This window comes from Zeugodacus cucurbitae, chromosome 4 (genome assembly GCF_028554725.1).
Source record: "Zeugodacus cucurbitae isolate PBARC_wt_2022May chromosome 4, idZeuCucr1.2, whole genome shotgun sequence".
Classification (NCBI taxonomy): Eukaryota; Metazoa; Arthropoda; class Insecta; order Diptera; family Tephritidae; genus Zeugodacus; species Zeugodacus cucurbitae.
Window position 1 is genome coordinate 62,103,849 of NC_071669.1, and position 56,438 is coordinate 62,160,286.

The 56,438-nt window shown below is 38.0% G+C and overlaps 5 protein-coding genes and 1 long non-coding RNA gene across 14 annotated transcripts; 3 read left to right on the forward strand and 3 right to left on the reverse strand.

Moving 5' to 3' along the window:
- The first annotated feature begins 5,655 nt into the window (after positions 1-5,655).
- Positions 5,656-10,525, forward strand: LOC105212493 (uncharacterized). 2 transcript variants are annotated; one of them, XM_011184497.3, is made up of 3 exons: positions 5,656-6,016; positions 6,077-6,958; positions 7,988-10,525. In XM_011184497.3, exons 2-3 carry the CDS (start codon positions 6,821-6,823, stop codon positions 9,971-9,973), a joined length of 2,124 nt encoding a protein of 707 aa, XP_011182799.2. In that variant the 5' UTR covers positions 5,656-6,016; positions 6,077-6,820; the 3' UTR covers positions 9,974-10,525. The 2 variants fall into 2 exon arrangements, with proteins under 2 accessions (XP_011182799.2, XP_011182800.2); XM_011184498.3 differs by having other exon boundaries at positions 6,080-6,958.
- A 1,759-nt stretch (positions 10,526-12,284) lies between these two features.
- Tars_0 (uncharacterized) lies at positions 12,285-17,715 on the reverse strand. Of its 3 annotated transcripts, none has more exons than XM_054228571.1 (4): positions 17,587-17,715; positions 14,496-14,586; positions 14,087-14,260; positions 12,285-13,777 (listed from the first exon to the last, which is right to left on the reverse strand). In XM_054228571.1, the coding sequence occupies exons 2-4, from the start codon at positions 14,502-14,504 to the stop codon at positions 12,500-12,502; spliced, it is 1,461 nt and encodes a 486-aa protein (XP_054084546.1). In that variant the 5' UTR covers positions 14,505-14,586; positions 17,587-17,715; the 3' UTR covers positions 12,285-12,499. The 3 variants fall into 3 exon arrangements, with proteins under 3 accessions (XP_054084546.1, XP_011182802.2, XP_011182801.2); XM_011184500.3 differs by lacking the exon at positions 17,587-17,715 and adding an exon at positions 14,950-15,310; XM_011184499.3 differs by lacking the exon at positions 17,587-17,715 and adding an exon at positions 14,752-14,938.
- A 293-nt stretch (positions 17,716-18,008) lies between these two features.
- LOC105220534 (uncharacterized) lies at positions 18,009-21,051 on the reverse strand. 5 transcript variants are annotated; one of them, XM_029045868.2, is made up of 3 exons: positions 20,600-21,051; positions 19,589-20,100; positions 18,009-19,502 (listed from the first exon to the last, which is right to left on the reverse strand). In XM_029045868.2, exons 2-3 carry the CDS (start codon positions 20,033-20,035, stop codon positions 18,216-18,218), a joined length of 1,734 nt encoding a protein of 577 aa, XP_028901701.2. In that variant the 5' UTR covers positions 20,036-20,100; positions 20,600-21,051; the 3' UTR covers positions 18,009-18,215. The 5 variants fall into 5 exon arrangements, with proteins under 5 accessions (XP_028901701.2, XP_028901698.2, XP_054084544.1 ...); XM_029045865.2 differs by having other exon boundaries at positions 19,589-20,184; XM_054228569.1 differs by having other exon boundaries at positions 19,589-20,200.
- A 524-nt stretch (positions 21,052-21,575) lies between these two features.
- On the forward strand, positions 21,576-24,643 carry LOC105212495 (uncharacterized). Its single transcript, XM_054228572.1, has 4 exons — positions 21,576-21,712; positions 22,059-22,723; positions 22,794-24,385; positions 24,464-24,643. The coding sequence occupies exons 2-3, from the start codon at positions 22,352-22,354 to the stop codon at positions 23,664-23,666; spliced, it is 1,245 nt and encodes a 414-aa protein (XP_054084547.1). The 5' UTR covers positions 21,576-21,712; positions 22,059-22,351; the 3' UTR covers positions 23,667-24,385; positions 24,464-24,643.
- An 878-nt stretch (positions 24,644-25,521) lies between these two features.
- LOC105212496 (uncharacterized) lies at positions 25,522-27,678 on the forward strand. The gene is made up of 4 exons (XM_054228573.1): positions 25,522-25,658; positions 25,812-26,059; positions 26,616-26,745; positions 26,821-27,678. The coding sequence occupies exons 2-4, from the start codon at positions 25,910-25,912 to the stop codon at positions 27,603-27,605; spliced, it is 1,065 nt and encodes a 354-aa protein (XP_054084548.1). The 5' UTR covers positions 25,522-25,658; positions 25,812-25,909; the 3' UTR covers positions 27,606-27,678.
- Positions 27,679-32,696: 5,018 nt separating this feature from the next.
- Positions 32,697-42,565, reverse strand: LOC128921784 (uncharacterized). 2 transcript variants are annotated; one of them, XR_008471089.1, is made up of 3 exons: positions 42,460-42,565; positions 41,852-42,356; positions 32,697-33,201 (listed from the first exon to the last, which is right to left on the reverse strand). It is a non-coding gene; the product is annotated as an uncharacterized LOC128921784 (long non-coding RNA). The 2 variants fall into 2 exon arrangements; XR_008471090.1 differs by lacking the exon at positions 32,697-33,201 and adding an exon at positions 33,378-34,349.
- Positions 42,566-56,438: the final 13,873 nt, after the last annotated feature.

Below are 56,438 nucleotides of genomic sequence, written 5' to 3' on the forward strand. Positions count from 1 at the left end.
ATCGGTCTTCAACTATAAACCAAATCAGGACCATATTTCGACAAATCAATTATTTGTTGCTATTTTTGTTTAGGTGCTTTTTTGACCCGATATTATTTGTTTCTTCAAAAATCTGCCTTAGTATTTAATATAAATCGAGGTGGAAATATCAAAAGGATCCATATATTGTGAAACCTCTCTTGGACAAACACTCACGTCGAACGATTTTTGTCGTCCCAGAGATCTGTCCGCCTAAGAAAGGATCATTTGTTCTCAAAAATTAACTTTGTACATGAAGAAATGTTCGATCAAGGGAGATGTCCGTTAGGAATTGTTTCTCTGCATGTATACGCACCTCTATTCATCTCTATAAATGTGATATTTGCCAGTACTTAGATCGTTGTACCCGATTTAATTAGAAAATACCTATATATATGTATTTATGTAGAGGCGTTGATACTGATAACACAATGATGAACTCTGATATACCAAAAAGGCAATGATCAAGAAATCGGTTTTAGAATAAGAAGGTTTTTATGTATACATTTCTTCAAGAGAAGTACATTTGAGGTTAGGAGTCCCATTATAAAATCATTAATTTATTTATGAGGGAGAATTTAAAAGTAACTCTTTACTTTATTTATATATATATTACCGATTTTTATCCGATAATAATACACAGTGTATCTGCAGATATGAAAAATTAATATAGTATTTTTTATTAAATTTAATTTAGAAAGAGGTCAACCTCAATAAGGAAATTTGTTTTAATTTCGATTTGATAAGTTTAAAACAATTATTTGGTATAGTAATAAATATATGTATATATGTGCATATGTTTGTAGGCGCACAACTACACTGCGGCAAAATATATAATTGATAATACAAAGTACAACTACAATGCCTATATGTATGTATAAGTAAATGTGCGCGTACTCGCCTTAAATTAATAAAAGTCAAACGCCGGCGCTCTTTCCAAGACCAAAACAAAGAAAATCGAAAGCAGCGCTAATTTCATAAAATTACACAATAATATAACCAAAACCCCTGAGCACAGCAAGTAGCTGAGCTGTTCAGAACGGTGTGTGTTGGCTGTGGCTATGGAGAGCGCGACGGTGAGAAATGTGCTGCAGATGCGCACGAAAGCACAAAATTTCCAAAACACAAACGAAAGCGAAATTGAACTCGCAGAGCAGAAAAAAAGAAAAACAGAACAAGCAAACGGCAAGCACTTCAATAGCACACTTGCACTGTAAGCATGCATGTGTGTGTATGTATGTATGTGGCGCATAAATCGCCAGCAGCGATAAACGCTGTGGTGCTACGCAAAGAGCAAGCGCAAAGAGACGACCAACGCGGTTCTTGCTTGTGAAACGCTCTCGGGCTCTCCGCATGGCCTGGCGCAGTCACATATGCGTGTGTGTATTGGTAAGAACACTAGAACGATAGCGGCGCTGACTCGACTCGTTGACATCTGTATGTATTGGCTGGCTGGTTGGTTTGCTGGTTGCTTCCGCTTCTAGACAAACGCAACGTTCTAGTTGGGACATGCCGCTCTGGCAATCTGGTCAAAGATGACATGATACGAAACTCTTTATTCTGAGAGAGCGCTGTAAAAATCCACATTTTTTATAACATTTGTCAGTGTTGCCACTACCGAAGAAATCAGATTGGGTATTTTGGAAATAAATTTTGGGTGTTTTGCAGTTTCCACACTACCACAGAGGTATGCAATTAGCGCGTTACCGATGTTATTTTTGGGTGTTCGGTTCCCCAGTAGGCCTATATCACCCATATAACTATATACATATATACATATTAAAAATCAATAAATAAGGCAATTATATAATATATAAAACAAAAACAAAACGATTCATAATAAAATATCACAAAAAAAAATGATATAAAATAAATACATTTCATTATAAAATATAAAAAATAAATAACAATTCATTATAAAATACAAAAAAATAAAGCAAACCAATTCATTATAAAATATCACAATTTTATGAGAAATGTATTATATACAAATATTTCTCAATAATATAATGTAAACGTAAACAAAATTCAATTTTACAACATTACAAAAAATCTTAAATACTATTATTTACATAAAAATACATATTTACAAATAAATAAACAATCGCAAAAACGCCTGAAATTTGTCAGAATCCAGTTATATAAAAAAAGAATATTTACACAGAAGCCGAAGAAAAACTAGGAACCAAAAAAAAGGGTCTCGAAAATATAGTTAAAGATCACAAACAAAATCTACATATGTGAAACACATAAAATTTTGTTTTTAAAATGAGGCGTGCTAAGGTCCCTGTTGAAAAATTTTAGTGTAAAAAATATTCTAATTCTAATATATAATGCTAGTATAGTGTTACTGTCGCTATTATTACAACATGTGTAGGGGCTGACATGTTTCATTTTATCAAATAATAATTGCCCTACACCTATCCTGTGACAAGTGCTATCGAATTCTCTTATAAAAATTACCTCTATTTCTTTTAAATAATTCAAAAATGCCTGAGGCGGCTTAATCAAATTGCACCTGTCTGTTTGCCTTTCTTGTGTGAAGAGGTATTCGGGAGAAATTTCATCTCCTAAGTATGGTAAGGGTTGTGTACAAGTGTGTGTCTTAAATATTTTTAAATATAAATAGCCGCTAAAATATGCAAATGCATTTTCTTTCAAAAAATCAACCTCAACATCATCTACTTCTGAATAACTTTCTAACCCTATGCGGTTGAACGAATGTTCAGGTCGTGGAAGTCCTTGGAACTCTTGCCACGACAAGTCCTGCACTAAACGGTCATTACACACACTTTCTATTAAATTATTAGAAATAGTAGGAGAAAAGCTTTCGTAATGGGTTAACGGTTCACAGTTTCCGTTGGTCACTATATTAGCATAACGCAATCCCCATGACTTCCTGAACAAATTACAAAACATGTAAGGTGTTATCCTCACACATCGACCACCGCCTCTCCTTATCTGTCCAAAATAATTTTCTAAATTGTCTTGACAAAGCCGTCTCGTTTGTAGATGTTGGAAGCCTGAGAGTGACAAGAATCGCCACAACCGTTTCAAACTATTTATATTAAGGATCCAACCCTTAAGGTAATTGAAGGAGGAAGTAATGTCAGCCCCGGTGTCATCGCTAACCCTAACCGTCTTTAAAAGTTTAACAGCCTCATCTAAAAACTGAATTTGTTCGGGTGTTGCCGAAAAAACTTTCTTACTGGGCAAAATAGCTTCAAAATTACTACTATTAAATATATCAAATAACCTGTTAATAAATAAAATATATTCTGCCGTATTACAAAAACTAGGGGAAGGGCATGTTAAACGACCGGAACTATAAACGGATAACATTCCGGAAGCGACTGTGTCACTGAAAACTTGCCCTGCAAGTTTGACACTCATTTTTTGAAAATTATTAGGGGAAATATGAGCATCTGAAAGTTTCGGTGCACAACGAATTGGATTTTGGGAGTCTTTATTATAAAAGTGCACTATATCGGACCAACTTATCGGAAGAGATTTAAAAGATAATTTATTTTTAGAATTTTCGAGACAATTTCTCGTATTTTTCAAAAGGTGGGGGCAGTCATTAAAAAAAAATACCTCTTTGCCATTTACCTCAAAGTATGGATGCTCTATTGAAACTCCTAATACCCTAGCTAAATTAAGAAAATTAGATCCCTGATCACAAACAAAATGGCAAGGGTTAAGGCCTATTCTTTGTAACTGGGTAATGGCCTCAAAAATATATTTTTTGGCAACATCCCCTTTACATGAACCATGGACAATAAAATAAGATAAGGGATGAGACCAAGGCGTTCCACCAATACCTTGGACCATCAGAGTCATTGCACTATTTCCTATTCTACTAGTGCGATTTTCGTCACCATAATCCTCTACTCCTACAATTTTATCATACTTGGGCAGGTATTGCATATGACTCTTAAGTGCCATTTCGTCACACAAAATCGACACGAATTTTTGGTCCTCACTAAAGCCCCGACTTCTTAACTCTAAACACCTAATACTACTGCTGTTACATCCTGGATCACGAGGCCATTCCGAAACAAACTCGTCAAGAGTTCTCTCATCCGGAAACCTAAGGATTGGCTTAAGGTGTCTATAAGCTAGAGGGGAAAGGAAGTATACACCTAAAGCCAGTGTTTTAAAATAGCTGTCGTATCTACGACCTTTGGGATTTCTATTAATGTTTTTCGTACTATTGCGCACTATGGCGCCTATTTGTGGAGGAAAATTATTGCAAAAGTGGCCTATCGCATCAAAACCCTCAACTCTTTTTTTAAATTCTTCATCTAATAGCTTATATTTTCTAGACAAATCTTCTAACTGATATTTTAAATATGTTATTTTCCTTTCTTTTTCCTCTAATTCATTTTTTAACTTAGAATTTTCCTGCATCAATTTTTGTTCCCTATGAACTCCTGATACCAAGCTTAAATTTGTCTGCACTCCTATTTCTGTAAAATTACCTACTTCTTCCTGGGCTTCTTCTATTATTGGTGTTAATAAATTGTTCGAATCCCCAAGGGATTCCGAACCGCTACTTTTAGGAAGGAAATCTTCCGAACCCAATTCAATAATTGAATTGCAAATAAAATTTCTGGATTCTGAAGTGTTTGGTAAATGCGAGTCCGGAACAGCATTTATCCGAAGCTTTTTGTTATTTTTCATTTCGTAGGAGAAGTGCCGATCACAGGCATACAGATATTTATTTTTGCTTTGCCTAACACCCAACCGGTTCAGCCAAATTAAATATCTAATTTAAAAAGTATAAAAGAAAAAAGCCCTACACCTTACAAATATAATCTTATATATATTTTTAAAAAATTTAGCTATTATCTACTTTTTCATCTAAACTTTTTTAATTAAGTAAAAATATTATTTCTATTCAAAATACAATAATTAGCATCTAAAACTGAAATTACATTTTTACAAACCGAACACTATTTAACGTTTCCTACATACTACATGTAAAACTAAATATTTATTTTTTAAATATTAATATTAATTCAATTAGTATATAACATATTATAAGAAATTACTATTTCAATGCTAGAAAAATACTTTTTTTATATTATACTACTATATTATTTCATTACAATTTAAATTTGAAATATATATTATTTAATTATATTAATATTCGAATATTACTTAATTAAATTTTAAATCAAAACTACTAATTATTTTCAAATTGGACCAACCTGTCTTCATCCTTTTCCTTACAGGGAAAGTTGAAATAATGCTGTCCGCCCTCGCATCCAACCACACACTTCCTAACTTTAGGCATTTTTGCTGAAAATATACGTACACTTTATTATACACTATAAACAAACTAAATAATATATTTCACTACCGTTTCTTTTGTAATATTATATAGTAGCGTTTCAGTAATACCGACGTTTGACTTTTTAAATAATTGTATAAAAGCTTCTTTCAACGTCAAGTGAACTTTCGCACTGATTTTCTCAATAGTTTTAGCGGGATTATTTCTGGCATCCCGCCTTTTCTGACATAAGCTGTCAAAAATTCCTTCAACTCGCATTGCTACCAACTTAAAATGAGAGATCAGGGAATTCGGTTTGAGGAAAAATGAGAGAGTTTCGTATCATGTCATCTTTGATCTGGTTGAAAAGCTGCTGCTACACCGTACATTTACTACGAATTGTGCGTTCGCAAGAGCAACCCACCCGCCTCCGCCGCCGCCCTACTGTCAGACAGCAACAAACTGTGAAAACAAAGCAAAACAGCAGTGTACTAAGCAAATACACACGTTTCAATTTACATACATATGCTTGTGTGTAGACAAACGCAGCGTACAAGGGAGGAAAGCATATTTGGAATAGCATTTTAAGCGCATTGTGTTTTGTCCTAACGTTGCGGATTGGTTTTTGGATTTGTTGCAGTGCAAAGCTAGAAGAAGTGCATATTCATAAATTCACAGCATATTAAGCAAGTGCATTGAACGTAAATATATGTATATGCGAGTGTAAGTGTGTTTGTGTGTGCATTTGAAGAAAGCAAAATAAATTGAATTTGTATATTACAGAAGTGCGAAGACCAATTGTGACGACAATTGTACGACAAAGCGACTCAACAACAACAACAACAACAATATAATAATAAAACAGCAGCGACAACAATTGTAATAATAAAAACAACAACACCGCTGTCACTTGCAGCACCAGCGGTGCCGCACCGAAAAAAAAAAATACAAAAACAAAAGCGATAACGTTGCAAAAGTACTCGACTCACTCACGGTGTAAGCATACAAACAGTCACAACGACGTCTACAACGGTGTCAGCCGCTACGGCGTTCGCATCGGATACGCCGAAGCAACAACAACAAAATTTGCGACGTCGTCGTCGTCGCATAGTCGAACCGTCGCTAGTGAATACAACCACAACAACGATTAGTCGTGTCGGCCGACGCGTGCGCCTGCCCGTGCACCTCGCCACATCGGTGACGTCGAGCGCGGCTATAAGAGCGGCCACTGTGTCATCATCCGCCGCCACCACCGCTGCGCTGGGTCCGAAGAAATTGCGAAGTTTGCGAAAATTATTGCCGCGCAGCAGAAGAAAACCTCTTCATGTGCGCAGCGCAAGCGGCGGTAGTAGCGCTCAACAACAACAACAACAGCAAGCAGCAGAAATTGCTGCTGAACCGCAGCAACAGCAACAAAATCATATTACTATCAATAGGCATAGTGCTCAGCATAGCGTTGACAGCAATTCGAAAAGCAATAACAATAACAATAACAATACAAACTCAGTACAACACAACGAAAACGCGATGAAAGTGAAGGAGCGCGAAAAATTAACGGTGGTTAAGAATGCATTTGCAGCGGAGGAGTTGGATGATAGCGACGATGACGACGACGACGACGACGTAGGCAATGAAGAATGCGCCGATGCGTTTAAGTCTGAGAATGTAAGTGATTGAAGCGCTTTAATTTTGGAACTTATATGTACATATGATGATTTTGGATGGCCATGTTTGACTGTCTTGTGGTGTTGTTAGAACCTGTGTTCAGAAACTTTTCTTAAAAAATTTTAGTTCGAGATAGGCGTCCACATATCTAAATATTCGTTATAAGAAGAGGCCAGTGAAGGTGTATAGGCCGTAGCCGTCTTAACTTATTTAGTAATTGGTCGAAGCAACGAATTGGTTTCAGCACGTCTCCTTATATCGTGAATTCCTTTGGAATCATAAGTATTGATTCGAATGTTTTCTTCTTGATATATTTCATGTATGATCATACCAGAATTAGATCCGACAGTTTACCGATTTCTGATTTTGAAAGCAAGTATAAAGTTCATTCTTCATCTTGTTCGAGCAGTTTAGAAGACACTACCCGCTTACATAGCAGTATTGGTTAAAGCTTATTAATTAGACTACCGTTATATGGGATGTGATTGTGGCTATCCCAGGATTTGATCCATATTGAATGGGAAGTGCAGAAGAACAGAGAATAAATGGGTCATTAAGTGGTGTAAAAACACTAAGGCACCCTGTATAATGTTTGAAGTAGTATATCTTGGAACTCTTAGTCTATAAATGACTAAGCTGATGTCTAAAAATTAAAAACTAATTAATCATATACATATTTACATACATATGTTTATGTACATAGGCATTTTATAAAAGTATATTTCTATACACCTTTCAATTAGATGACTCGCGAGAAAAATAAAGTCTGCAACATTAAATGAGGCGTGTCAGCCAAAAATCTTTATATACATTTAATGACGTAATTTGTTTACATACATACATATGTAGACTCATAGATGTTCGTATAACAAATAATTACTCAAGATCATACCACCAGCCACTTATATACAAATACACGCATACATATGTATGTATATATTATATTTTTCTTTACTTCAAACACTTTTCACGAATGACAAAATCTTCACACACACACACTCACCTACTTTTCTCTCTGCTGCTTTACAGAACCCCCCACCAGCGCTGGCACAACCGTTCCACGAGAAAATGCTCTACGACACACGTATACGTCGGAAAAATGTATTGGCGCTCAACGAGAAAGTGGCCGCCATACGCGAGTACGAAAAGTCGCCGGTGTACAAGCGTGTCGGACGCATGTTTCACTGCAGTCCCGATCAGATCAAGCGTATAGTGCAGCAAAAAGACAGCATACTCGAAGCTTGGGAGCAGCGTACGCGTCGCTGTCATGACGCCAAAACGCTCGAAATGAAGGTGGTGCGTGTCTCGATGTTGGGCAAAGCGGTCTTTGATTGGTTGCGCCGCATGATTTACTATCAGGACATACAGATAACGGACGGACTCATACAGAAGACGGCGTTGCAGTTTAAGAGTGCAATGGGTTTGCAGAATTTCTTTCCCCACCAGGATTGGTGTGATAAATTTCGACAGACCTATAAAATACATACGACCGACAGTAAACTACTGAATATTGGCTATACACAGGGCCACTCTGTGCAAATTAAGGATGTCATGAAGGATGTGCTCAACGAGTGTACACCGGATGCGGGGAACAAAACGCAAACAGTCGATGAGGAAGACGACGGCGATGATGTGGAGGAGATTAAGGAGGAGTGTAATAATACAGAGAATACGAAGACACACGCGGATGATGTTGAACAGGAAGTGGCGGCAAAGCGTAGACAACAACATAAAGCTGGTGCCGGCACACAGAGCGCTAAAAGCAATGTTGCTGGCAACATGGCACAACCAACTGGCAGCACACTGAATGCAACTGGTAATCCAATTGTGAAACGCATAAATATCACAAATCCCAACGGAAATTTAGCAAATAATCAATTAGCCGCCAATTTACAAAACAAGCGGTCCGCGTCACCAGCCGTGCACAACCTTGCCGCGCCACAATTGACACCTTTCCGTCAATTGGTCGCATTGCCATTGCAAGGCAACGTCGCCGGCATGCCACAGAAGGTGCTGGTTGCCACACCCATAACGCCAGCTGGTCAAATGCCCGGCGCCAAGCCAATGACAATGACAATCATACCGCTGGCGACCATAGCACAATCGCAGAGCATGCAAGCGGCTTCAGCCACTGCAACAGCTGCAGCGGCAACTGCCACACCGACTGCTGCGCTGGCAACAACAACAGCAACTGCTGCCACACCTGCTACGGATGCGGAGAAATCGAATGTGCCACCGCCGATGCTTGATATTAAGAAGGAAATCAAACAGGAGCCCGTCGAAATAAAGCAGGAATATATTTCCGACGCTGAGGAAGACGACGCAGTCGATCAGGAACAACAGCAAAGTGAAGCGGCGATGAAAACAAGTGCCGCGTTACAACAGACTGCCATAAACAATGATACTACCAACGCATTTACAACGGATGGTGATACATCCTCGAGTGGTAGCATGGATGTTGAGGAGCGTGCCAGCGCGCGAGAGACCGCCGATGATGAAAATATAGCTTTAGCCAATTTGCGGCGTCTCATACAGACGCAAGGCAAAATTGTGGCCACCTCAACAACAGCAGCAACCGTCGTACGTCCAACGGCAACATCAACCATACCGCCTTTGGCACCGAAACCCATTTTACTACCCGCTACACTGGCCGCCTGCACGTCGACCATGTCGACTGAGCGTCAAAGCTTGCCCACATCGACGACTGCCATTACTTGCATACCCGCCGCCAATATATCAGCTATGAACCGTTCCTTATGCTTTACGCCACCCTTGCCACCTTTAACAAAAGCGCCGGATGCCGTTATAAATCGTTTGGCGAACAAACGCAAACACGCGTCTAGCAATATGCCCATGCTGCCGCCCATCAAATCCTGTTCGGAGGCTCGTAAATATCTCAAACTCTTGGAAGATTTCGCGCTGGTTAAAGAGAACTTTAGACTGATCGGTTTGATCACACGTGCCGATGAAGTTCTGCGGGAGCTCGATGGTGACGACGACGTCGATGTGGATTGAGTTGCATACGAGTACGAGTATAATATGAATTACAAAATATAATACTTATGAAACTAATATTTGTATACAAAATACTTCTAATTTAGAATTAATACACACATACTTACACCTATGTATGTGGTTGTATATACCATATATGTATAGTATGTAAGCGTATAGCTTTTTCTATGAATACCAAAGCCGGTAATTGTTACCATAGTTTGTAAGTGAAGTGAGGAAAACATATGTACATGCTTGGGTGTGTACATATACCCTATATACAAAGCCATTTATTTCAATATATACACTTTTCTAAGTAGAAGAGTTCTAGAGAAAGATATTTGTAGTTATATAGTTACTATATTGCAGACATACACATGTATTGGAATTAGATATTTTTGTTTTTGTTCATCTTTTTTATGAAATACTTTATTTTTCAACTGAATTTAACTGTACTGTATTTAATTTTTTATTCACAAAAAATATGTATAAAAATATATATTTATGCAAAGAAGCTACTGATTCAACTAAAAATAAAATAAAAAGAATGAAATGATAGTCGAGTACTAAGAATTTATTGCACACAATAAAAGAGACAAAAGGAAAACAACAATCAAAATTTGATTTGTTCACTAAGCGGCCAAGTCTAATTGCCATATTGGAACGAATTCCTTTGGATAATTACCATTCCAATGCAGAATCACTCTTGCCAACGGGTGCTACTATGGACTGAGTAGGGAATTGAAAAGTAAAGTCCTCTCCCGACGAGCAAAAACCAAACTCTACAATTCCCTCATCATTCTCGTCCTACTTTTTCTCCTTTATATGGTGGACGATGTCAACATCCGATGAGACGGCATTAGGAGTTTTCGAGAGAAAGGTTTTGCAGAAGATTTACGACTTGTCCATAAATATTGGCAACGGCGTATACCGGATACGATGTAATGATGAGCTGTATGTGTTATTCGACGACATAGACATAGTTCAGCGAATAAAAAGACGGTGGCTACGCTGGCTGGGTCATGTTGTTCGAATGGACGAAAGTGCTCCAGCTCTGAAAATGTTCAATGCAGTAGAGGATGACCTCCACTCCGATGGAAGGACTAGGTGGAGAAGGACCTTGCTTCGCTTGGTATAACCAATTGGCGCCTAACTGCCAAAAGGAGAGATGCATGGCGCGCTGTTTTGGACTCGGCTATAACCACGAAAGCGGTGTTTACGCCAGTCAAGAAGAAGAAGAATTATCAAAAGAGGTGTCCGCTTATGAAAGTGTCATTTGTTCTAAAAATTATACTTGGTGCATGCAGAAATGTCCGCTCAAGGAAGGTGTCCGTTAGGAGAGGTTTCTCTGATATGGTTATTTGTATGTGGGATTTTGGATATACATATGTTGGTTTATTTTTGAAAACGCTATGTAAAGAGTATTAAGGTAACAAGATGACTATATATTGAGACTTTTAACTGCTGTTAAACGACTATTCATCCCTGGTGTAAAATATGCAGCATTTTAGTTCCAACAAAATATCTAATACAATATTCAATCAAGTATTCATTCGTTATTACATTTTACTTATTGTCACACACCTACAAATGCGGCTATTTCCTTCTGTGGTCTAATAAGCGGAAAATTCAGCTCTAAAATCACACTGCCAAGAACCTCTACAACTATTCCACCCATATATACTTTATATGTATACACTGTATATAAGTGCATAAATAGATTGCTACATATGAACATTATCAACATCTCCTTTTAGCGTGACCTGAGGCGCCAATGCGCATGTCTGCCCACTGAGTTAAAGCGTCTGCCAGCGATGACTAGTTCAATTAAATGAATAGTACATTGCTTCATAGTTATAAATATACTCACATCAAAACGTTTATATGCAAAAGGTAATGCGCACATTCACTCTCCACGCTCTGCCTCGCGGAAAACCTTAAACAACGCGCTCTCATCTCAGAAATTGGTCTCTCTGCGTGGCGGCATTCTGACTGCATTGTATTATCGCAAAAAAGCTGGCAATTATTTTTAGAACAAGCATGCAAACACGCCAATCTGCGTTCCAACTTCTGTGAGTCAATAAATTGTATATTTACAATTACTTATTACCGTCGTTACTGCACACACAATCGCTCTTCCAGAGTAGTGAAATGTAAAATTTTATCAATTCATATGGAAGCATGTGTGGGCAGCGAAAAAAATGTTGATAAGACCCTTCGGCGATCCGTAGAAATTATGAGATTGCAGTGCATTTCAACTTACGCTCACGTAAAGAGCCCAAAAATCATCGACAAAGCGTAAATAAGAGAGTTCGCTAATGTATTACAAAATGTTTTCTACAACGCTTAACTGTATACAGTTATATATTGTACATATATTCATTAAATTCATTGAAGGGCATATGCAGTTTAATATTATTTGTATAATAAACTATTATTACTTAATGCCTAGTATATCTAGAGAGAGAGCTTCAATCTACATATTTACATACTCTCTTATGCGTAAGTGTACTTTAATTCTTAAATGTATTATTTCAAACACTTTAATTATGCACTAAACACACGCTTTTGTGCAGTACTGCGTTTCGCGCCCTTCTCGAAGACCCGCGCTAATTGTATAAGTAAATTTATTGCCTCAAAATCTTCTTCTTGCGTCGCAAAATCCTCTAAAGGGCACAAATTGCGTAAAGCCTCCGTATATGTGGCCACTGTATCACTCTTAAAGCGCTTACTATTTGACGCGACAGCGTCTGCTGGTTTTGCTGTTGTTGTCGCTGAGTGCATACGTTTCCCACCACCACCACCACCTACCAACGTGGCGTTCGTGCTTGTACCACTTGTCACGGTCAAAGGTGACAGCAATGGTGGACTTCTGCTACGACTGCGACTGCGTCGCTCTAGCTTAATCTGCACTTCAGACATCAATGGTGGTTCCGTCGCTATGTGTGCTTGTGACGCAGTGTTGTTGCTTGCTGTGGTAGTACGTGGAAAATTGAACGTCTCACTTTCTTCAGTGCCGTAAATGTTGTTGGCGCCGGCTGTTGCAAATCCATTGAAATCCTCTTCATCGTTATCAGCCGGTTCTAAATACATGCCGGTAAAGTCGTCAATTTCATTCACCACAGGCACATCATCGTTCAGCTCAGACATCGTATCGGATGCGACACCACCATCAGCATCAGCATTACCTCCACCACTGCTGGCCCACTCATCGTCTGAATCCTCCTCGTCGTATAGTTTAGAGCTCTCCTTCTTCGACAGCGGCTTGGGCAATTTACCTATCAGCGACTTAGCTTTCGCCACCATACGCGTACAGTATTCGATTAGGTCCTTATTGTCCAACGAACGTGGCGGCACACCGCATATAATCAGCGCGTCCAAATAGTCCCACTCCACATTGTATACCTTCTTGAAATCGGCCAACCATGCTTTATTCGGATGAAACTGTTCGATTTGCAGGATGTCGCGTAGCTTGAGCGCACGCTGACGCAGAACGGCATCGTTTAGCGTCACGCTGCGGTGATAGTGGGCGCGTCGTACGAATTCGTATGTGACATTGCCGAGAAAGTTGATTTTCTTGTTGCGCGCAAATTCCGGCATATCCTTGTGTGTAACGGTCTGGCATTCGCCATAGTAGCGCAATATGTCGTCACGATTGGCGATAACGTTACGTATTTGCTCCCAACTGCATTTGAATACGGACGCTACACGTTGGTACACCGGCTTCTCTTGATACAGACGTATGGCCAGTACGCGCTCCTCCAAATTGAGCACCTTACGCGGTTTGTTTTTCATTATGGCACGTTCGCGTTCATAGCGTGTGGGCTGTAAGATGGAATGCCAGTGGGTAAATTAATATTTCTTGGTATATGTTTGTAACAAAACTTAATATTTTGACTTTTTCAAAAGCAAACGCTTTTGAGTTATGTAATTTTGAAAAAATATACACTATTAGTATTTTAAATTGGTAAAAATACATAACCACAAAATATCTTTTTATATCTATAATATTTAATAAGACAATTTTGAAATTTTCACCGTTATAACAGCCTGTTCTTCAGAAATTATCACAAATAAATAATAATAAATTAATTACAAGTAATATTACTTAAAATACATTTCACACACTCTTACATTGTATTGATTATGGATGACCTGTTTTGTTTGCTTGGGGGGCAGCGATTTCCGTGCGCCCTTACTTGTTAACTTTTTGACAGGCATTTGCTCCTCAATTAATTTGTCAATATTATAACTTTTATTTCGTCTTTCCTTTAGAAAATATGGTCCTACAGCTGATGATTCTTCCATCTACAACAAAAAATTAAAAAATATAATAAAATAAAAAAGTGATAATGAACGGAGTTCTATAGTGTTCTGTAAGTGCCAGACATTCCGTCAAAAAGCAATAAAAAATTTACGACCAATAGACCTACTCATATGAACAACTCTTGAAGCACTTCGAAAACCTGCTCATTACGTTAGAACGATTAAACGTAGATAAGAATGATTGAGAATAATAAATACATACTTCGTATGTACTCACCTTTTTCATAACCAAAATTGTGAACCCGAATGCAGAAGTGCAGAACCGCAATTTGTACTGCTCCCAAACTCCAACACTCTAGTTAGCTTGTCTGCATTTAAATTGAAAAAAAAAAAACGAAAACAAAGTCAAAATGAAATCAAATAAAGCCGACACAACAACACAAATAAAGACAAAAACAAACGCGAAAAATGCGCTCGTCACTTCCACGATACTTCAATGTGGAAATTCATTGCGAGCGCACACGCATACACACCACCATTAACCGTCTGGCAAAAGCAAAAGCAAAGTCACAAACGCACGCGTTATTAAAAATACAAATAAAAAGTATTCATTAAACACACAACAACAACAGCAAAGCTAAAGCCGGCAAACTGTTGCAAAATCAGACCAAACACGTGAAATTTACAAGGAACCCGACGAGCGACTGAGCGCCGTACACCACAAAACACACCGAACAAGCTCCACAACGTAAAACCTCGTGGTACCCCAAACATGTGTGGCGTCGTCACCGAAGAGCGGCACCAACACGTCGACACTACACAAAAGACCAGTGAAGTGTATAGCAAAAGAGACAGCTGAGTGAGTCCAAGCCTCGGGTACAGAGCTCAACCGGGCTACGGCCGAATAGCGTGCAAAATACAAAATTATGGACGTGAACACACATTCAGCATGTTCACTGTTTAGACGTTAGTACGCCACGCCGATATGTTGTGTTGTGAGAAAAGACCTCGTAATTGTGTCTGGGCAACACCAGATACGCGGTCCCAATGCAAGCTCTGTCGAAGCAAAAATATGCCCACAGACAAACGACACTTTTACATTCGAACAAGCATGCAAATGATTGTTTGTATGTAGGTACATATGAGCAAAACGAGAATGCATGTGTGCAATTGCATATTCGGTATTTACATACGATAAAACAAAAGCGTGATGAGGTCTTCTCCAGTTCAGGTAGCAGCGGCTATGTGCAATCATTCGAGGTCGCACAAAAGTCTTTGCTTTAATTGCGAACTTCACTCGCTATCCTGATGATTTGTTGTTAGATGCATTTGTCACAACTTGATCTCGCTAATAGTTATTCGCGACTCTCTTTCAAGGTGTTCGTTTTGGTCAGTTTTATTTGTTGTTTTTGCTATTATGACGGCGCCTTAAAAGTGAAAACTCCGCAATATGTTAATAAACAAATCTCGGTAGACTTTCACAAGTAGAGGGTTGCCTACCAGGTAATCGTGGCTCTCAACTCTCTTTACTACACTCCTTACATGTTCATATGTATATATACATATATGTAGCGGAACTGCGCTGCTATGGCAAGCAGAGCTTTTCAAGCACAATTCTCATTCCACAGATTTGTAATGAAGTTTTTGCTTTGTATCGAATGAAAGTATTCAAAAGATTTTTCAAAAATAATTACGTAACTGCTGAAGGTCACAGAGGACATAAAAGTATATTTTGCAAATAAAAATTAACCACTTTAATAGAAAACTCAATAATTAATGTAAAAGAATATTAATTAACACTGTTTATGCTCTCTCCTGTCATTTTTTCATCAAGGTCATTTGAAGATAGCCTCACCAAAGTGCTGTCATATCGGTATAATAAGAGTATGTTAGGTCTATGGCTTTAATAAACTGTATCTCGCGTTGTATAAATGGCATCTGATTCCGCTATATGGCGTTAAAAGGATACGATTTCGTAGTTAAAAAACTTCCCAGACGGTTTTGTGATTGCTTCACTCGGTATTGTTTGAGGGACAATGACAATATGGACAGCAGCGATTTTTATAAAGACGAGGACGCAAAGCAGACGACTGAAGATTTGAGTAGTTAAACACTATTCCGGATATTGTAACAACCAATCAAGGTATTTTTTATGTCAAGATGTACCACGCTCTGGATGACTTATCCACCTGCTATAAATATCGATAAAATCAATGAAAATCGTCAAGTTCGATCGTCATTTCATACCGTTTCTATAGCTTAGTAGCTCAACATCGTATACAACTCCATTTGAAACTATTGAAGGCTGGGTGCTAAAAGAAGCTCGACATACGGGTGCCACACGAGTTAAAGAGAAAATCATATTGGACCAAATTTTGTGAAGTGAAGTGGTTCAGTAACGACAATGAAAAGTAAAAACGATTGTGGTCGAATTGCGGTGAGCCGAGACAAGCGGTGGCCCAGTCAGAATTGAAGGTTGGTATTCAAAGGGAATCATCTACAATGAGCTGCTAACCTACCACCAAACTCTTTAAACCCTTGTATGAGCTTGTACTGTTAACAATTGCTCCGTCTGAAGGAAGCAGTTGTCAAGAAACGGTCAGCTTGGTCGCTACTAGGCCACACCCATCGAAATAAGCTGATAAAAATCGACTTTTCGGTTTGTTTTAACTAAGCGTAATATTACACTCCTGATGTAGTTATGGGAATTTGCTGCTGAGACCCAAATATCCAGTCCCTAGCAGAATATTAATTTGGGTTTGTTACTTGGATCCATCTTTCAATGCTTTAAGTTAGGTTATGGTTTATTCATTTGTGGAAAGAACCGCTTCTTCGAAAGAAAAATTTAAACAAATTAAAAGTGCATATTTCTATAGGTATGACCGTATTGCCGAATTAAAATTCATTTCAAGTGCGGACCTAATTTTGAACCATAAAATGAAAGCTCAAGAAATGTTTAAATTTTGAACATTTGTGGCCTATTTCTATTTGAAAACAAAATTCTAATATCTTATATGATATTAAATTCTTGTTGTATTCAATTAAGTTTTCATCCATTTATACATTTTACTTATGGTCTCACACCTACATATGTATATGTATGATATTTCCTTCTGATAAGCAGATTAGCTCTAAAATCACACTGCCAATAACCTATACAACTATTCCACCTATTATAGTACATGTACATGCAATGTATATATGAAAGTGCATAAATAGATTCATACATATGAACATTATCAACATCTTCTTGTAGCGTGACCTGAGCGCCAATGCGCATGTCTGCCCACTGAGTTAAAGCGTCTGCCAGCGATGACTAGTTCAATTAAATGAATAGTACATTGCTTCATAGTTATAAATATACTCACATCAAAACGTTTGTATGCAAAAGGCAATGCGCACATTCACTCTCCACGCTCTGCCTCGGGGAAAACCTTAAACAACGCGCTCTCATCACTGCAATTGGCCTCTCTGCGAGGCGGCATTGATGGCAATTATATTTAGAACAAGCATGCAAACACGCCAATCTGCGTTCCAACTTCTGTGAGTCAATAAATAGTATATTTACAATTACTTATTACCGTCGTTACTGCACAAACAATCGCTCTTCCAGAGTAGTGAAATGTAAAATTTTATCAATTCATATGGAAGCATGTGTGGGCAGCGAAAAAAAATGTCGATAAGACCCTTTGGCGATCCGTAGAAATTATGAGATTGCAGTGCATTCCAACTTACGCTCACGTAAAGAGTCCAAAAATCAGCGACAAAGCGCAAATAAGAGAGTTTGCTGATACTTTACAAAATTTATTCTACACCGCTTAACCTTATAGTACTTATTATATGTACATATATTAATTAAATTAATTGAAGGGCATTAAATTTGTATTGTTATTCAAAATTAAACTATTATTACTTCAATCTTACATATGTATTTACATACTCTCTTCTCCGTACGTGTTCTTACATACATACATACACAACTGTATAATCTCAGGCTCTATGCACTAAACATCCGCCTTCGTGTAGTGCAGCGCTTCTCTAAGACCCGCGCCAATTGCATAAGTAAATTGATTGCCTCGAAATCTTCTTCTTGTGTCGCATATTCTTCTAAAGTGCACAAATTGTGTAAAGCCTCCGTATATGTGACCACTGTATCACTTTTGAAGCGCTTATTATTTGACTCGACATCGTCTACTGGTTTTGGTGTTGTAGTCTCCGAGTGCTTACGTTTCACACCACCACCACCACCCACCGTCGTGGCGTTCGTGCTTATACCACTTGTCACGTTCAAAGGTGACAGTAATGGCGGGCTTCTGCTACGACTGCGACTGCGTCGCTCCTCCTTAATTTGCACTTCTGACACCAATATTGGTTCCGTTGTTATTAGTGTTGGTGACGCAGCGTCGTTGCTTACGGTCGTATGTGTAAAATCGTATTTCTCAGTTTCTTCAGTGCCGTAAATGTCGGTGGGGCCTGCTGTTGCAAATCCATTGAAATCCTCTTCATCGTTATCAGCCGGGTCTAAATACATGCCGGTAAAGTCGTCAATTTCATTCACCACAGGCACATCATCATCCAGCTGAACGGACATCGTATCAGATCCCTTGTCATCGAAACTAACCTCACTACCATCACCGCCACCATCACCACCACTGCTGGCCGCCCACTCATCCTCAGAATCGTCTTCGTCGTAGCGTTTAGAGCCCTCCTTTCTCGCCTGTGATTTGGGCAATTTATCTATCAGCGACTTAGCTTTCGCCACCATACGCGTACAGTATTCGATTAAGTCCTTATTGTCCAACGAACGTGGCGGCACACCGCATATAATCAGCGCGTCCAAATTGTCCCACTCCACATTGTAGGCCTTCTTGAAATCGGCCAACCATTCTTTATTCGGATGAAACTGTTCGATTTGTAGGATGTCGCGTAGCTTGAGCGCACGCTGTCGCAAAGCGACATCGTTAAGCGTCACGCTGCGGTGATACTGCGCGCGTCGTATGAATTCGTATGTGACATTGCCGAGAAAGTTGATTTTCTTGTTGCGCGCAATTTCTGGTGTGTCCTGGGATGTGACGGTCTGACTTTCGCCATAATGCTGCAATATATCGTCACGATTGGCGATAACGTTACGTATTTGCTCCCAACTGCATTTGAATACGGACGCCACACGTTGGTACACCGGCTTTTGATGGTACAGACGTATGGCCAGTACGCGCTCTTCCAAATTGAGCACCCTACGCGGTTTGTTCTTCAATTCGGCGCGTTCGCGTTCATAGCGTGTGGGCTGTAAGATGGCATACAAGCGTGTAAATTAATGGATTTCAGTTAGATAGAAATATTTATGTTAAAATACTTTTAGCAAAATCTTACTTTGTTTTGATTATGAATGACCTCTTTTGTTTGCTCAGAAGACAGCGTTTTCTCTGCGTCCGTATTTGATAACTTTTCGGCAGGCATTTGTTCGTTAGCAGATTTTGATGCATATTCGTGTCTTCGCATTGCCTGGCGCACAGTTTCATGAGAGAGATGCATATTGCGCTCTTCGTTAAGCTCCCGCATAAGAGCCCTAATCGAAATTGTTGGATTTTGATCCAGTTTGCGAGCCATTAAACGTTGTGTTGTATCACTTATTTTTGGTTTAGGACCGGTTCCTCGCTTTGCTTCTAGTCTGCCCTCATTTTCCGCACGATTTATCACATTATACACTGTTTTTTGCGATACAGAAAACATTTCCGATAACTCTTTGATGTTTTTGCCCAATTTGTAATTATAATACAATTGTTGGGCCATTTCCAACGTTACCCTTTTGCCCGGCATTTTAAAAATACAATTTTCGGGGTATTTTACTCGTAGATGTGGACACAGCAAAAATGAATCACCAACTAATTGACGAAATATGTTTTTTATTATCATTACACGGTGTATATGTACACACATGCAAAGGTAACTGCAAAGTACTGCACATGCTAAAGAAAGGAAAAACTAAATGTGAAAAGAGTTTATTGACACTAATAAAATGGAATGTTTTCATTCTTTGCTTGTTTCGCATGCAAACTCACTTTTCTTTGGTATAAAGAAATGCTCTATGTATGACTAATTTAAAAATTATTTAAACCGAAGTAAAATGCAACAACACACGTATATATGTACATGTCTTGCTACGCTTATTGAGAAAAGTGTGTTTATATTCAATGTGTAAACTCATTCTTGACAACACAGAGAGAAGTACAGAAGTAGCTCGTCTGTATTGCAAAGTACAAAGTCAAAAAGAGTACAAAAAAAAACACAAAAACAAAACAAATGTGCTCTCGTCACTTCCACACTATGCACTTCAAAGTGGAAATTCATTGCGAGCGCACAAACATACACACCTATACTAACCGTCTAGCAAAAGCAAAGTCAAAGTCACAAACGCACGCAATAATAAAAACACAAATAGAGAGAATTCAGTAAACACAAACACACAACAACAACAGCAAAGCTAAAGCCGGTAAACTGTCGCAAAATCAGACCAAACACGTGAAATTTACAAGAAATCCGGCGAGTGACTGAGCGCCGTACACTACAAAACAGACCGAACAAGCTCTGCAACGCAAAACTCGTGGTACCGCAGAGCGGCACCAACACGTCAACAAAAAAGACCGGTGTATAACGAAAGAGGCAGCTGAGTGAATCCAAGCCTCGGGTGCAGAGCTCAACCGGGCAATAACCGAGTAACACATTTAGTGTTTACAATATTTAGACAGCTGTTGTGTGAGCGAAAAGACGTAAGACCGCGTAATTGTGTTTGGGCATCACCAGATAGGCAGTCCCAAAGGCAAATTTCGTCGAAATTAAAATGTGCCCACAAACAATACACACATACAAATGAAGATTTGTACATTTGTCTGTATGTATGTGCATTTGTAAGCACGTGCACATATGTATGCATATGAGTAATTGCATATTCGATATTAAAGCGTGCGGTCATCTCCAGTTCAGGTAGCGGCGGCTATGTGCAATCATTCGAGGTCGCACAAAAGTAGCGAACTCTTTGCTTTAATTGCGAAGTTCACTCGCTATCCTGGTTATTTGTTGTTAGATGCATTTGTCACAACTTGATCTCGCTAATAATTATTCGTGGCTCTCTTTCAAGGTGTTCGCTTTCGTTTTCTTTTGTTGTTTTTGTTTTGTTATGGCGTCTTCAAATTGTAAACACCAGAATGTATTCAATCTCGTTGGAATTTCATTAACAGGGTAGGCAGCCAGGTAACCGTGGCTCTCAACTCTCTTTACGATACACAGCAGAGCCTTGTGTATGCATGTTTATGGAGTGTAGCCATGTGCATATGAGAAACTGCGCTGCTTTCGCAAGCAGAGCCTTCCAAGAATAGCTCTCATTTCATACATTTTAATCAGAAATTATCTGTTTTGTATTGAAGCATGCAAAAGAGTTTTAAAAAACATTTACGTAACAGCTGAAAATCATAGAGAGCAGAAAACTAATTAATTTAAGTATGTAGTTGAAAATTCCCAAATATTATTTTAATGCAATGAATATTATTTATTTACTGTCTATTCCTCCGCTTGTCATTCGCGCAATTTTCAATGCAAGGTCATTCAATGGTAGGCTCTTTAGAGTGCTGCCAGAGGAGTACAAAGTTTGATTATTAAATCATTGAGCTAGAATATAATTATGTATGTATGTATGTATAAATATTTAATTGGGTCAATGCCACTGAAAGACATTTTTATTCCCATACTCCATGAGTAGTCATCTAACAACATACAAATCTGTATGCGTATCAAATATGCCTCATTCCATTATTTTAATTAATTTATTTTTTCCTTATTTCTGTAGAAACCTATTTTCGGTACTGCACACTTCTAAACAAACATCTGCACATTCATTCGCCGCAGCTACGCAATGCCGTTGACGCTCGTCAAAATAAACAGAGAATAAACTCGAGCAAGCGAAAGAGAGTGAGAGCATTTGAAAAATCCGTATGCTTGACTCAGTTGTTGTCGAGCAATCAAGCCGACCGGACAAGCCAAATAGTGTGATTGACGTAGTGTTTCGCGCCGCCGTTAACTGTGACTCACGGTATTTTGACATTTGACATACCGGTACGAATCCGCTTCAAGCAAAATAAAATGGCGAATGCAAATCCAATTGATAAGCGCGCTTTCTGGACGGAGTTTTTTGCGTTATACGAAAGTTTGCCGGCATTATGGGACTTGAGTAATCCATTGTATAAAGATCGGCAAAGTAAGACGCATGGCTATGAGATGTTGGTGATGAAAATGCGTGAAATCGATCCGCATGCTTGTCGGGAAGATGTTGTGCGCAAAATAAACATATTTCGTACGAATTACCGACGTGAATGCACACGCATTAAGGCGAGCAATCAAATGGGCAAACGTTATAACACCTCGCTCTGGTACTTTCATATGCTGGACTTTTTGCAGAGTCAAGAGTTTCGTAAAGAGCGCAAATGTGCGCCGAATAGTGAAAAGAAAATTTTGGTAAGTTTTGAAGGCAACTATTTTTAGATTTATACAATTTGTTTATATTCATGTCATTTATGCACAACAGCGCCGTAAGGCAAGACAATCAGATATTGAGAAAGTCAGGTCGCAACTCTTGGAATCACCACACACATCGCAAGACAGTTCCAGCGAATACAAAGTGCAGCTGGACAAATATGAATATATATCTGATAATGGTAACGAAACAGAGGAGCATTTAGAGGCGGTTCAGTATTTAGATGAGAATTCCTTTCAGCAGCAATTTCAGAATCAATTTCGTACACTTTCATTTCCAAACCCAAAGCAAGATCATATAATAGCAACACAGGATGATGAGGAAATAAAAACAATTGGAGATGCAGAAACTGATGACTTCCATGAAATCATCAACATCGATGATTCATCTCATACAGCCGACGATATGTTAGATATAAAAACTGTCGTGAGTTGTAGTAACAATGCGACGGCCGCATCTATAGCAACTACGTCACCAGAACTATCAGAGCAACTCCAAACAAATAGAAAAATCAAAAGAACTCCATTAACTAGTATAGTTAAGGAAGAGGCGCGGGTACGTACGGAACAATCATCTCGTGCAAGTCTTGCTATTAGTGAATCTACAGAAATATTAGCCAAATCGTGGGCAATACAATATGAAGAAATGTCTCAGGAGCAAAGAATTTATGCACGTAAGGCGATCGCTGAAATACTTTTTGAGGGTTGTCTTGGCAATTTAGGACGTCAAAGAAATGCTCAAACACATACTGATACTGCTGAGCCTGTGGTTTCGACACAATACGAAAAGGATGAGATTATGGAGGATAGTGAAGTCACAGAGAATATAGCTGAGGAAACCTTGCTGCATATGGATGATGGCAATCCCACTTATGTATACGCAGTCGGTGGTGAACAAATGCAGCTACACGAATACATACACTGACTTTTATATAAGTAAAAGGTCAAAAGTGAATCTTTGGTGTGGATTTAAACAAGTCTCTACCGGTATATATTCGGAAAACACGTCAATCCTCATCAATCATTCAGTGAATTTCCTCTTTCAATTACGTATGACTGCAATGTCAACATCTGACACCTCTGGACGTGTTTATTTGTCTTAAGCAATAGGTAGTAAGCTGTGTTTATTGTCTACATTTGTTACTAGTTGTAAATTTTTGTATGTTAAAAACTTTATTGAAATATATTACTTTTTGTATAAAATTATGGAATTTATAAATTATTTAACAAAGTTTTTCATAAAGATTATGCTATTATATTTCTTATTTTAACAAGTTTCTCACCATAAACTCATGAAAATAGCTGTGTTTCAAATAGTGTAGCTGTGAGAACACAGGGATGTTTCTAGTTTTGTTTACAAATGCTAAATCAGCTGTACGCTGATTTTTTAGCGTATTTTCGTTTACATCTTGAATATGTATTAAAATAATACAAACAATAAAATTATAGTCTTTAATTTAGTTAGTTCTATATGCAAATATTTCACATTTTTTAAAACAAATTCATGGACATATCGTTAGACAAAGATCCAAAATAATTAATTCTCATACAAGCAATACGAAAAAATAAAGTTTTGTGTGCCATTCGGCAAAAAAGTTACCAAGATGCAGACTATGCCAAAGGAATTGGGAATCTGTTGCACTGGTATGTACAATGCTAATACACTTTACTTAACAACACATATATAGTACTAATATCAACTATATTTTAATTCTATTATAGATAGCGATCTGAAGAAATCTTGGTAAGGTCTAAATACGTCTTTTATGACATGTCCAAAAATTACGGAAAAGCGCTTTATAAAACCATTTATAATGTTAAGTAAAGATCAGGAAGATAACGCTTTGAATATAAGCGAACCTAAACAATCAGATGCGCGTAATATTGCTCCCATAACTATTTCATCAATAAGAGCATCTGCTGAGACACAAACTCCTTTGGAGAACATACGCATGGATATACCACCAATTTGTGAGGATAATATGACAGAGAATGAATTGTGCTTACGTAGTTACTTCGACGCAATATATCGTGCAACATGTTCCTTACCAATGAAATGGCAAAATAAAGTTAAACGAGAAATGTTGCAATCGCTAAACTCTGCAGAAATTCTAGCTGACGCTGATAAAAGGGCTGCGCTCAGGGCGCAACAGGAGGGCAATTAAATACATGAAAACTATATGTTTTTAGTTGTCTGCAGAATAAGGTTTATTGTGCATAATAAACAAACTAAAAAGTTATGTTAAATAGATATTTAGATTATTCTCGTTCTGTATGATCACATTCAGTTGTTGTTTTTGTATTCAATATGACATTTTATTTGACATAATCAGCTGTTTGCTGACGTCAGGCTAGCAAATGTTTATGAAGCTTTATGTGTATATGTGAATTGATGTTGGTTTTCATTACGTTAAAGACTGTGGAATTATAATAAAAGTGTTCAATTTATTTAAAATAATACAACAAATAACTGTATGGTGTTGAAGTAAACTAAAAAAAAAAAACAAAAATGAAATGTGCTGTTGCTGATTGTCGCAGCGATAATCGCTCAAAAGCTTCCAACTGTAGCTTTTACATTTTCCCTTCGCATCCAGCTTTGGCAAGAAAGTGGGTGCAATTCTGTCGGCGAGAAGACTACTTTAATCCAAAGACTAGTTTCATATGCATGAAGCATTTCAAGCGCGATGACTTTGGAAACAGTCTTCAATACGAAATGGGTATATAACTTTATTTATCAATTTCTTTTGTAAAATTTAATTTTTGTTTGTACAATGTTGCAGGTTACGCCAGGAATCGTTTGTTAAACAGAGGTGTTGTACCTTCAATTTATGAAGATACCTCTGAAGAAGCGGAGATAAGTACAACCATCGCTCTGAGTCCACGCAAGCATACTGCCGACACTTCTGAGACCATAGAGGTAAAGCTTTTTCATGTAAATAAGGGTGGTAAGTTTCTCTTGAATATTTCAATTGTCCGTAACAGATGCACCTTGTGCTCTTGAAACTAATATCAATTGGATTGGCAAAAATTTTAATGGTTTGATTTTAAATTGATTTTACATCGGAAAAAGACAGTGCAGCCTGTGTTTCAACAGGAGGGAAAACAGCACAATATTATCGTAAATACCGCGCACAAAAGAAAGCAGAGCGGGAAAAGGAGAAATTAGAAATGATAGCTGGCAGTCAATTGAGGAAGCGAAAAACTGCTGCGGAATATCAGAGAGAGTACCGAGCGCGTAAAAAAGATTCAACGCGGCAAAGAAACGAGAGTACAATCGAGGATACAGAGCAAAACACCAATAACACCGGCACCGAAGACGTAAGAAATAATCCACAAATTCCTTATACTCACTTTCAACAACATAAAAAAGCACAAGAGTTTGTAATGGCAAAATTTACGAATAATAGTTTTGGATTTGCTTGCTCGATATGTGATCGCCTGTGGTTCAAGCAGGATTTAACCGCACTTCCTGAGAATATTCATCAGGAAGTACTTTACATAATTCTACCGGATGTTCCAAGCGAAAATATTAAACCATGTCCATTATTGCTTATATTCGTAGTCCATAGACAATTCAAACCTTACGTAGTTGTGCTGTTAGAAATTGTATCTTTCATTACATGTAACGTCACCAATAGAGATTTGCACCAAGTCTTTAATAAAAAAATATTTTTATCCTTTCCCTCTCGCTAGTTTTCTTTCATACAAAATAATATGCATTTCTTGGAATATCACTAAAAAGTATAACTTCTTCCGCGCGTAGGGACTCCACGTACCTTTTTTTAATGTATTTGACATTTAGAAAATAATGAATAATGTTATTACACTGTTTATTTACGTTTTTACCAATATTTTTCTGTTCGCTTTTAAATAGCCTTTCATAAAGGAGAACATGAAAATTATAAATCTAGTGAAGATCAATCCATTGGTGTATACGAGTATATCCAAGAAAGAACGACAGGAAATTTGGAAACAGATTGATAAGGCTTGTGGATTTAAAAATCGTGAGAAAAACTAATTATGTTTAAAATTAAATTAATACGAATTTCAAAAATATTTTTTTTTTTTTTACATTTCAGCTCAATCTAGAAAACGTTGGGAGCGATTGCTTAGTGATTTTTGTCTGCACATACTTAATGTGACTAAGAAAACACAACCAAAAGATGGATTGTCAACATCTAATAAAAAAACTGTAAAATTTCAAGATTACTGTTATTTCAAAGATATGCTTTTCATACTGCCCTTTATCAAAAGTATAGTAGGCAATGCTAATTTAAGTTCGATACAGGAAAAAATCAAAAATGAAGGAATGCTTATAGATGATGTGCATGTAAATATAAATATGGAGACGGAAGTAAAGCTGGAGCAGACTGACCCAAGTGAAGATATTGAAGAAATTGCCGAAAATAACGAAATACCTTCCACATCAAAATCGCCTACAGTTACGGCACGAAATAAAGCTCACAGCGATTATGAAACCACAAATCATGTAAAAAGAACGCCTATAGAAATAAAAATTGATAATAATGTTTATCAAATCGAAATGAGTACGTCAGAGGATTTGGAGACACCCAATTGTGATTTTAAGCTGAAAGAGCATAAGAACAATACTGATCGCATTAATACGCAAAAAATATGTTCTACAAATACTACAACATATACTTTAACCACAATGGGCACTATGACCGATCGTAAGCCGGTGATGACGCCTTATGAGAACTTAACACCGGAAGAAAAAAGTTTGAAAGCATTTTTTGATGCAATGTTGCATGCAACACAACGATTACCTGAATTTCATCAGCGTCGTATTAAAGGTGATTTAGTGAAAGCTTTGCGCCACCAAGGTGTCGACATAACGGACTAGTTAAATAAGTATCTTAAAAATATGATTAATAATAAATTAATTAAGTAATATCATTATTTAATATTTATATGTATATATGAAAGCTGAATTTAATTTTTTTTCGAATTAACTTTATTGAAATCCGTTATTAATTTATATTTTCTTATTTGTAAAAAATAGTTTGATATCTTAATACACCTCTTAAATAGATTTTGTTGTCTAAAGGTAGTCTAATAGTTCTAGCTCTTCCTGTACCCTATAATGGAAAGCTTTGCATGAAAGCTCTTAACATTTCTAGGTTATGAGCGTATTAATTTTTCTGTTGTGAGAGGCCACATTCTAAAGAGTATTCCGTGATTCTCATTGGGAGAATTGAGTTTCGATGAAATTGGTTCTGAATCTTTCTATGTCGCATACTACGTTTTGAAATAGTAAGTGAGGTTATTTTAGAAGATTGATTGTCAATAGCAATGCCGGCTGGGTTTAGTATTCATCTAATTAAGCGCCACCTGCTCACCGCAATTAGAAGTTATTGCTCCAAAAGAGTACTTAAATGGAAGACAAGTTAGGAAGAAGAAGCACGCTGAGGTGATGGTGGGCCGAAAATACCTGCATACATACATGTATACTATATAGACATAGACATGTTATTAGATTTACTTTATTGATGTACAAGCATATTGTATCAGCAATGACCATCGCATGTTACAAGTGGCTCTTTAAATTCCACAAACGGCAGATGTTCAATCGGCAAGTTTGCTAGTAAAAAATATAACAACAGCAACAAGTACGTATGTAGATAGTCGAACAACTAAACTATTCGCACTCACTTAGCAGCTGTACATGCCGCGCTCATATTCAAGTGCGGCAACATTTCAGATTTTCACATGCAACAACAACAACAACGACAACAACATGGCAATGGACACCGGCACAAAGCCACCCCACACATTTTGCACTTTGGGCGCATGAATGAGTGAGTGAATGAATGAATGATTCGTGGAAGCCGACGACGATGACCATGTGGTAAAAGCGTCTATTCCGCTGGAGAATGTACGTATGTGTGTGTGTGTTGTTTTGAGAAACACTGTAGATAACAAGTTGCAGCCGCCCCAATGTGCGCATCTGTTGTCAATGGACGCGCTAGAGCGGCGAGCGTGGCGCATGCAGCTTCTATTCATGGCCACAATGTGGCAGCATTTAGCGCAGATATTTACACATGCACTCACTTAGTGGCGAAGCATGCAACCAAATCACATACTACATGCCACTAGATTTCTACACACACACACACATCTGTATGTATGTCTATGCCGATACAAGCACGTTGCATGTTGCATGCGCCGCCGTGTAGCGCAATTGCAGGGGGCACTTGTTGTGCTATTGCTTTTTTGTTGTTGTCATTGCATTGGATTTTCTCGTGGGGGGAAAACTTGACGCTGGCAGCATTAAAATCTCATACACGGCAGGTGCAAATGTTGTCTGTTCTCGCCTGTCCACATTGTGATCGCCTAAATGTGATGGCAGATGCTGCATGCCGCCACATGTGCGCGGAATACACTTCAAGTGGGTTACTTGCAACAAGTATAACCACTTCTGTGGCGCGATTTGGCTGGCTTTGGCTTTGATTTTTATATACCCATTCGACAAATATTTATTCATCACTCACTGCGCTCGCCTTGCCAAATGGACGAGTGTGTGTGTGTTTGTTGTTGTTGTAGTTAAGTTTAGTTATTTATAAAGTCGCAGATGTGGCAAATGAGCAGCTGCAAATAAGTTTGATTATTAATTAATTTGCATTTGTACACACATACATACATATACTTCTCCCTCTCTCTCTCTGGTTAACCAGTCTTGCGACGGTTGCATCAATCTAGTTGCTTGTGATTTCAGTTTAATGCCGTTCAAAATTGTTGACATGACTAAATGAGAATATGTATATAGACGATTTTCATTCCTACATATGTCATTATTACGGCTGAATAATGATAATTAACAATATAATAGACCTCACTATAATTCTTTACGACATATGAAAGAACGTTAATGTTAAAAGAATAGGTTTCAGAGGATGTAGCTAATACTAATGCGATGAACTAGTCGTATTCCATTACTAAGAAAAAGTAGTACCATCTATAAGCAGGAATAAGAATGAAACGGTCTGGGATATACCAAAATTTTAAAATTGCCGAATCGAACAGACTGGTATAATCAAATAACTCTAAAGCGTGTGTCATTGATAGTTAAAAGTTAATTTCTTGTTCTTCCTTTCGAGACGAGACCTCAAAGAAACACCGAGCATAAAATGCCAAACCGAAGACAGCTAATGTCTTAAATTATATTAACCAACGAGCGCTCTGTATTAGATGTCACATGACTTTTTTTTTGTGAGAATCTATCATCGCTTTTCGAAATAACATTTGGATTTTGTACGATACCTTATAAATTTGACTAGCAGAATGCCGGTTCTTATTGTATCATTTGGATCACATCCGGTTAGTTGTCTCGATTATTTGAACGCAATTTAAATTGGATTGGACTAGATATGTCAATATAGACTACAGCGTCTATATAATTGCTCTCTGTTATATGAGACTAGTCAAGCTGATATCTTTTTGGATTGGAGGGGTAAGCCAATGGAACCAAAAACTTTAGACAATTGCAGCAGTGAAGTCGGGTTACGGCACAGAAGTTTTCGAGAAAAAGGTTTTGCGGAAAATGTATGGTCCATTGAATATTGACAACAGCGAATAGCGCAGACGATGGCACGATGAGCTGTATGCGTGTAATATTATACGACAACATTGACACAGTCAGCGAATAAAAAGACAGCGGATACGCTGGCTAGGTCATATTGACCCAATGGACGAAAGCAATCCAGCTTTGAAAGTGCTCGATGTAGTACGCGCTGGTAACAGTAGAGGAAGGCCTCCCCACCGTTGGAATGACCAGGTAGAGAAGGACATCGCTGCACTTAATATCACCAATTGACGTCTAACATCGAAAATGAAAAATGAATGGCGCGCTGTTGTTAACTCGGTTATAATCGCATAAGCGGTGTCTACGCCATACCACAATAGACGCATTGTCTAACTTATCTTAAAAAATTATTAATTGGTTTATCGCCTCGAGGTTATAACTGTCAGATGACCACTGACACTGACTTTAATTTATGGTCACAGCAATACTTATAAAGGAGTTTTTAAAAAAGGCGCTACGAAAGAAGGCCGATAGGGACAGCACCGAATATTTTTGGCCTGAATTGGATAATATGGACTTGGACAATATGTGGTTCCAATAGGACGGCGCCACAAGCCACACAGCGAATGTCACAATCGATTTATTGAAAACCAAGTTTGGTGAACGTGTTATCTCACGAGAATTGCACCATGCAAAAGAAATCGAGTTCCATACTTGTGCTTGAATGTACTTTCAAAGGAATAAAGATTTCAACCTTACTTGGACCCATCTCTTTTCAACCACTTTAATACAAGCACACGCACACAATACATTTTAAATTTATTTTCCATATTTAAATCATTGATCAAATCGGAACCAGTAATTGGTCAGCAATTTTCCGCACCCAAACTCCAATCGATCTCAAGCTGGTGTAATAATAGAGACAGATAGCTGGACTACAAACTAATACACTTATAGTAACTAAGTTCGGCTTGGGATGGTATCGTATCCATTCATATATGTATGTATGAACCTTCGTACATATTATATAAAAGTACTTTTGCATGTGCACATCTTTGGTTAGTTGAACTCGCAGTCAAATGGGTTTATGAACCTACCTACTCCTAAGCGATACCGCCATATCTCACCGCGACCAAAACGTGTAAGCGCACTACTTGCAACATAATACCCGATTGCATTGTTTTCCGATCACAATTGCTTAGTTGTGCCGTTTATTATCGGTTGCGCCAGCAATTTGCCACAAAGATCGTTGCACGATCGCTTTGATGATCACTTGTTGTGTTTCGTAAAAGTCACTTTCATTGTTGTTGCTGCTATTGTTGCCAGTTGCTGTAAATTGTTACGGTCGAGTACACTCCCAACGATTGCTATGAGTTTATTAAATGCATAATGCTCGGTATGAATTTCGTTTGGTCGACCAAGCTTTGCTGGCATTTCAGGCTGGCGTTTGTGGCTCTCATCAGTTGCGGTCGCGGCGATCGCCCAGCCCTGGTGCAAGCGCACCAGCATCCTTGCTGGTTGTGTGCTGGTGAATGCTACATTAAGCTTTCCATTTGTTTGAATTATAATAATTTCATTATTTCAAAAAGGCGTTTGAATTGAGGCTTCGAGCCACGGCCACAGCTCCAGTTATTACACTTTTAGCCGCACAAGTATTTTTTCGTGCGCCCAAAGTGGCTTGACGCGTTTAAATCGCGTTGTTGTTTTTTTTTTGTGGTTTAATATACATTTTATCAGTTTGTGAATGTTTTTAAAGTAATTGCTTTGCATTATTTCTCTTTTAATTTTCATTTTGGTGTTTACATTTTGATTTGTACAATGGCTTAAGTAAATACAGGGTGGCCTATGCAGTGTTGGTTTTTCTGCTCTTGCTTTATGGAAATTTTGTAGCTTATCTCTGAGGAGAAACACACTATTTTTTCTCTAAATAAGGTATATTTTTGTGGACTGCAGTTTCAATGGAGCCTTCGGAACACCCTATGTAAGCTAATAATGGTAATCGCATATACCGCATATAAGCTATAAAGCTGACTTGCCACGTGCGCATTACTTAGAAAGCCTCCACGACTGAGTTTGATATGCTCTCTGCCTTAAGATAATGATTTTATATGCATATTCACTTAGTTCAGCCACTAAAAGGCCTTTATCACAGACAATAGTGGGCGTTCATCGTAACCATGCACTTTGCGGCTATTACACCAGCTAGTGGATGTAGAGTTTTATAGCAAAATCTTGTGTAGACATTGAGCTACATTAGTTAGGTATTGAAGAAAGGAAGGCAGTATGAAAAGAGGACTCAATAAGTTAAATGTCCGCACTTCAGGACTTGGCATCGGAGCTCGACTGGCTGAGAGTTACCTAAGGAGCTCAGTTGTCAGGTCTGCGGTATATCTGAATATTGAAATGCTCACTGTTCTTTTTTTTAATCTTGACAAGTATCACCATAAAGACATTTTTAAATTCATTCAACCTTCAATTCCTGAACTAAAGATACTATTTACACAAAGAGAATACAATTTGTTTGCCAAAATACATACCAGCAATTTTGAAGTCGCTTCAATTATTCTCACCACTGCGTGAACTTGGCAAAATTCGTCGTTTCTCAGTCTCACACTTTTTTGGGTTTCCCACACTTGCTGGGCGTGTGAAAGGTATTTCAGAGGCTGAAAAAGCAAAAACGTAATCATTTAACGCGCTGACGCGCACGCGGCTCTTCCAACGTTATTGACGATCATGCTGATATTCACACGCACACCCATACACACTCGTTAGTTATGCGGGTTATGCTGCGGCTCTGTTTACTACTAATTCATTGTATGCCCATAATTGTCGTAGTTTAACTGGACTGCTGAGCCAAGTATTTTAGCGCTGATTGTTGTGACTCTTCCACCAACGCAACGTACGGGATGTCCGGCCGCTGCCGGTATATGTATAGTATATGTAAACAAAAGTATTTAAATGGAATTAAATCATTGTGATGATGAGATGCCAGTTAATAAATGTGAATTGAAGTCTATGCGGGTGAGGGTTTGCTGTTGGTTTAGTATGTGAAGTGCACGCAATATTTATGGAGCTGAGTACACTGCTGGTCAAATGAACGTTTATGGTTGTAGGTTATTTATAGGAGAATATCATTGCTCGAAATTAATAATCGATTATTTTCCAGTTATTGCTCTTGAGAATTGAATAATAGCACCTATGTTTTTTCTTTTATTTTGGTGCCCGCCCTGAAATTGTCTAACAAAGTGAGTCTTCGCTGAATTTATGAAAATATCAGTACATGACTTTTCATCATGCTAATGAAACCTTTTATAGAATTTTATTTTCCTACTTTTATTGGTATTGCAATGGCCTCTACGATTTTACACCAAAGCTTTTTCTTCTTCGATTATAGCCGAGTTAAAAAAAATGTGCCATTCGAATTTCCTTTTCACTTTTTGGCACCAATTGTGACGCCAAGTGCAACCATGTCCTTCTCCCCGTGGCCTTTCGAACGGTGAAGGTCTTCCTCTTCCTCTGCTTTCACCAGCTGATACTGCATCGAACTCCTTCAAAACGAAAGTGCTTTCATCCATTCGGACAACATGACCTAGCCAGCGTAGCCGCTATTCGCTGGGCAAAGTCAATGTTGTCATCATCGTTCCATCGTCTGCGGCCAAAGTTCACATAAATATTCCGCAAAACATTTCCTTCGAATACTCCTAGTGCCGTCTCATCGGATGTTGACATCGTACACGATTTTGCAACATAAATCTGGGCGGGAATAATAAAGGACTGAGTTTGCTTTGCTTGTCGAGGTAGGACTTTATTTTTCAGTTGCCTGCTCAGTCTAAAGTAGCACATATTGGCAAGAGTGATTCTGCATTGGATTTCAAGGCTTACATTGTTGTTCGTGTTAATTACTGATTCCATCATAGACGAAATTACTTCCAAGTTATGACTATCAACAGTGACGTGTGAGTCAAGTCGCGAATTCGCCGACTGTTTGTTTGATAACAGGAGATATCTCGTTTTGTCCTCGTTCAAAGCTTACTGCTGAATATCGGTATTTGATAGCCGATCGAACTATTGAAATAGAAAAAAGTAAAGTGAAGATCGATTAAGGCATTCGGAAATAATGTTTTGAAGTATTTTCCTTTAGAGTGGAGTATTGGTTTCGAAAACTATCAGCAGAAGTTCTATAGAATACAGAAATAGTTCCTATAATATCTTTATCCTTGAACTCCGTTTAAAGTTTTTATCACTCCGATTTCTTATCGAACATTCCAAATTCTATGACGAACTATTTTAGATTTCGAAACATTTTGTTGATTAAATGTGCTTAGTTCGAAACCCCAAACCTACAACTAACAAAATTTTTGCATCGTAAACTTTCAATTGACGTCTTGTGTAATTGTTGCTCTGCACTACTTAAAAGCACAGCAATTTCAAAATTCTTCACATAATTCAGATCTGTGCGCCTCCCTAACGACATTAAACGAATTGCGTGCAGAAACAACAAAAAGGTCCCCTCCCCCTACCAAGCGGACAATAGCACAACAAGCACCTACAATCACTACAAACGAATGAAATGCAAGAACAACTAAGCAAAAGCGTTCTAAAATATTTTCACATCACATGGAGTGGTTCCCGTGTGACTTTTCAACAGCGCTACCGATTCCGTTGGGAAATTCCACGCTCTGCGCCCAAGTGGCATGCCAGTTATTTCGAAATTAGTTAAATTCACAGCAGTTAAAGCGACGAATCAGTCGGTGTGTGGACGTTATTTACGTTAAACGACGGTGTTAATAGTGCTTTAGTAGCGCTTTAAAGGTGCGAGGGACTCAGCGCTCATGCAGTGCAAACTGTGCGTTTTCACACCGCTGCGCATTAGACGCGTGAAAGAGCGATGGGATTTAGAAAATGGAAACAAAACAACAAAAAACGACACAAAATGAAACTTTGCCGCTTCATTGTCGGCTTAATACAGTTTATGGTTGCAGCTTATCGTTATCTGCATGGAAAGCGCATAGCGCACAACCCTTAATCGGTTCGGCGACACCTGAGCGACTACAGCTGCGCGCCTCCGCTCGCCACTCAAGCGTTAATTCCGCGTCATAACTGCCAATTGTCGATGAGTGGCATGTGCACTTCGCAGCCGCATAATCGTCTATCGCATTTAACCGTTATCAACCACCCCACTACGCTACTCCGAGCTCCGATTGCGATCGGTTAGTTATCTGCCTGCATGATGAGCTCGGCGCAGCCGTTAGCAAGCCGCCTTCACTGCGCTTGACGCTGTGCGTGCGTCCGCCACGTGCGCGTGGGAATTTCGCTCGCATTCGGACTGTCTTCCTTCAATTGCCTTACTGAAATTTTGGGGTGTGCTTTTGTTGTTTGTAACTTTTTGTTTGCAAGTTGAATTTTGTTTATTGTTACCCTCGAATTGGATTATTGTTTCATTAGCGCAATTGCGCTTTGTATGCATTTCATTTCATGCGTCCGTCGTGTATTTGCGCTGTTATGACAATGTTGTTGTGGAGTGATTCGTTCGTCGTTTTGTTGTTTTGATGGGAGAATAATATTTCTCATCGGAATTATTGCAGCTGTATTTGTACGCCCGACCACTCCGGGCTCAATGGTTAATCAATTTGAAATGGAACGTGTGTGTGCGTGTGCTTCAATTTGATAGTCATATTTGTTAATTCACAGGACAAAAGAGAATTAACTATTCAATGTATTTGATAAAAGTTTGTACTAAAAATGTTTTAATATATTGTTTAAACTATTGTATTATACTTAAATAGTTCATCACACAATTTATCAAATATTTTTACGAACTCTAAAAGAACACGAATTCGTCCGTAATTTTTTTACATTTAAACTCACAGATGGATTACATATTGAACTGATAAAATATGCCTAAAATCCGTAAAGAGGTCCTTAACATCATCATCTCATCATAGATTTAAGGTATCCAAATCGCCCCTCTTAAAATAATCAATGAGCTTTTTAAAGCATAGATATGATCTTTTATTCACCAGATTTCTATACTATTCCGCCTTCTCCAACAGAAAGTCCAGCAGACTTTAGCAAGTCCAATTAATCAAGGAATAGAGATCTACTCAATCCGTGGGCTCAAGGGTGTAAAAATAAACGAAATGGCCAAGTAACCAGGAGCAGAAAGTCAATGTGACCAGAAAGCGAAGATATGGTAAACCAATCCGATAGGGCAGAAGTCAACCTTGAAGTGTTCCCTACATACGTTATAAGAAGAGCTTCAGGAACGGAATTGATCTTTTATTCTCCAAATTTCCATACTATTCCGTCTGCTCCAACAGAAAGTCCAGGAGACTCTAGTCAGTTCAATAAATCAAGGAATAAGGTTCAACTCGATCCGTGGGTAAAAGAGTGTAGAAGAAAACAAACTGGCCAAGTAATCAGGATCAGGAAGCCCATGTGACCAGGTAGCCAATAGATGGTAAACCAATCCGATAGAACAGAAGCCATTTTCGGAGTGTGCACACATACGCTCAAACAAGAGCTTCGGACCGACACAGAACAATGAAAAGTGATCAACATTGGCTACAAATGTCTGAAATTCGATAAGTATTTTTGGCCTCAAAAGTTACAGACATGTTATCAGCCTCCTCAGAAGTAAATTGAGACTACTTGTAGCGATTATTAACCTTGGTACTGCAGACTGATCTGTTTTAAGAAATAATAGTAATTCGGTCGATGGAAAACTGTCGGATCTGCGATCTTACGACGGAGACAACGAAGTAGTATGTGAACTTTGGATGCACAACGATTACAAGAAGATGGAGTAAAGGCATTGGAATGGTAGATCCTGGAAAAGCGACACGTCCCCTCTGAGAGCATTGCTAGGGTTCCTTAATGTTTTCGGGCTCATGAGGGGCTGGGAGGAGTTTTCTTGGCTTCTTGATAGTATGATGACACTGTAGGTGTTCTGAATCGTTTTTATAAGATAGAAGTCACATGACCTGATGGATGAAAAAACGTCATTTCGGTATCGGTAAGATCTTACGTAATATACGTGGTATAGAGTGAAATCGGCGGATGGAGCTCATTATATTCATAGGAAAACCGATGGACCGATTTAATCATTCTCATGTCAGAAGTAATATATATGACATATGACCGGATATGGCATAGATATTTAAAGGATTTATTTAAATTCCCAATTTTTTTTCATATATTTTTGCTTCAACTTCACATATTCCATTTCGTCTGCTGATTTATAGCCTTTAATACGCCAACTACTGTCCGCCCAGCGACAATGCTATTCGCGGGCACTTTGCAATAATTTCGCATTAGACGCTATGCAATTGCTTGCAACCAGTTTGGCGGCAGCATGATATGCCACACGTGCTGCGGCGCTCTCTCTTCACTACTGGCGGAGACGCATTAAAATTCTTGCAACAACTATGGTAGATAAATAAATATCACAGTAACAACGGTGGTAAATGAGTAATATATACAAACAGGAAATTGCAAAATACGCACATAAATATGCATGTGGACACATGAATAAATATGTACGAGTATTTATAGCTGCAATTTAAATAATGTTTAATTGCCAGGCGTATAAGTAGCTAAACTAGTCGATCTGCATATATAATATAAGTAAGTGTGTGTGTGTGTGTTGGCGATAAGAGGTGTCAAAATCGGTGCAACGCCACTCGGCTGACCAGCTACGCATGCGCAATCAGCTTCTGATGGAAGCTTACATTGGCAGAAATATGATTTTTCAACTGAACAAGTGGCAATAAGCAAATCAACAACTTGTGTGTCAGTAAGTACATACTCGTATGTGGCAAGCACTAAAAGTTGGCGGTTACAGCGTGACGCACAGTTGACAAGTGGTTTGGCGCGCCTGCGGCCCACTTGACGTGTTAATATTTGTTTTTGCAACTGCCGCACAGCGGCTTATCGAGCAGCAGCGCAACGCATGCATGAGTAATAAAAAAAAACCGGTGACTGTGCAACACACATACACATGCATGCATGCCAACATGCTAAACAAGTGATTACCCATCATGGATGCCACATAAACACATTCATTTGCATATGGGGCAATGTATTTAGTTAAGCGAAATGTTGCAACATTACACACCAAATTGCGGAAATGTTGCTGCTGCTGCTGCTACAATATTCAAACAGCAGCGCTACACGTGTGTGTCTGTGTGTGTGATGCTTATCGTCATGGCTGTGCGGCTGCGCAATTAATTGCGTGCAATTAAGCGTGCAAGAGTCAGCGGTGGCTGGTAGGCAAAGTGGCAGTCCAAGTGGCAATAACAACATCCTGCCACAGCACTTGTTGTTTTCGGCTGCCCATCTTTAACGCGACGGCTACTGTCAGTGGCATGCTACATGCATTTCAGCTCCTCATATGTACATATAGATACCTATATTTGTATATATTTGGAGTTGGCGGTCAAGTGTTTGTGCCGGCCCACTGTCATTATCAGTCAACGACACTCATCCATTGCGCATGCGTTGGACTTGAAAATGTGCGACGACATTTCGCCAAAGCGACAACAACAAACTACACGCACACATGTGTGTATTGAATGTTGCAAGTATTTCTGGCTTTTACTGATTATGTGGCTTGCATGCTGCAGCTGTCGTCATTTTCAATTGAGAAAAAGTTGCGAAAATTGATGATTTCAATTAAGAAAAGAAGTCATAATATTGTAGCAACATGTTGGTATTTTTTCAATCACTTCACATGTACGCTTGTGAGTGTGTCTATGTGCGCGTGGTAATACTGGCAGTTAACCATTCAATGAGTGACAGCAACAACCAATCACCAATTCACGGTAGCACGCTTAATATTATTGGCCACGGTCGTGGTGGCTTCAGTGGCAGCGGCGACAGTTATGCCTGTCGCTCGTAATTAGGTGATTTTCAAATTGGCAAAACATGTTGCAAGCTGTCGCCTGTCTGCCGCTACTGCCTTTTTGCGTTCGTTTGTCGTTTGTCGCGCCAATCATGGCATCTTCAGGTGGCACATTTGTCAGTGCCAAATTTTTCTTGACTCTTAATGATATTCACATTTCTTTTACTTGTTCTCGCTGTTGTTGTTGTGTTCTTTAAGCAGCTTGCCCACTCCTCACAATTAATTTCTCTGCAATCCTACATCAGTTGTGTTCTTTTGTCTGGTGTTGTTGTTGTTGCCTTTTTTGGCAAATTGTCAAATCTGGTATGTTGCAGCTGTCGTTCTTCGCTGTTTGGCAGTTGTTGCAGTGTTGAATGCCTTATCACTAACCTGATTTATTTCGTTCTTACTTATTTTATAAATATAAAAATTTTAATTACATCTTCAAAGTGGAGATAATAGTTATAAGACAGATTCGACAAAAAAATTTAAAATTTATTTTTAAAAAGTGAAATATACATATTAAAACATCTGTACAAAAACAGCTTGATAGATCAAAAACTTTTCCCAGATTTACCGATTTTTTCAGACATTTTAATTAAAAGGTTTAGTTTTTGTCCCATCGGGATCCATAAACATTTTAGCGAGTGCTAGCTGTAGAAGCTGCCTAGAAGAGGACGAGCTGGAATCATCTCACTACTTTCTCTTGAAATGTCCTGTGTTTGCGAGATCAAGTCGAATGCTTCATAGATCTCACTTCTTTAATCAACCTAGAGGATATGCAGGATGGGGGAGGATGGAGTCATATGTAGAAGTTCCGTAAGTGAGGAAACTTCTTGACTGTCACTCACTTGGGAATGACCAGGAACGATTCTTTTGCATGTGGCTAAAGCAGCTCACGACTTCCGGTCTTAGAACAAGTATCCTCTGCGTAGCCAACAGACATCCGTTTGGAGGCGAGCTAAAGTGAGAAGGCGAATCCCGGTTATGCGGTTGTGCATAGGGTTTGGGACCCACCACATAAAAACGAACAACCAATGAACAGGAAGCAACAGCCTCAGAAGAAGAAGAAGAGAATAAGGAAGTGAAAAATTTCTGCGGATTTGTTTTATGTTCAATCTTAATGTTTAATCAAGGGGGTGATCCTGACTTCACAACGGACTGTCTTTCATAGTCTAAGTGGGTTTTCCTCTGGGATATAGGCCTAAAACCTAGCTTAACAGAAACTAGTTAAGAAGCCCATAACGTTTTATAGCCATTGGCCCAAAAAATGTGGTGTGAACCAGTCAAAATGATCCACACGAGAAGGTAATAGTACGTTTGCACTAAGACAAAGTCCAGTGGGGTGAAAATCTTTCGAGTGATTAATTTGTGGAGGCTTCACTTTTTAGTGATGGGTCTAAAGAATTGACTTGATCTTGCAAAAAGCCAATGAATTGGGATAGTTGAGAGCCACATTCATCCCAAAAATTCGATAATAGTCACCTCGGTAGTATAGTTACGCCTTATTGAGTCTTTAACCATTTCACTTTGTATCCCCAGAGAGTACTTTCCATGTCGACAGTATCACAAGGTCTAAAAACTTCATTACTAAATATCTACATGTACAATACATTAAAGATGTAGATGTAGCTAAGGATCCTGATTTCCTTGCCGAAGTTTTATATATATATGTATATATATTTTATATGCCTCTCTCCAGTCATACATATACAAAAAATCGAATGTACTGCATTAACAAACTTTTAACATTAACTAACTAACATTAATAATTTAACAGACTTCCCCTTACTCTACACAAAATCACCCCTTCTGCATACATTACTTTTACATAACAGTTGCTGTAGAACTCTCCACTAACTACGATTTCCCACCCTCATTGATAACAGCGTTTTACTCCTTCTCTAAACATTTACCCCTGCTGTCAATGCGCACTTTCTTCAGCTGTTAACTGTCCACCCCAATGTAACAGACATTCTCCTTCACTCTCCACTATACTCCTCAAGCCACTACCCCAGTCTCTGTTAAGCGCTCGACATGGGGAAACCAAGTGGAGAGTTCTTGAGAGAAGAGAGCTTAGCAAGCCAACAGTCGGCTGTAAGCGCGAAATTATAAGCCGGCGAGTCAACAGCACACTGAGCTTATTTAGTAAAACGAACTTGGTCGACACGAAGTCACAACGAATCGCTGCGCATGCGCCAATGCACGTTGACTGGTACCACACGGCACCTTGTCCGTCGTAGTAAAGATTAGCAGCACAAGTGTGCTTTGACGGCGTTAACACTCGTGCAACTCGGGCCGATCATGCGGAAATGAACGTCACATACATAGCTAGCAATCAGATCACTAGATTAGCTTATGATCGGCTTAGTGTTGCAATGTGGATCGAGTGTTCGATCGATCGCTAGCCCAACGTTCAAGCCATTACAGCATGGTCAAGCGACCTTTCGGCAACCTTGTAGCACATTCATTTTCTTGCAACTATGCCGCACAGCTGGCATACAATACACTGTGTGGCAACAGATTGTTATGCGCTGTTGTTGTTGTAGCACCTTTTATTACCAGTGATTGCATTGCAATTGCAAATTTAGTGCGCGCCTTAAAGTTCGTGAGTCAATCATGTGGCAGCTATGGCAGCATTCGTGTTGTGGCATGTAGTATGAGTATGCATGAGTATGCTACTCACCTCCATTTCTCCATCATTATTTGATTGTATTTTTAATATTTTTGCAGTTGCTGCGACCTTTTGATCTGCTTCAGTCAATTCAATTGATGATTTTCGAATGCTGCATCTGTGTTGCTTGGTGGCATAAGAAATTGCCTGTGCTTCCATCATGCAACATTTGTTGTTGTTGGCAGCAGGAATAACAAACAGTAAAAGTAAATTACCATGTATGATTGGTTGAACCTTTTGCTCGGTTCGTGTCGTATAGTTGTTGTACTACGAGTATAGCGCAATCAGTAGCTTCATTGCGCAGACGCTTCTTCGTGCCCATTTGCTGATTATGTTGGTTTTGTTGCTTACACATTGCTGATTTGCGTCCGTGCGGTGTGTGTGTTGAGCAGATCAACGCGAAGGTGAAGACCCATAGCGAATATTATTTAGTGGTCATATCAACTTGGCCTTTGTGGTTTGTGGTTAATTTGCGTCTGGATTTTGTAGGTTATTGCAATGACGGGGTTCGAAGGCGCTGCAAATTGAATTTAGGTTTGTGGCATGCACGTGATATTGAATTTTATTTTATTATTTTGTAGTCCATATTTTACTTTGTCATCAATTGTATTAAGGATTACTTGAATAGAGAGCTTGAGTCCTGAGGCTATAGCAGTGCAACCCATGGAAACTTAGGCGAATTTCGTGAATTTTTTTAAGGAAAGTACTCGATCGAATGTTTCAAAATTGTTCAGCTATATTTTAAGATTTTTTTTGATTAAAAATATTGAAAAGTAACTGAGTTAAGTGCTGTCTTCGGAGGTGCCAAAAAAATAGTTCCCCAACTACTGACATGATTTCGGTCGAATGAGTAACTGAAACAAAAAAATTCAAAAAGGTTATTGATGTTGAATATATTTCCTATACAATGACCTACGATTTTTGAAAAATACAAAAAATTAACAAAATGGCGAGTTCCGAAATAAAATGTCGTTTTTTAGGTAAAAATGTATGGTCGATTTTTAATACCAAATTGACATATTTCAACCAATCAAAATGATCATAGGTCATTGTATAGTAAATATATTCAAAAATACTCAGTTTAAATTTGATGTCGATCGGTCAATTTCTCGTTGAGTTATGATGTCAGCAATTTTGAAAAATGTCAAAAAAAGAGAAAAACGAAAAACTATTTACCTTACCGCTGCCACAGGATATTTTTGAAAGTATAAACATAAACTATCGAATAAGCAAACAACAAAAAAAATAGATTTTTTTGAAAATATCACACTGGTATAGCCCCTTAACATGAACAAATAGCCCAACTAAATTAGTATGAACAGACTGTGAGGAACATCTAACATTCGAGATCTATGGAATTTCCAACTAAATCAGTATGAACAGACTGTGAGGAACATCTAACTTTCGAGATCTATGGAATTTCCAACTAAATCAGTATGAACAGACTGTGAGGAACATCTAACATTCGAGATCTTTGAAATTTCTGAAAATTCGAAACCCCATAATAAGGTTATTCCCACACTAGAAATTCATTAGTCGGAAGAAGTTACTTGACATCGCTAATATTAATTGTTTAATAATTTTTGAAACATTTACTATATTTTATCTGGAAGGATATATTATGTATTCGGTCTACAACTTTGCTTCCGCCGTTTTCCAATAGATGTCTCTAAGGTCAAGCACTGGTCGATTAAATCGATTTTTTTTATATCGATCTTGGACATTTGTATCAACATTAGACCAACAAAATATTTGTAGAGATCTGTTTGCATCCCAAACTTATTTTCAACTGAAAATGTCACTTTTTGAGCCGAATTCTCGACATTTGCGGGAAATTTTGCTTTTCTGTTTTAATCCCAAGAAAAGTGCGACTGAGGCTCATCGACATTTGTAACCGTTTTTATTCAAAAAAAGCCTTACATTCCCAAAAAAAAAAACGGCGGTGGCAAAGTTCTAGACCTAATAGATATAAAAGTTAAGTTGAAAGAATGTTGACAACAAACAACGTAACATAATTCACAAATACGGTCATTAAGATTGAAACCAAATAAGAAGCCATAGAAAAAGTGGTCATAGAAAGAGTATATTACTAGTTGGGACCTTTTGAACTTACATCTCTCACCAAACCAATATTTACGATTAGATAGAATTTAAAAAAATCTCGGTAAACGCTAGCTATTACTTTCCAAAGACTGATTTTGACATATTTCTCCCTTGAAAATCACTTACTAACTACTAATACTATGTGGTAAGGCAAATTGAATATTTGATATATGATTACATCTCACCACAAACACCACTTTCGACGATCTGATTCATACATATTTATAAACTCTAAGTTTCATAAAAATCCCAAAAAGAACATCATACGGTTGTTCCGAAACACCATTACTTAATTTGCTCAAAAACATTCGCCTGTAATTTGCGTTTCGAATAGTGTTTTGTTTTCACCTTCAGGTCTTCAAAGTCAACTAAAGCCAACAAAGTACATACAGGCGTATACATATGAGCGCCCTGTAATCTTAAGCGCGCTCACGCGTCAGCAATCAACGGACACATTGATGTGCGGTTCAATTACGCAGGACTGTGAAAATTCGTGATCGCATAAAGATCAGAAGAATATGATCTGCATTACACGCAGCGCGTAGCCACAAGCAGCGCCACTCATATACATACATACCTACATATATACACTGTCTTACTTAGCTCACATTAAGGCTGTGGCTGCGTAGAGGAAGCCTCGTCTGCGCTCCGCTCACACACACCTGTAATTATTTTATAGGAATCATTAGTACTGCAACACGATCTTTAGAGACGCGCTTAGCTTAGACCTAATTGATGGAAAAAGAGCAAAAAACAACTTACGAAACGAAGTGGTGGATTAACCATAGACGACTGCTTACGGCCACTTGAGTTCGTTTGGTGTTGTGTTGGAGGAGAAAAAAAATTGTCGCCGCCGGTCATCAATTAATAACGAATCACGAAAACAAATTACGACAAGTTACGACAGCGACAGGCATAACGAAGAAGCGGCAACAACAACAAAAAAGTGGCAAGAAAAGACAAATGCAACATTAGCATGCATTTCATTAGGAGCGACGAGCGTCGAGTTCGACTTTTTCCCCATAGTTAGTACTTGTTGTTGGTATTATTGTTGTTGTGCCACAACGCGCCAACGCTTTGACTATAAAACAAATTAAATGTTTATTAAATGACGCGCAATTTACACCAGTAAATGTCAAAATGGTAAAGAAAAACACAAAAGCAACAACAACAACACTAAATGTTGCGATGGCGATCCGGTTGCTCATTTGTGTTGTCTGTGTCGTAGACAATTACAAATGTTGCAAGCGCTGAATTGTGCTTTGGTCAAAAGTGAGCACCTCACCCCAGTGACCGAACGAATGGTCGCGACTGCAACGTCAGCAGCAGCGCCACTTTAACCCACTGCAGGCGGTGCGGCTCAGCCGTTGGTGTGCGCCAGTCCATTGCGGTTAATATCAAAATCACGTTATTGCTTGTTGGCTGCCAGCAATCATTTGCCTCTTGCATGAACGCCAGGGGCTGCGTGCGGTGTGGTGAAGCTGCTGAGTGCTTGGCTGGCTGCCTGGTGCTCGTTGACCCGCTGTTGCTCCACCATCATCAGTCGCCTGGCTGGGCGCTTATCATTATTGCAGTTGTTTGCTGTATTGTTGTTGTTGCTGTGTTCGTTGCGCGTATAAAATTACCTCTTTCGAGGTCATGGGAAAATATGAAGCGTGTTTTCTACGCTACAGCTGAGTGCTTTTCCTCGGTTCGCAATTTTTATTTTATTTTTTATTGCTGTTATTGTTATTGTTGTAATAGTATTTATTGCCTGTTGCTTGCTGCTCTTGGTAGTTAGTATGCAAATATTTTGTTGTACGCTCACAATTGGCTACGGAATTGCACTGCGGCAAATGCATGAAATTGAGATCTCAATTTGGCTGGAAAATTATTTTGTTTTTTTTGTGCTTTTTTATTATTTGGTGTAACAAAATTTTGTGTTGTTTAAATTTGGGTTTTGTTAGTGTTTCGCTTTATTCAATTTGTTCGCAATCGATTTTATCTCTTGCAGCGATTTTTAGTATCTCAATTTAATATTACTGATTGAGAAATTATTATTTTTGGTCTTGTAGTGCAATAAAGTTATGTTTAACCCTTTGATGTCTATTATCGTGTCATACTTGAAAGACCTTATTGACCACTGGCAAGTGAGTAAAGTACTTATTAACTGTTTGTGCGCTTTGGTCAGTTTTTAGTAATTCTATATTTTTCTTATGCAGTTCCTGCAAATTGGTCCATAAATTTGGGAACTGATAACAAGTTGAGAATTACTCTGTAAGGTAGTTGAACTTCCATAACTCGAACTCTTATATGGCTCGAAACATTTTCATATTTTTAGAACCATAAGAATTTATTATTAATAAATTACTAGTTTGTTTAGTTCTTCCAAAGGTTCAACTATCGATTCCGACATATTTTTTTGTTAAACTTGAATTATACTAAAGACAAAAAACTTCACTCCATCAAACTCAGGATTATGATTCTATAATTGGAGTAATTTTTGAAATATATTTCTATTATTTTTCCGATGATAAGAGCACCATCTGTCGTTTAGATTGAAAAATTATATTATTCAGAGAAGTAGTATGTTTACCAAAAACATCGATTTAAAGCATTATCCTATCGTGTATTTCAACAGCACGTTAATTTTTGTCACGTCATATGAAAATATACTGCGAACTCATCGATTTTCATTAACAGAAGAACTGACTGGATAAAGTACTTCAAAAATTAACTCAACCGAGTTTAAAATTTATATTGATTATCTCTCTTATATCTCATAATCGAAGATCACCATCTCTTTCTAATATTCTATGAAAAGTCGGATAAATGCGTGAGGTTTCACTGAAGCCCAAGGAATAGCCTCGCATCTTACACTTTTTTCTTGCTGGTCGGAAAAAGCATCGAACTGAAGACTTGTAGGATCCTGTTGTGGGGCCCTAGAGTAATATTCGCAACACTTAGAGACCAATATTTAAATAATCTACTAGTAAGAATTAATAAACTTTTATTAGAAGCTTTAAAATGTTGTGAAAACCCGGTTTTGATATTTAATATCCAGTATACTAATTTAAAAATTGTACAGATACGAGGTGGTTCAAAGACAAAAGGAATTTTCGTTTTTTGAAAAAATATTTATTCATTCGCCTACATTAGTGATGTTGGTAAATAGTCCCCATTCGATATTATGCACTTCTTCAAATAGTCGAAATACTTCTCAAACTTTATTATTGCGATAACCTTTGGCTCCTTCAGCGATTTCTCGTATGTTTGTAAAACGACGTCCTTGTGGGGTGCTGGAGCATCCTTAACAAACGAAAATCTCCAAGTTCATAAAACCATTTTAGAAGCTATACAGAGGCAATATAATAAAAAAAAAATTGACATTCGGACTTTTGAAAAATTCCCGTTATTTTTTGAACACACCTCGTAAGTATACATTGTACCATAAACTATTTAATTTGTTATCAATAAATATTAGCACCAATAATAATATGAGTTCAATGATTACTTGGACACCAAACAAATGCCACAATAACAGTTTAATTGGAAATTATCATTACAAAAGCATTCCTTACGCTGACAGCAAACTAAAAACTAAGTTTACAATAAACTATTTTATTTATTCTATTTTTGTTTAAAGACACCTTATGTGCATTTATAGAAAAGTTGAGAAATGGCTAAACATCAACAGTTTATAGCATAACAAGCGCATAAATCATGTCGCATATCACTTGCGCTGCATATTTTAACCGGCCAGCGGGCACACCCACTTGTCAATGGGGTAACGGCGAAACCTTTTTATTAGTTTAACAAAGTTACTGTGTCATTAAAAACTTAATTATGTGTGTAATTGTGGCATGTAAGCACAAGCGCGTTAACAAACACACTTCCGAACAACCGAACGCGAGCACAAGCCACCCTTTATAAGCAGCAACACACACACACATACATACAGATATGAGTTAATAGTAATTTATTGGTATGTATGTCGTTATGTGCCACATGCTGATCGCTTTAAATACCTGTTGCTGCTGCACATTTACCACAACTTTGTAACTGCTGGTAATTGCTTATTTAACAGTTGAAATAATAATTTTCCAATTAAATAAAACACATTTAAATAATTAAAGCGACACAATTATGTCAAAATAAAAGTGTGCAAAATAAGCGCAAAATTTATTTGTAATTTACTATGCAACAGTGGCAAAACTATATTTCATAGGCACACACACAAACACATTTCCAAATAGACTTGGTATTGAATTACACTTAATGCCTTGCTGCAGAGTTTAGTGATTTGTTGTTAGGTTAGTTAATGCAACGGGCCGGCTGTCCACATAGCAATTGTGACATTTTATTGCTTGGTTATAATTTACAAGTACAAATACACACACACACACACACACTCGCTAGTTGGACACACGCACTTTGGTGTTGCTGCAGCAATGCATTAAGCCATTGTATGGTTGCTATTGTTGTTGTTTGGTTGTTAAATGAACTACCGTTGGCGCGCTGCTACTGTTCTCGTTGTGCGCAAACACTATTAATTGTAGTATGTTAATCGATTTGCCGCTGCTGGCGAGTGTGGCGACATAAATTTCCGTGGAATGCCACAGACAGGTGTCTTGAAGAAATGTGCGACTTTTAAAGTGTCCGCGTAAATAATTTAAGGATTTTATTGCAAAAATAGTGCTGGTATGTTTTATGTGAATGAATTTCCTCGAAAAAGAATTTATTATTATTATTCTATGAGTGTTGTTATGAGTTTTGAAGCTCATAAAATGACTTACAACGATAGGATTATTTGTATGTATGTTTGTAATGAATAAACTCAAAAACGACTGTGCCGATTTCAAAAATTCTTTCACCATTGGAAAGCTACATACATTTACCCCGAGTAACATAGGCTATATTTATTGCTAGAATCTCAACTTTCTAGTTCCCAGGGGAGAGTATCAAAATTATTCCGTGATCGTCTTGCAAGTCACAAGCGCTCGCAGCTGCATGCTGAACAAAATTTCAAAACCTTCCAAGTTCGCGCTTTAGGATCGAGTACGGAGCATGTTCAACGTCTTTAAGAACAAAATATTAGAAATATACAAGCTCGCTTCATAATCAAAGAGAAAGACAACGGACGCCAAAGACTAGTGGTCGTTTTTTCTACACTTTTTGTCGGGTATATTTTTTTAACAACTTAATATATGAGATGTGTTCAAAAAATAAAGGTACTTTTCGTGTTTTGAAAAAAAAAAAAACATACTTATTCATTCGCCTACATTAATGTTGTCGCTTTTAAACTACTCGATGTTATGCACTTATCAATCAGCATCGAAACACTTCTTAAAAATCGAATTTGGGGATAATCGTTAGTTCTTTCAGCGATTTCTCGTATGCTTGTAAAATAACGGTCCTTCAAAATTCTCTGTAAGGTACTTTGAAAATAGGAAAAAGTCACAAGGCAGCATTTCTGACAAATATGAAGGATGAAGCATCGACGCATTAAAAAATGTCTAACCTTGGCGGCTACTACAGACAAAGTAAGCAGTGAATACATTATTAATATATACATCTTTTATACATATAAACCAAAAATACCTCTTCTGTTAGGAATATGAACAGAGAATTCAGACTGTTATGACGCAAAAGCTGTTACATATGTTTTCTCAAATTTGTACACTCACTTTCTAATCAATTGGTTCAATGACGCTTAGCTTATATGGTGATGGTTCCTGTATGCCTCCGAACACCCATTTTCTACTCATCATAAGCTTTCCTCTTCACCTCAACGACATAGCTACCGATTTAAACAAACTCTTTGGCCTTGATGTGTTAAAATATCAAAATATTGAAATCAGCTTGATCACCTCAGAAATATAAGATCTTTCTATGAATCTTAACCAAATTTGCAAGTTTTATTGGCTCTAATCTATATTATTAAATATAAAATTCAGTATTTTTTCTAAATTTTCTTTCATATTTCGAGAGTTTTGGAATTTTCAACGCATTTAAAAAGCATTAAATCGCTAGATTATAATTATTCTATGATTCCTGAGCAGAGCTTAGCTTAGACAAACTCAAATATACGCTGAAAACTATGTTTGGAAACTGTTAAATAGGTGATCGTCTCAAGAAAGAATCAAAAAATTTTACATGACGAATATATATAATTTTTTGATGAATTATCTTCCTTACTAGTAAAAATTCCAAAATTTTCCATAATTGTCTTAAATTTTAATCTTAGATTGAGTTAAAAATTTTGACTCTACTTTAGATTAAGTAGATAAAATATTATTAATATCTGATTGATATCTCTTGAGTTGTTTTATATAGTTAGATTTCACAAGGAATAACTTTGTCGAACATTCTAGCCCGCCAGCTCTCTCAGGAAATGTATTTTCATCCAACAAATCGAGCTCTGTTTAGTAACACCATTTACACAGTTGATTTCCATCTTAACAAGTTTTTTAGAGTCTACAAAGAAATTACTAAATATATTATTAGCTACAGCAAACATTTCCTAGATATGCACCGACAAATTCTTTGAAAGAAGGCACTGAACTGCTAGTAAAAATTCTTTAGACTAACGCAAAAGAGAATACCTTAAGAAATGTTGTTGCTATGTAACTAAAATATGTAGAGAAAAAACTATTGTGGTTTCAGAGTGTGGTGTGCGGTTGTCAATGGCAATTTCCCAGCAACCAACAACGATGCTTCAGAGAAATTCTCACGCTGTGACGACAACGCATGTTAGAAAACGCAGCAATGCAGGAAATATCGGTAGCAACATGCTTGTAAATATGCGCGACAACATTTGTACAATACTCACAACAAACTGATATATACAAATGTCTGTAGGGGTCTACACGTTCGTGGTTTTATGATGGTATACACAACAGCCAAAGCAACTGCAATCCCCAGCACACAGCAAATAAACATAACCAAATGTGTGTAAGTGCAACTTATTGTGTTGCTTGTTATTTAAATGTGTGGCATGGCAACACAGTAGTCAAATGTGGAAGCAACAAACTGTCAACGTTATCAGTAAATGTGAGTAGAAACTGTGAGGAACTCGTAATTCAACTGACACGGCTAGTACAGTAGTTGAAGAGCTTTGGGTTAAGCCGCGTTGCATCAAGTTTTTTGTTATTTTTTTGTTTTTGTTCTCTGTTTCACAAAAATTTAGCAGCAACAACAGTAAAAGTTCATACGGAAGTTTTGTTGTTGCATAGATAATCTGTAAGCAGTTTCATGCACTTATGAGGTACGAGGGCAGTACGTTAGCTTCTTCAGTTCCTACTTCTGCACACCAATTGTTCTCTCGCTTAAGTCCATATGAAACATCAAGTGAAGACAGGTACTCCTCGAATTCATATTTGTCGCGCAAAAGAGACCGTATTCTTCGGCATTACTTATGCTTACGCTGGAATACCTTCGGAACTAATGAGTCTTAATCCATCAAGTCTTTAGTCTCTAAACTATATCTGGTTCTAAGCTCTCTTACACTTTTTGCGTTAATATCCCATATAATGTTGTTGTGTTAGTGCCAGAAATATGTTCCCCCAAAGATTTTTTTGAGGTTAATTGTCGGGTTGAGAACACTTTTTCTGCGTCCATCTTTCATTGGTATGGTCCTGTAGGACTAAAAACAAAAATTCTTGGTAAAAACTTCAGTCGTAAACTCGAACAAACTGGCTGGAAACCTTCACTCCTGTTATTTCTAGTACCCTTAACAAAATAGTATTAATATCTTTTCACTTCAGCTCCAGATAAACTCTACACAATCTTCGGCAAGACACGGATTTATCAAACTGTCCTCGTATTTTTCTTCGGCTATTTTAGTGACTAAATTATATGCATGCACGTGATGTGAAGAATGTCTTTAACGCCCGAGAAGTTAAAAACGCTCAACCTGCCATATTGTAACGCTATGAACTCTGCTGATGGGCCATGACCGTGGTTTAAACAGATGCGCCCATATTTTTAGCTGGAAGAGACAACAAGTACCACAGTGCTGGCAGCAGTACGAACCGATAAACCGATAAGAATGATAGGACAGTATACAGCGCTGAGTTGGGATTGTCATATGTCAGTCGGAAAGTCTCACAAGGTGGGTACCGAACGCTTAATTCGTTTTAATATAAACCGCTACTATTCTTCTGCTTTTCTGTTGAGGAAATACATATAGCGACAAGTACTGCTACTGATTGTTGTCAGATTCTTGTCTCATACCACTAGCTACCACTACCAAATAAGTGAAGAGAAATGAACTTCTTGATCAAATACAAAAAAAAAAAAAAAAAACAACAACAAAAAAACAACAACAACAACCGCTCCCATGCTGTGCCCAAGTCTACTGAGCACATTTGCTGCAACGGGAAGATACTCTGCAAATGCTGTCTTCGTACCAATTCCAGTATTGTGCGCTATGTACCAACCATATTTGCCAGAATCACTGTGTTGTAAGCTGGCGGAGATTCACCATTGAAATGCGCTGCAAAGATATATGCGCCACAGCAGCGATGATGTCCAATTAACGTGGCTTGTTGCAAGCAAAGCAAAGACACGATACCAAAAGAACAAAACAGCAACAAAAAAGTGGTGCTGAAGAAGATTAAGAAAGAAGTGAAATAAAGCGAGTGCATTCATTACATTGCCCGTCGCACCCGCCCAGCGCGTCCGCAGTCGACTCACTCTTCGCGTGGCATCGCCTAGACAACAACGACATGTGACTTATGATTAGAATCATGGCGTGACATAGGCCATGGGCCAACAGACTGCCAAGTAATAGACAATAAAGTGTAAGTAGAAGAAATAGCAGTTCTTAATGTATGTATGTATATGTCTGTCTGTCTGCAAGTGAGTTCTTGCAGTTGCAATCGCGACTGTGCGCGAGCTAATGAAGCGCTAAGCTTAGCTGGTCGGCTTCTTGGTAGTCTGGAGAGCCGCCAGTTAGCAGCTGTGTATTTATAGTTTGCAGTTAATTGTAGGCGCTCGTAGAGTTAATGTCGGTAGATGAGATAGAGTTGGGCGTTAAAGAAGTGGTAATTCATACTATCTTGGAGCGCTTGTTGGAAGAAGCGTCTAACAACTTAACAGCCGTGCAAAGCCAATTCTCTTTGAGTAAAGCTGGTTTAATGAGAAAATTTAGAGTTATTTTTTGAAAAGCTCAACATCTCTGTTGCTTAATCAGCCGTTCTCGGTACTTAAGCCGTATTTTCTAAATTGAATTACCACAACTCTCTCCAATCACGTCTTCCAACATAATCAAAAATTGCAATTGTTAACCCGGTTAAGCTCCACGGATCAATAAAATAATATATTTGTGCTACCGTCGGAGTCTAGCACTAGACAACTGGGCTTAATCTTAGTGAGCATATCACTTGCAGAGTGAAAGCCAATAGGTTCTGTGAACTTACCACGAGGTAAAAAATCTCAAAAATTTCGTTGCGGATTTTCAGCTTCCGCTAGACCGTCGTTAAATCTTCTTGATGTCATACCTTCAGTGAACCGCTCCAAATAGTTGGAAACGATATTAGCCGCCTCTACAAATTTATGTTAGGCTCAAAGCAGTGCGTCAATAAAAGGTTCGACGATGATGGTCCCAGGTTTCAATATATAGGACTGTTGTCATCACAAATATCGGAGTTTCTATTGCCTAAGTGGAATATTCGTGATATCGTGTTCCAACACAGCAGTCGACGCCTTAGCACTCAGTGAAACATAGGCATGTACTAATAGCTAATAAGAATATTCTTCAGTGTCTACTCTAGTAGACTTTTACTTTTCATTTTACCGTGTGTGAGTGCTCGTTGATCACGTGAAAGCTCGCTGCCGTTGGCTATTTTGGCGCATCTTTCACATCCCTGCATGCGGACTCTGCAGCTGTGCGCTACAGCGGACAGGTACATATTGTCAATTTCCTATGGCCAAAAATGGGCAAACAAGCACTCAGCAGATAGCATACGTACATAGTTGTCGATGGCAGTTGAGAGAATCTACAGCAAATTTACGCTGTTGTCGTTGCTGGTGTGCGGTATTTTGCTATCGAAATTATTAAATACTTACAAACATGCAATGCCCTGTTATGTGCAAGATGCTTGTAGATATGCGCCACAAAGCTGCCTGCTAAGTGCCACGAATGTGCACGTGAGATAGCCAAACGACCTGTCTACCCATCGCCTTAAATGGCAGCTAATTTAGGGTAAATGAGCACCCATTGGGTTTGTAGCCTCCACACACAGTGTTTCTTTTTCTGCGCCTTTGGCTGGAAAACTGATTGCTGATAGCTCATTTTCTTCTAATTTAATAACAACCGCTGGTTTGGCGATGTGATATGAGAATGCATTTGACATTTGTAAAGTATGCAGTGGCCAAATATGGCACCGACATGACAAGTTTTATTAAAGTCAATGCGTTGAGGCTTCTTTTAAGATTCATATTTATGGAAAATGAAAAAAAATCTAGTGTGTATTGGTTCTAATATACCAAAGCTGGATACACGAATTTAGTGAGTTGTAATTGAAATGTTTTTTAACCTGTTGCCCACGCATGGCAACCCTAATTTAAAGTATTATTTGATCTGGTTTATTGTTTAATAAATGTTTTCTCATGCAAATATTTAACGTGAAATGGATTTGATTAGATTAGATTAGTTAGTTAAAAAAGTTGGCAACTCTGGTTCAAAATATTCAGATCTAAGCATTTTCAAACCTATTTAACAAACATAATCTTTCTTTCCACAGCGTTTACATATTAACCTCTTAAATTTTTATTTTTGACCCATTTGGCAATTCATTCAAATTATTCAAAACATTCCTCAGTATCCAGGTTATAAAGGGAGCAAATACATGGTATATACACCATATATAAAATAAACATCTACGGACATTTTAGGCATATGGAAAGATTAGGAAAGAATAGCTGAGTCCTTTTGACTGATTATTATTAAGGTAAGCTCCCGAGTAAGGGATTGATTAGGATATGAAGAATTCTTACCACTAGGATAAAAGTAGAGGCCTTTCAATATTCGCATGGAATCAAGAGAAACCAGAGAGGGAGTGGATTGTAACTCTGACAACAATTAAGTAGGCGGTCTATCAAAATTCAATTTCAACTGACATTTTACAACTCCAAATTTGGACTTTTTTGTAATTTACATATGTGTTTCCTCCACATCCTATTATTCCTACGACGCGCAAACAAAATGTTGTTTATAATTTTTTATTATTTATTTTTTGAAAATTCGTTTGTTGTTATATTCTTTATAAGCTCAATGAATACGCGATTACAAGCCAGATTATATAAACGAGTACTTGTGTTCATAAACATTGTTCATTGTGCATTGATTTATTTATAAATTAGGTTCTCACTTGCCTCGTCACTACCATGGCTACTTGCAAAGAAAATTGGAAACCTTTGTGAACATGTGAAATTGAATGCGGGACACAGGTTCTGCATACAAACATATAAACATTGAATTGAACTTCTTTGAAATAATAAAGAGGGATAGAACTGATTTGTGGGAATCACCAAGAGCTGTGGTGTTTATGGTAAATATTTTCAATTGAATGTTGTCATTATAATATGATTAGGCTTATAATAGAATTGATGAGAGCGAAAAAGTTTCTATAAAAGGAATATTGCGTTAAATACATTTGATTTTGTGGTGTTTGCTTTTTATACTGAATGTGCAATTGTATTAATTTATATTAATTATCAAAGACTTCAGTAGGAAAAGTTTATATATCTTTAAAATATATAGTAAATTGATTCAGTTTAATAATACAAATTACTATTGGGTCGAACTGCGTGTTGCAGAACAAGCGCATGGCAATCCGGTATAAGTGCTTATTCGGAAAGAATCTTACTTTTTATACAAACACCTTAACAGTTGATCCGAATCATTTTTGTGGAACGATCCAATAGTTAGAGACGTTACAAATCATTCATCTTCTCATATCATCAAGTACCGCTATAGACCTTCATATCACAAAAGACTTCGAAGTGCAATCATGAACTCAAGATATTGCTAAGCTCGATCACAGAGAACTATAAAATAAATCTGGTCTGGATCCCTGTAAAAATAAAGATTCAATTTTAAGCATCTCTTGAATTGATTAACTTCAGATTTACGAGTACAAATGTTAGACCTATCAGTATCAGTAGAACAATCTACTATAGGTCTAGTCCCAAATTGGACAGCGCAACAAGAGATTAGCTGATATGTAGACCAAAGAGAACAAAATGCGAACTCATAACAGCGGATATCGGATATATGTCATGCTTAAAAAGGGAAAATTTTTATGTTTTCTAAATTATTAATAGGGTATGACTACCGGAATCGTTAGCAGATTCGTCGATAACGCCAATTGGTAAATGTTATTAAAAATATATTTAAAGTGTCATGGCAATAAGCATCACAATGGACCGGCTTCTTCAACTGTCCAAGTGGTATCCGACGCGACAGCGCAAGGGACAGCCTTTGAACCTAACATAACCTCTTGAGAATACA

Coding starts and splice junctions, on each gene's coding strand:
- LOC105212493 (XM_011184497.3), top strand. CDS start 6,821: ATGAAAGTGAAGGAGCGCGAAAAATTAACGGTGGTTAAGAATGCATTT. Junction 6,959..7,987: donor ATGCGTTTAAGTCTGAGAAT/GTAAGTGATTGA, acceptor GCTGCTTTACAG/AACCCCCCACCAGCGCTGGC.
- Tars_0 (XM_054228571.1), bottom strand. Junction 13,778..14,086: donor TCATCCATAATCAATACAAT/GTAAGAGTGTGT, acceptor TCCATCTTACAG/CCCACACGCTATGAACGCGA.
- LOC105220534 (XM_029045865.2), bottom strand. CDS start 20,155: ATGTGTGTACATATACACCGTGTAATGATAATAAAAAACATATTTCGT. Junction 19,503..19,588: donor TCATTCATAATCAAAACAAA/GTAAGATTTTGC, acceptor GCCATCTTACAG/CCCACACGCTATGAACGCGA.
- LOC105212495 (XM_054228572.1), top strand. CDS start 22,352: ATGGCGAATGCAAATCCAATTGATAAGCGCGCTTTCTGGACGGAGTTT. Junction 22,724..22,793: donor ATAGTGAAAAGAAAATTTTG/GTAAGTTTTGAA, acceptor TATGCACAACAG/CGCCGTAAGGCAAGACAATC.
- LOC105212496 (XM_054228573.1), top strand. CDS start 25,910: ATGATAGCTGGCAGTCAATTGAGGAAGCGAAAAACTGCTGCGGAATAT. Junction 26,060..26,615: donor ATAACACCGGCACCGAAGAC/GTAAGAAATAAT, acceptor GCTTTTAAATAG/CCTTTCATAAAGGAGAACAT. Junction 26,746..26,820: donor GGCTTGTGGATTTAAAAATC/GTGAGAAAAACT, acceptor TTTACATTTCAG/CTCAATCTAGAAAACGTTGG.